We start from the raw sequence: 72,089 nt of genomic DNA, 5'->3' as shown, positions 1-72,089 counted from the left end.
GCCTCCATTCCTCAAGTGCTAATTTAATGGCTAGAAGCTCTCGATCCCCGATGGAGTAGTTCCTCTCCGCCGGAGAGAAGGTCCTAGAAAAAAACCCACAAGTAACAGCATGCCCGGAAGAATTTTTTTGTAGAAGGACAGCTCCAGCTCCCACTGAGGAGGCATCAACCTCCAATAGGAAGGGTTTAGATGGGTCAGGTCTGGAGAGCACGGGAGCCGAAGAAAAGGCAGACTTGAGCCGTTTAAAGGCGTCTTCCGCTTGAGGAGGCCAAGACTTGGGATCGGCATTTTTTTTGGTTAAAGCCACGATAGGAGCCACAACGGTAGAAAAATGTGGAATAAATTGCCTGTAATAATTGGCGAACCCCAAAAAACGTTGGATAGCACGGAGTCCGGAGGGGCGTGGCCAATCTAAGACGGCAGAGAGTTTGTCTGGATCCATTTGTAGTCCCTGGCCAGAGACCAAGTATCCTAGGAAAGGAAGAGATTGGCATTCAAACAGACATTTCTCTATTTTGGCATAGAGTTGATTGTCACGAAGTCTCTGAAGAACCATACGGACATGCTGGCGGTGTTCTTCTAGATTGGCAGAAAAAATCAGGATATCGTCCAGATATACAACAACACAGGAGTATAAGAGATCACGAAAAATTTCATTAACAAAGTCTTGGAAGACGGCAGGGGCGTTGCACAGGCCAAAGGGCATGACCAGATACTCAAAGTGTCCATCTCTGGTGTTAAATGCCGTTTTCCATTCATCCCCCTCTCTGATGCGGATGAGATTATAAGCACCTCTTAAGTCCAGTTTGGTAAAGATGTGGGCACCTTGGAGGCGATCAAAGAGTTCAGAGATGAGGGGTAGGGGGTAGCGGTTCTTAACCGTGATTTTATTAAGACCGCGGTAGTCAATGCAAGGACGTAGAGAGCCATCTTTTTTGGACACAAAGAAAAATCCGGCTCCGGCAGGAGAGGAGGATTTACGGATAAAGCCCTTTTTTAAATTTTCCTAGACGTATTCAGACATGGCAAGAGTCTCTGGGGCGGACAGAGGATAAATTCTGCCCCGGGGTGGAGTAGTGCCCGGGAGGAGGTCGATAGGACAATCATAAGGCCTGTGAGGAGGTAGAGTCTCAGCTTGTTTTTTGCAAAAAACATCCGCAAAGTCCATATAGGCCTTAGGGAGACCGGTTACAGGAGGAACCACAGAGTCACGGCAAGGGTTACTGGGAACCGGTTTTAGGCAGTCCTTGGAACAAGAGGGCCCCCAACTCTTGATCTCCCCAGTGGACCAATCCAGGGTTGGGGAATGAAGTTGAAGCCAGGGAAGTCCAAGGAGAATTTCAGAAGTGCAATTGGGGAGGACCAAAAGTTCAATCCTCTCGTGATGAGGTCCGATGCACATTAGAAGGGGCTCCGTGCGGAAACGTATGGTACAGTCCAATCTTTCATTGTTTACACAATTGATGTAGAGGGGTCTGGCGAGACTGGTCACCGGGATGTTGAACCTGTTGACGAGAGAGGCCAAAATAAAATTTCCTGCAGATCCGGAGTCCAAGAAGGCCACAGCAGAGAAGGAGAAGGCAGAGGCAGACATCCGCACAGGCACAGTAAGACGTGGAGAAGCAGAGTAGACATCAAGGACTGTCTCACCTTTGTGCGGAGTCAGCGTACGTCTTTCCAGGCGGGGAGGACGGATAGGACAATCCTTCAGGAAGTGTTCGGTACTAGCACAGTACAGGCAGAGATTCTCCATGCGGCGTCGTGTCCTCTCTTGAGGTGTCAGGCGAGACCGGTCGACCTGCATAGCCTCCACGGCGGGAGGCACAGGAACAGATTGCAGGGGACCAGAGGAGAGAGGAGCCGGGGAGAAGAAACGCCTCGTGCGAACAGAGTCCATATCCTGGCGGAGCTCCAGACGCCTTTCGGAAAAACGCATGTCAATGCGAGTGGCTAGGTGAATGAGTTCATGTAGATTAGCAGGGATTTCTCGTGCGGCCAGAACATCTTTAATGTTGCTGGATAGGCCTTTTTTAAAGGTCGCGCAGAGGGCCTCATTATTCCAGGATAATTCTGAAGCAAGAGTACGGAATTGTACGGCATACTCGCCAACGGAAGAATTACCCTGGACCAGGTTCAACAGGGCAGTCTCAGCAGAAGAGGCTCGGGCAGTTTCCTCAAAGACACTTCGAATTTCCGAGAAGAAGGAGTGTACAGAGGCAGTGACGGGGTCATTGCGGTCCCAGAGCGGTGTGGCCCAAGACAGGGCTTTTCCAGACAGAAGGCTGACTACGAAAGCCACCTTAGACCTTTCAGTGGGAAACTGGTCCGACATCATCTCCAAGTGCAGGGAACATTGGGAAAGAAAGCCACGGCAAAACTTAGAGTCCCCATCAAATTTATCCGGCAAGGATAGTCGTAGACCAGAAGCGGCCACTCGCTGCGGAGGAGGTGCAGGAGCTGGCGGAGGAGATGATTGCTGAAGCTGTGGTAGTAACTGCTGTAGCATAACGGTCAGTTGAGACAGCTGTTGGCCTTGTTGCGCTATCTGTTGTGACTGCTGGGCGACCACCGTGGTGAGGTCAGCGACAACTGGCAGAGGAACTTCAGCGGGATCCATGGCCGGATCTACTGTCACGATGCCGGCTGGCAGGTAGTGGATCCTCTGTGCCAGAGAGGGATTGGCGTGGACCGTGCTAGTGGATCGGTTCTAAGTCACTACTGGTTTTCACCAGAGCCCGCCGCAAAGCGGGATGGTCTTGCTGCGGCGGTAGTGACCAGGTCGTATCCACTAGCAACGGCTCAACCTCTCTGGCTGCTGAAGATAGGCGCGGTACAAGGGAGTAGACAGAAGCAAGGTCGGACGTAGCAGAAGGTCGGGGCAGGCAGCAAGGATCGTAGTCAGGGGCAACGGCAGGAGGTCTGGAACACAGGCTAGGAACACACAAGGAAACGCTTTCACTGGCACGATGGCAACAAGATCCGGCAAGGAAGTGCAGGGGAAGTGAGGTGATATAGGGAAGTGCACAGGTGATAACACTAATTGGAACCACTGCGCCAATCAGCGGCGCAGTGGCCCTTTAAATCGCAAAGACCCGGCGCGCGCGCGCCCTAGGGAGCGGGGCCGCGCGCGCCGGGACAGGACTGACGGAGAGCGAGTCAGGTACGGGAGCCGGGGAGCGCATCGCGAGCGGGCGCTACCCGCATCGCGAATCGCATCCCGGCTGGAGGCGGTATCGCAGCGCCCCGGGTCAGTGGATCTGACCGGAGCGCTGCAGTGAGGAGAGTGTAGCGAGCGCTCCGGGGAGGAGCGGGGACCCGGAGCGCTCGGCGTAACAACATCTAACAGTTCGCGCACACGAGAGTGCGCACACGTGATGATAAGCCCAGGGACGAGGAAAAGAGATCAAGAGTTCGCGCAGCCGAGACCACGCCACTCACGTCATGTACTGACGTAGTAAGTAAACAAAATATTTGATTGGCTAACGGACCTGAGAAGGATGTCACAAATTAGGGCTGACCTTGGAGCAGGACTCTAAATGGAGCCAGAGTCCATCAATCAAAAGGGCTGATCCAATGAGCTGCCTGCATTTTGACAATTGCAGCTCATTGGTTGTGTAACACATCCTGCTGTCTATCAGTGACGTTACAAACGTAGGTTATAAACATGACCGACATCTCGCATCCACGCTCAGTTGCCCGCTACCTCTTGATAACGCTACATCGTAGCGAAACATGTTGAGGGGGGCAGAGTGGATATTTTAACCATGGCAGCGCTTCTGCTCCTAAGCAATAACCCTGTATGACCTGCAGGCATACAGGATAGTTTACTCACAAACAAGGAGGAAATTAGCAGAGAAGTCTGCATTGAAAATCTAACAATCAAAAGGATAATTGGAGCAAACAGCACTGTTTGATTTTAATACATATGTGTAGAAACTAATAAAGCTTATGGGAATTTTAATCACAATAAGTAGTATATGGGAAATTAGGGTTTTTTTGGATTCCCAAAGGGGAATCTATTGGAAATTAACCGCGGCTAATACCACACATCGCCGATCGCGGCGATGTGCGGTATTAACCCTTTAGAAGCGGCGGTCAAAGCTGACCGCCGCTTCTAAAGTGAAAGTGGCCCGGCTGCTCAGTCGGGCTGTTCAGGACCGCGGCGTCCCGAACAGCTTACAGGACACCTTACCTGCCTCCTCGGTGTCCGATCGACGAATGACTGCTCCGTGCCTGAGATCCAGGCAGGAGCAGTCAAGTGCCGATAACACTGATCACAGGCGTGTTAATACACGCCAGTGATCTGTGCAAGAGATCAGTGTGTGCAGTGTTATAGGTCCCTGTGGGACCTATAACACTGCAAAAAAAAAGTTTAAAAAAAGTGTTAATAAAGGTCATTTAACCCCTTCCCTATTAAAAGTTTGAATCACCCCCTTCTTTTCCCATAAAAAAAATAAAACAGTGTAAAAAAAAAAAATAAACATATGTTGTATCGCCGCGTGCGTAAATGTCCGAACTATAAAAATATATAATTAATTAAACCGCACAGTCAATGGCGTAGGTGCCAAAAAATTCCAAAGTCAAAAAAAGCGTATTTTTGGTCACTTTTTATACCATTAAAAAGAATAAAAAGTGATCAAAAAGTCCGATCAAAACAAAAATCATACCGATAAAAACTTCAGATCACGGCGAAAAAAATGAGTCCTCATACCGCCCTGTACGTGGAAAAATAAAAAAGTTATAGGGGTCAGAAGATGACATTTTTAAACGTATAAATTTTCCTGCATGTAGTTATGATTTTTTCCAGAAGTACTACAAAATGAAACCTATATAAGTAGGGGATCATTTTAACCATATGGACCTACAGAATAATGATAAGGTGTCATTTTTACCGAAATATGCACTGCGTAGAAACGGAAGCCCCCAAAAGTTACAAAATGGCGTTTTTTCTTCGATTTTGTCGCACAATGATTTTTTTTTTCCATTTCGCAGTGAATTTTTGGGTAAAATGACTAATGTCACTGCAAAGTAGAATTGGTGACTCAAAAATAAGCCATAATATGGATTTTTAGGTGGAAAATGGAAAGGGTTATGATTTTTAAAAGGTGAGGAGGAAAAAACTAAAGTGCAAAAACTAAAAAACCCTGAGTCCTTAAAGGAGTAGTCCAGTGGTGATTCAGTGGTGAGCAACTTATCCCCTATCCTAAGGATAGGGGATAAGTTGCAGATCGCGGGGGGTCCGACCGCTGGGGCCCCCTGCGATCTCCTGTACGGAGCCCCGACAGCCCGCGGGAAGGGGGCGTGTCGACCTCCGCACGAGGCGGCGGCCGACACGCCCCCTCAATACAACTCTATGGCAGAGCCGAAGCGCTGCCTTCGGCAATCTCCGGCTCTGCCATAGAGATGTATTGAGGGGGCGTGTCGGCCTCCGCCTCGTGCGGGGGTCGACACCCGCTATCTCGGCGGAGAGCCGGGGCCCCGTACAGAGAGATCGCAGGGGGCCCCAGCGGTCGGACCCCCCGCGATCTCAAACTTATCCCCTATCCTTAGGATAGGGGATAAGTTTTTCACCACTGGACTACCCCTTTAAGGGGTTAAAGGCGCATGAAACAATTTTATTTATCCACAATTTTGAAAAGGTGCCAATAATTTTGTCCAGCCCATTTTTTGAGTTTGGTTATGTCAATTTGCTTTTTTTTTCTCCCTTTTTTGGTTTAGTTCCAATACACACAAAGGGAATAAACACGTGTATAACAAAACATGTGTTACTGCAATCCTTTTCTGTGAGAAATACTTAATTTTCTTTAAAAATTTCAGTGGTGCCAACAGTTACGGCCATGACTGTACATACCATTTTTACGTGTCTAGGGCTGAATATATATCCCTAACAAATAGCATTTATATGTTGCTCACTTGTTTTTTGTTCTTTCCTTATGGAGGGGGTGTGTCCAGCTCTCTCCCTCACTGTGGATGACTCATCTGCTCTGAGTCTGGGAGCAGCCTGGCAGTCTGCAAATCACTGCACAGTAATTTTTATGCATACATTTTCCATCTGTTCCTAGTAAAGCTGGATGCTAATCAACATAGCTGTCACTATGGGGGAGATTTATCAAAACCTGTGCAAAGGAAAGGTTGCCCAGTTGCCCATAGCAACCAATCAGATTTCTTATTTCATTTTGTAAAGGCCTTGTTAAAATTGAAAGAAGCAAGCTGATTGGTTGCTATGGGCAACTGGGCAACTTTCCCTCTGCACAGGTTTTGATAAATCTCCCCCTATGTGTGTCATTCAGCTTTCACAGACTCCTGAGTATCTGATCAGCTTCTATGTCATTCAGGTGTCAGAGAAAGCTTTGGCTGTTCAAGCATGCTGGGAATTGTAGTTTTGAAAAAACAGCTGGAGCTGCAGTGTTTGTAAAGCACTGTGTTAGAGCAATGTTGCCTTTAAACTCCCAGCATCCCCACACATCCTTTGTAGTTTTGCAAGACCTGGAGGCACACAGCTGGAGAATACACAGCTCTAAAACAGAGTTTTACACAGATTGGCCAGTTGTGGCAAAACTACAGCTCCCATTATTGCTGAAGGCTGTAGTGCTGCAATGGTGAACTCCTACACTGGATACCAACAAACTTTATGGCCGTTATCCAGCATGCTGCAAAATACTATACTAGAATAGTGTGTCTACATAAAGATAGAAGAACCCTAGTGGCGGCTATTTTCATTTTAGATTTTTTAGAAACAATTTTCCTTTTTTTAAATAAATGTATATTTAAAAAAGTCATCAGTAGTACTACAAAATATTAAAAGTTTTTCATAATGACAGTGCCTCTTTAATAAAAAGTGATCCAAAAAATCCCATGACAAAAATAAAAAAAAGTTATGTACCAGACTGCATGAGGGCTTATTTTATGCACCGTAATCTGCTGTTTTTATTGATATCATTGTGGTATTTAGCACACTTTTTGATCACTTTTAATTTTGTTTGGATATATTGTGATCAAAAAAATCCTAATTCTAGGTTTGAGTATTTTTGACGTTTACGCCATTCACCATACAGGATAAATAATAAAATATTTTAAGTTTAGACAATTACACAAGGGGTGATACCAAATGTATTTCTTTTTATTATGTTTACACATTTTTATTATGGAAAATGTGAAAGGGGGGGGGGGGGGTAATTTGACCTTTTAATATGAAAGAGGTTAGTGTGTGTTTTATGATCCCTTTTTTAAACATTTAAAGGGGTACTGCAGCCATTTATTTTAATGGACCGTGTGCTGTCTTGAGGTAGATGATATGCACTCCTGACTGAACAGAACCGGATCTCGTTAAGGAGAATCGGGGAGGATAAGATAATTCTGGCTTCCATACCCCTTTAACTAGTACCCTTAGGGAACTTATGGATGGAATCATTAGATTCCTCATACATCTATTGAACTGCATTGATCTGTGTAATCTGCGTTCTATTGGTAGAGCCAGCGATTTTCACTCCCCGGCCAGCCGTTCGGTCCGACTGCATAGACTAAAGCAGTGAATGAGTCAGATTTGATTGACAGTAGGGGAGTGAAGCACACTGTGCCACATTCTTCACTGCCTTATAATTGGCAATTCCAGTGGGCCCCAGGACTGAGACCAGATGCAATCTATACTTTTGACATGTCTGGATGTCAAAAGTTTGTTAAAATTAAAGTAACGCTTTTGCGTTGATTCACATGTACACAATGATCAGATTTGGAGCTGCTCCACTGAAGCGGAATTTTTGCAACGGATTATTTATGTATAAACTTACCTATAGAAGAAATTGTTAAATAAATAAACTTTTTAAAACGATATAATAGTCCCTCCCCTAATAAAAATTTCAATCACCATCCTTTTCCAATCTTACAAATAAAAAAATAAGTTATGCCTATTCTAGGCTTGTAAAAAAAAAAAAAAAACACTGCACTGTGTGTGCAGCTTCTCAAACTTATTCTAGGTTAAAGTTTCACTTTAAGGCTAGTTCCACACTGCATTAGTGTTTCCATCGGAATCCTGCCTAAGGATAGGGTCACATGTGCTGTTTTTTTTCTGCAGCTGATTATGCTACCCACTGACTTTAATGTGTAGGAAAACATGTAGCAGAAAATTTGCACCAAATTACGACACGTGACCCAGGTGTATATACTTTCTGCAGATTTTTCTGCCCATTTAATTCTATGGGCAGCAAAATCTGCAGCAGAAAATAAGCAAGTGTGAATGTACCCTAATTGTACGTTCACACAGACGGATTACCTGTGGAACTTCCGCAGCGCATTTGCTGCGGAAAATCCACATCAGATTTTGCTTCCATTGACTTCAATAGGTCCAAAGGAAAATCTGCAAGTCTGCCTCTATTGTGGATTTTCTGCTGACCAATTAAAGTCAAGAGTAGCAAAATCCACAGTGGATTTTCTGCAGCAAATACACTGCAGACATTTTGCAGGTAATTTTCCCATGTGAATGTACGGTAAAGAGGTATGCTGACGTACACTGTAAGCAGAGAGCAAGGATGCCATTCATTTCAATCACCAGAGTTACCTAATGACATAAGCTTTGTTTTAAGTGGACTCAAAAACATACACAGGATTTTATCATTGGATTTACTTTTTTTTTGTGTAGATTTATCTCAGAATTTTTTTCAGTGTAAAATGTAAGACTTTTTATTTACACAAGTAATCAAGGTCGGTAGACATACACTGATTTGTATTAACACAGTGGTAAGGGATTTATCAACTGCAACTTCTGTGGATTTGTTGAAGATTTTGTCAGGTTTGCTGTGCGGAACAAAATTTGTCCTGGGACCTACACTGATTTCACAGCCAGGCAATGATAGAGCCCCTCCCCCCCCACCCCAATGGTCTGCTGCAGCGTCCAGCCCACTTAAAATAACACGTATGGAGCCACTAGGTGACTGTTAGGGCCATATTAAGGAATGGCATCAGTTGCCCTCAGTTACAGTATATGTCGGCATGTCGGCATCCAGTTTTTGACAGAATGGTGACGGATTCATCTGATGAAAGCACTAACAGTGTGAACCTAGCCCAAAATCCTAAATTGCTAGTGTCCTGCATAGAGCCTATTTTCACGGCAGAATTTCCTCTGCTTCTTCATGCAAAAAACATGGCATACAACTAGTTTGAAGCTAAATGAAACAGAATTTTCACATGAAAATTCAGCTTGGAATCAAAGTCCCATAGATGTCCATGGAAGTTCCTTCAAGAAAGGACGTCAATTCTTCAAGCAGTAAATAGTCCTGGTAATCCTGCTTGAATCTGCTTCTAATTGTTTGTGTGCCATGGTATTTGCATAAAGAGGTCTGTGGAGGAAATGGTGCCTGGTCTATTGTTGCTGATCCACCAGTCCACCCAGATTGCTCACTTGGCCTTTTTTTTTTTTGGGTGAAAACAATCCTATCGTTTTATTTGATGTATGTACCAGGTGTTTCCCAATGCAGATGCCAAGTATACACAAAAATACCATATTTTTCGCCGTAGAAGACGCACTTTTTCTTCCCCAAAACTGGGGGGGAAAAGTTGGTGTGTCTTATACGGCGAATACCTGTGGCCATCACTGGCCGAGACCCGCCGCTAATACAGGACATCACCGATCGCGGTGATGCCCTGTATTAACCCTTCAGATGTGGCGATCAAAGCTGACCGCCCCGTCTGAAGCGAAAATAACACTAACCTGGCTGCTCAGTCGGGCTGTTCGGGACCGCCGCGGTGAAATCGCGGCGTCCCGAACAGCTTACAGGACACCGGGAGGGACCTTACCTGCCTCCTCGGTGTCTTCTCCTTGCCGGGATCCCCTGCGCTCTCCTTTGACGTCATCGCGTTGTCATCCAATAGGAGCGGCGTGCGTAGCGGCGTGATGACGGCGACGGAGAGTGTGGATCCCGGAGAAGTCTGGAGCATCGGGGACACCACGGGGATGCGGCGACAGCGATGAAGCGACATCCAGGGCACCGGTGACGCGTCCGGAGCGGCAGGAACACGTGAGTACTAGCTCCTATACCAGTGGTCTTCAACCTGCGGACCTCCAGGTGTTGCAAAACTACAACTCCCAGCATGCCCGGACAGCCAACGGCTGTCCGGGCATGCTGGGAGTTGTAGTTTTGCAACATCTGGAGGTATACAGGTTGAAGACCACTGTTGGGTTCAGAATCTTTATTTTTTTTAGATTTTGCACCTACAAATTGCGTGCGTCTTATACGCCGGTGCGTCCTATAGGGCGAAAAATACGGTACTTGTGTGAACAGAGCCTTACCTGTGCTGACAGGCCACAATGCCCTACCTTAGTTAGGCCAGGTTCACACTGCTTATTTTGTTACAGTCCGTTTAATTTTGCTGTATACAGAAATGTGGTCAACCATGCTATGCTAAAATGGATATGTTACAGTTCCTTTTTTCATACCATATGAACGGGAAACAGAAGGCATACAGCAAGTTTTTTTCTTTTCTAAAATATCCCAATTCTCAATTTGCAGAAATTAACCTATTGGCTGTTTTCTCACGGCAGTTTTTCGGAAACACAGCCTTACATCCGTTCCTTTATTCTGTGTTATTTATCATTTTAGTATTCCATAACACGTGACCAACTAGCCCCGCGCGGATAGACAGGAGGACCCGCACAGATCACAGCGCACGGTCCAGTGATTCAGCAGGTATCGCCGTTGCATTGCCGTGGAATGAGATTTGCCATAGAATGAGATGGTCCGCCTCCATCACATCCTATTGGCTCTCTCTTGTCACGTGACATATTTAAACGTCACGCATCGATGCGCACAGCATTGTCAATTTGGCTATCACAGAGAGAGGATCTCCTCACCCTGTGATAGCTGAAGCTGTACGGAGCTCACATGGCCTCTGTGGCCCGACAGAAGTTCACACACGTACGCAGCTCATACGGCTGCCTCATATACATTTACTGTTGATCCACAGCGCTATCGGGATCCCTATGCCCGATGGCGCTGTCATCAGGATCCCCACGCCCGCAGCTCTACTCCCCGTCCCCCGCAGCTCTACTCCCCGTCCCCCGCATCTCTACTCCCCGTCCCCCGCAGCTCTACTCCCCGTCCCCCGGAGCTCTACTCCCCGTCCCCTGTGAACGCTCAGGGAGCGATCCACAGCGCTATGGGGATTCCTATTCCTGATGCCGCTGTGATCAGTGTGCGTCCCCGCGAGCGCCCCATGCCCGCAGCTGTACTCCCCGTCCTCCGCCCCCCGCAGCTGTACTCCCCGTCCCGTTAACGCTCAGGGAACGGGGAACAGAAAGTAGAGCATCGGGCGCAGGTAAAGTAGTACTGCGCATGCGCAGCACTACGCGAATAACTTAACCTGCGCCCGATGCTCTACTTTCTGTTCCCCGTTCCCTGAGCGTTAACGGGACGGGGAGTAGAGCTACGGAGGGACGGGGAGTACAGCTGCGGGCATGGGGCGCTCGCGGGGACGCACACTGATCACAGCGCCATCGGGCGTAGGAATCCCCATAGCGCTGTGGATCGCTCCCTGAGCGTTCACAGGGGACGGGGAGTAGAGCTGCGGGGGACGGGGAGTAGAGCTGCGGGGGACGGGAAGTACAGCTGCGGGGGACGGGGTGTAGAGCTGCGGGCATGGGGATCCTGATGACAGCGCCATCGGGCATAGGGATCCCGATAGCGCTGTGGATCAACAGTAAATGTATATGAGGCAGCCGTATGAGCTGCGTACATGTGTGAACTTCTGTCGGGCCACAGAGGCCATGAGAGCTCCGTACAGCTTCAGCTATCACAGGGTGAGGAGATCCTCTCCCTGTGATAGCCAAACTGACACTGCTGTGGAATGAGATTTGTGACGTTTAAATATGTCACGTGACAAGAGAGAGCCAATAGGATGTGATGGAGGCGGACCATCTCATTCTATGGCAAATCTCATTCCACGGCAATGCACCGTCAACCAGTGGGCGGAGTCAAACCGCCGCCGCGACGTCACCTCCGTCATGCCTTGTGCTCTGGCGCCGCCCCTTCTCCTGTCTCCCGCCGTCCTCTTGCTTTCCCCCCTCTCCACGGCTCCTGTTTCTTCTTCCCGGGGACCGCGCCTTGTCTGTCAAGCGGAAGGGTGGCCGGGACCAAAACCAAGAGAGGGGGGTATCCCTGAGACATTCTGTTCTAATAACCGTATTGAAAGCGGTCAGTAGAAAAGGAGTACTAGGATGGCAGCTGGGAGAGCCGCCTCGTACTCGTCTCCATCCTCTAGCTTCAATGCTGGATATGGGAACAGCCACAACGGGGCGGCGGCCAGTGAGGACGAGGATGGACAGAACCTCTGGTCAGTGTGCGCTATCATGGTGCGGGGAGGGCAGGGTCGTACGAGCCACGGGACCCCATTCATTAGCTCAGGCCAGGACCGTTATGTGGAGCTGGGGAGGGCTGCTGCCTCGTTACTTAACCCCTTCGTCTGCCGTACTAGTATCCCATTTCAGAGTCGGGGTGGAGTAAAGGAGAGCAGGATTAACCCTTTGCTGGCAGCTCACGGCATACGTGTGAGGGCGGGGTTAGAGGCGCTGGGCGACCGATGTCCGTCACGGCTGCGAATAAGCAGGTGGCTAGGGCCTTGGGGCCGCCCTCTACCTGTCTGGGTAACAGCGAGGCCAACTACCTGCCGCCCTCCCAGATGGTTGGCCTCGCCCTTACCCAGACAGGTAGAGGGCGGCCCCTGGCAGCTGGTCATTGTGCGCGTGCGCACGTGAGGCTCCTTGTTGTGGTGTCAGGTGGCGCGCAGTGACAGCTGGGCGCGGCCTCTTGTGTTTGGGTGTGGACGAAGTAAATCTGCTGTAAATGTGAGGCGTCATCTGAATGTGATTGCCTCTGCTTGGATTTGGTGACAAAGATTATGTGACTGAACACTTGTGGTTAGTCATAAATGACCACAGCAGGCAGATGTAAGGGAACATTCACACTTACTATATATGCTGTGGATATCTATATGAAATCAATATAAATGAAAAAGCGCTGGCACTGCTCCTTACATATTAGGGCAGTGTTCAGACTATAAGCACAAGAATCCACAGTATATACAATATGTATGATCATACCTATCTGACACCTCTAAGGATCACAGCACCGTCACCATCCAGTATCTCATTGTTTCCAACCTGTGGCTCCTCAACTGCTTTCACACTATGAAGTTCACCAGTTAATAAATGAACGTTTGAAAAATAATTATTAACGCCTGTTAACCCCCATTGATGTCTGTTTTTTTTCCCGTTTACCCGTTATCACCCGTTATAGCCTGTCATGACTAACGGACGTTGGTTGTGACGGGAGAAATAACGTGACGTTAACTAATTTTTCGCCCGTCACAAGAAACGGGTAAATTAACATACGTTATTTTTAACATTGAAGTCTATGACCAACGGAGGTTAGTAAATACACCCGTTAATGCCCATTATTATAACAAATGTTATTTTTACTGAGCATGCTCAGAAGAGGTGACATCAGCAGACTCCTGCAGTGCTGAGGGACTACTACTACTCCCATCATGGAACAGACTTGTTTCCATGATGGGAGTAGTAATTCCCTGGCTGCGGGAGTCTGCAGACAGCTGGGGAGGCTACAGAGTCTGTTCCATGATGTGGGTTGTAGTACAGGGGCTGAGGGATCGATCGCATCGGGTTTCACTTCTGAGACCCAATGCGATCTGAAGTTATTAAGCAGGGGAGCGGGCGGCATGGTCCGCTCCCCTGCGATGTATCCGTGTGTTTTAACCAGGGCTGTGGAGTCGGTAGATAAATGTTCCGACAAATGTTTTTTGTACTTCCGACTCCTCTGTATTAATATGTGAATGTATTTACAAACACTTACAGTTGAATCCAAGAAGCTGTTCCACCAAGTTCTTCTAAGCTCTTCTAGCAGAGAGAGGTAGTTGGGCAGAAGCTGCTGCCTTCTCCTTTTTGTGTGCTGATCTGCTGCTAAAGATAGGGCATTGGGAGGATCCAGGAAGGGGCATTTATTATAAAACATGATTTTCCTAGTAGAATCCCATAGTCATGATTAAAGTTTAAGCTAACAATCGGAGTTTACAAGTTTTTATAGCCTTATCTGAATGGCAGCAGTTTTTCTAAAGGTTTACAGCTTCAGTCTTGAACCATTGACCCTCCATTCCTTTCACTTATACAAGTGTCTCTAGTCCTGCAAAAACATATTTCCTTAATCCCTTATCAGTGAGATGCTAGGTTACCCATGGGTTCCCTGTAACAGCAGAACACAACACTATGGAAAGTATAAGTATTGCCACACCTAGTTGTGCATTGTGTGCCATATAGTGAAGAACATGAAAAGCATGCTTCTTCACGGTCACTTAACATGTTCGTTTTGCGGTTACGTGAGGCACTGCATGCATTGGTCTTTATTCTTACAGTAGAGAAGTCATTAATTATAACTTTTTGTGAATTGGGACATTTAAACTTGATTTTTTTTTAAATTCCAATCTAAATTTAGTCTGAGTCGGTGCATTGTTTGACTCCAGGTACCCAAAATTGCATCCGACTCCTCGACACCACAGCACTGGTTTTAACTTTCAATTTTGAATCCCCGTGGGGAGCCCTGAATGGCCAGTACCGAGGAGCCAATCAGGGCTCTCAGAGCGAGATTTAAAAATGAACATTGTGACTAGCAGGGGCCATATGTATATTAAAAGCGATGTATATTAAAAGCCTATATATCTAGCCCCCAGCAGTGCATTAGATATGACCCCCGCCGGCACATTAAATATATACCCCCCGCCAGCGCATTAAATATATACCCCTGCAGCGCATGTATATGTACCCTCGCAGCGCTTCTATATACCTATGCCGCTGCAGCGCTACATGTGAAAAGCATTCTAGCAGCAGCATCGGCCGCCCGATGCTGCTGAAAGAAATACTTTCCATTCATAGCGCTGCAGCGGCATATGTATATAGCGCTGTGGGGGGCAGATAACGCTATATGTCTGCACCCCGAGCGCTTCTATATACATATACCTCTGCAGCGCTATTAATAAAAAGTATTTCTATTAGCAGCGCATAGTGTCAGCAGCCGTCTCCTGCCACTATGCGCTCTTATAGAAATACTTTTCATTCATAGCGCTGCTAGAATGCTTTTCACATATAGCGCTGCAGTGGCATATGTATATAGAAGCGCTGCGAGGCTACATTATACATGCGCTGGTGGGGGGTATATATTTAATGCACCGGCGGGGGGTATATATTTATTAATGCGCCGGCGGGGGTCATGTCTAATGCGCTAGATATATAGGCTATATGTCTGCCCCCCCCCCCCCCCCCAACATTCAAAAATGAAAGTTAAAACACATGGATACATCGCAGGGTTGCGGAGCTTGCTGCTCGCTCCCCTGCTTAATAACTTCAGATCGCATTGGGTCTCAGAAGTGAAACCCGGTGCGATCAATCCCTCAGCCCCTGTACTACAACCCCCATCATGGAACAGACTCCGTTCCAAGATGGGGGTTCTAGTACAAACACTAATGTAGCCTCCCCAGCTGTCTGCAGACTCCTGCAAGCCAAGGAATTACTACTCTCATCATGTCTGGTCCATGATGGGAGTTGTAGTAGTCCCGGCTGTGGGAGTCTGTAGGCAGAGGCGTTCGGCCATACATGAGGGACAACGGGTCTTAACGGATGAATATTCATTCAGCCGTTAGCACCCATTATTTCACAGAAAACGTACGTTTAATAATGGGTGAACTTCATGGTGTGAAAGCAGCCTTACAATAACCATCATTCCTGGACAACCTTTGTATATTAGGGCAAAATGCCAAGTGTAGTTGTAAAACCACTAGAGGCCACTGGTTGGGTAACATTACAGTAGGCCAGTGTTTCCCAACCAGGGTGCTTCTGGCTATTGCAAAACTCCTAGCATTCAGATTAACTTCTTTGGTCTGTACAGTGTGACTGGTAAACTCTCTGTACAGTGTGTAGCGGTGTAGTTGTCTGAGATTTTATTTATTTTGTAAGAAGTCGCAATTTTTGGGGGGTCAAAAAGTCTAGCTGGGTCAATATGAGAGGAAGCTCTTTTGTGATATTTGGGGGGGTCTTGAAAGGATAAGGGGAGTCAGTCCCACCCATCTTATCAACTCTGACTCACGTTTTCCACGTGTAACGTGAAGACCTCCTTAAGGCTGGCCGCTGTGGCTGAAAATGTTAGTGCAGTTTTTTTTTTCTTATTATGGACCACGTCTACTCCCCCACAAAGCTCCTACTCATTTGCTTTCTACCACTTTTGCCCCCACCTCAAAACTCCTAATGTCCACACACTGCCCCTCTATAGATTCACTGCCAAATTGCATCTCCTGCCACTCTGTTCCTTTAGCCCTTTATTCTCCCAAACCCTGCCACCCTTTCTCCAGAGTCTCTGTCAACATGAATGCTCTTTCTTATGCCCAATTAGTGAAAAGGAGGTGGGGGCTCCTGGGGGATTCCTAATCGCAACCCTTATAGACAACATTCCTATCCTGCATTAATTTCCCATGTCTGTATGTCTACAGGTCATCCATCCTAAGTGAAGTCTCTACCCGTTCCCGCTCTAAGCTGCCACCAGGGAAGAACGTGCTGCTGCTTGGTAAGTTTAGATATATGCAGTCTTTTACTGACTGACTTTTTTAGTTCTTAGCCGCCAAGGAGTTAATCAGCTTTCCCTATTTACAGGTGAGGATGGCGCAGGCAAGACCAGCTTAATAGGAAAACTTCAGGGAATTGAGGAGTACAAAAAAGGAAGGGGAATGGAGTACCTGTACATTAATGTCCATGATGAAGACAGAGACGGCAAGTACTTTAAAATAGTCTGGAACATACAACTAAAAATGGCTCCTCTTTGTTCTAGGCCATATAAGATCTTCAACGGAAAACGTCTTTCTTTCCTCCACTTAGCATTGTTTTCTTTTTCATCCAATGTTGTATGTAACTGCGCACATTTTTTACTTATATCGGGTGGTAAATGTACCTTATTTTTTTTTTGTAACTTTACATACTTGCAAAAACAATTTTGGGTGAGATTTATCAAAACCTGTGCAGAGGGGAAAAAGTTGCCTATAGCAACCAATTAGATTGCTTCTTTTTCAGAGACCTTTTTAAAAATGAAGGATGCAAGCTAATTGGTTGCTATGGGCAACTGGTCAACTTTTTTTCTGCATCGGTTTTAATAAATCTCCCCCTTTTGTATAATTCTTTTTTGTGACTATCCAAGTACTATAATTTTGTGTTGTACCTGTTATTGCAGCTAAGCTTTATTGAAGTGAATGGGACCGAGCTGCAATACCACAAACCACTCATGGCTTTTTGGGTCACAGTTGTATTTGTAAGCTCAAACTGTTCTTTTTACAAGCAAAATAAGAATTTGTACATGGTGCCTTTGGACTTGGCGCACAAAGATGTACGTTTACATCATGAACACGAAGGCGCTGCACTCACTTCATGCATGGCGCGTCCGATAATCAGTGACCCTGCTGATGTCCTCCATTAACCCTTTAGATGTCATGATCAATACTGATCACGACACCTAAAGCAGTTATGGGCTATGTGAGACTCATTGGACCACCTGCAGAGGGGTCTGATGAATCAAAATGGTGCTGCTCCATGTCCAGTTACAGGGATCTTCTTGTGTGGTTTGCCTTCTAACCCCCTCCCCTTATTAAAATGAAATTGCCCCCTTTTCCCATTTTGCAAGTAAAAAAAATGACATAAAAATTCATTATATTGCCACATGCGGAAATGTCTGAACTATATTATTATATATTCTAGTATAATGTTAAAGGAGTTATCCAGCATAAGGTGATTTTAGTACGTACCTGGCAGACAGTAATGGGCATGCTTAGGAAGGATCTGCGCTTGTCTTGGGGCTAAATGGCTATGTTGTAAGATTACCATAACACTAGCTTTTTGTGGCTAGCTTTTTGTGAACTTGTATTTCCTCTTTTCAGTTTTCTTGTTTGCCTACAAATCCCATGATTCAATTTTCCTCTGTCCCACACATCAGCTACCCCACCCATTGAAACATAAATGAGCTGCAGACCTGTGGTTTTCAATCAGGGTGCCTCAAGCTGTTGCATTACTTGCAGATTGCTCTCTCCACCAATTGAAGCAGACAGGCTCCCTGTCATCAGCTGACTAGTGAGTCAGGTCTCGGCCGTATTGCAAGCTGGGAAAAATCCGAGACAGCAGTCATTTTGTATGCTGGTAAAAATAAATATTGGGATGAAAATCACATAAGAATTGTGAGGAAACCGCCACACACAGGTACAGACACTATATTATGAACTACACTAACTTTACAGCCCCTGTAGCATAGTCAAATAAAAAAAAATTCTGGAATACCCCTTTAATTATTCTGTATGATAAACAGCTTAAACGTTAAAAATACAACATTTTTCACATTTTTGATCACGTCAGAAAAAATAGATATAAAAGTTATCAAAATGTAATGTATGCAAGAGCCCTATATAAGAAAAGTATATAAATTGTTACAAAAAGTTTTTTTTACTTTTTTTTTTTAAAGTTGCTGGAAACTTTTGCTCAGAAATTCTGCAAAATTTACCGCACTTGACGGAGAATTCCGCTGTCCCATCCACACAGCAGAATTTTCACTGAGTAAGTTCTGCCACAGACATTCTGCTTTTTGGATTCTGCAAAAATATAAGACCTGTCTTTAAATTTTGTAGAATTCCATGCGGAATCCCATTGAACTCAATAGGGCTTTGGATTTCAGCAGAATTCTGTATTTTTAGCACACAGACATTCTGCTTAAGTTCTGCAAAACTGCAAAAATTATGCATAAAGGAATTTAAGCAGAGTAGCAGAATTTTCGCCATGTGAACATAGCCTAAGGGTGCTATTACATGGGCCAATGCTCTTGTTTAAAAGCCTATTACAAGGCTTTACCCTCATGCAAGTGATGGCTGCACAAATGATTGTGCGGCCCTTTGCTTCATTCCTTTGTTGGCCTCACTTCTTCTATTACGTGGGGAGATGTGTGGCCAACTATAACAATTAAAAAAAATGCCTGTTTACAGCTGATTGCTGGCCCTACCACACAGGGAGTATTAATTCTATTTCAATGGAACTTTGCTGCAAAATCACACCCAACCTCTAGACAACTGGGATACAGTTCTTTTGAGAAAACTGCTAATCTTTCTAATGCTGATAACCCCTATAAGTTGGTCTGAGGGTTTATTAGGTATTATACAGTTGGATATTTTATGATCTTTCTGGTCTTCCTTTGTCAGTGTACTGACTGCCTATCTTTCATTTTAGATCAGACCAGATGTAATGTGTGGATCTTAGATGGGGATCTGTATCACAAAGGGTTGTTGAAGTTTGCTATGGATGCTGGCAGTGTTAAGGACACGTTAGTTATGTTGATTGTAGACATGTCAAGGCCATGGTTAGCCTTGGATTCACTTCAGAAATGGGCTAGTGTTATCCGGGAACACATGGACAAGCTGAAAATTCCACCAGAGGAAATGAAAGAGATGGAAGAAAAAAGTAAGTATCTTATATCCTTTAATAGCCATACTAAAATATAACTTTAGAATTGGGACTGCTATATGACATTTTTTGGGAGAAAAGAGCTAACACCTGTATAATCTATTGACCCACTTCTTTTAGGTCACTTTCATTTGTCTAAGTCTAGTCTGAAAGTAAGGTAGTATATGTAGTTTGTTATGTGTCATTCATTTTATTTATTTTTTAAATGTATACTGAATGACTTGAAGCTTAAAGGTGTACTCTGACGGTAGGGTGTGTTTGTGGGTTTTTTATTTTTTTAAATATACCTATTCTGCCAGAGGTAAATAAACAAACCTTTACTTACCTCCCATGCTCCTCTGGTATTACTGCTTGGGTCCCTGTTGCTGAGGGTCGATTCTTTGCAGTGCAGCTTAGCAAATTGCTTGCTGCAGCAGTATCCTCATCCAGTGATTGGCTGCCCCGTGGGCTCAACACATTATATTGCTGCTCAGCCAATCGCTTTCCAAGGAGACACACCCTCCAGCCAGTAATTTGCAGAGCTGCACTGTGACAGACCCCAAGCACCAGAAAGTGGATGGAACCAGGGACAATGGAATGATACTGGAAGCATCTGGTGAGTGTGGGAGGTAAGTAAACATATGTTTTTTCATAGCTGACAGAATAGGCATATAAAAACTAAAAAAAAAAAAAAAAAAAAAAAAAAAACACACCCGAATAACCCCTTTATGGGACACTCCATAGGGGTTATCGGAGCTGTAATGGAAATGCTTAGTGTGCACGCCAGGAGTTTGTTGCTTTTAATGTGATGTAAACAGGGCTTATGTTGGTAACAGGGTCAAATGTGTGAGAAGTACAATAGATGTAGTGGAATATTTGGTTTAAATAAAAAATAAAAATCCAAATTGATTGAATATTATAGTGAAGATTTACTTTATCATCTGATGTGACCTTTCAACACAACCTGTGGTTTTAGGATTAGAATTTCAGATAACTGACATTAAATGGGAAATCTGTGCATGAGTACTTATTCCCTATCCACAGAATCCGGTGGATAGGAGAGAAGTGTCTGATCACGGTGTTCCAAACTCTGGGACCCCTCAGGCTCTCCCATAGAAATGCATAGAGTGGGTGTTTCGGCCACCGCTTTGTGCCGAGGTCCATAATAATCTGTGCAGGTAGTGGAGGTCCCTCCGTGTATGGAGAGAGCTGGGGTGCTGGGTAGGAGAATGCAGGTGGTCCCAGAGGTCAGACTCCCCAGCCCCCACTTCTCACCCCTATCTACACGATTGTGTGGATAGGGGATAAATACTCATGTTCTGGAGTTCCCCTTTAATGGTAGACTGTTGACACAAGGTAGACTTTCATAGTTTTATGCTGAAGAGACACCGCTTCTTTGGTAGGTCTCCAGGTATAAAGAAAAAAACATCAACAATCACAATTTTTAAACAATTCTAAATGATTTATGAAAATAAACTGCACCGAGTCCAGATTCTATAGTATGATGATATTGTATTTTTTTTCTTGCCAGTGGTTAGAAGTTTCCAAGAGTATGTAGAGCCTGGAGAGGAACTTCCTGTTTCTCCCCAAAGAAGAAATACTTCCTCACAAGATGATCGAGATGAAAGTGTGATTTTGCCCTTAGGAGAAGACACGCTTACACATAACCTTGGCATTCCTGTAGTAGTTGTTTGCACAAAGGTCAGTTGATGAAGTCGCATTCTGTAAACTCCAATATTTTCACTTATTCCACTATTTCTTTTGTATTCTTATCCACTGGGTAATATGGCAGTGTAGATGGTGTCCACGATAATGCAAGGGCTATCTTTTCACATTTATGTGCCATGACCATTTGTATTCCTCAGAGTTAGGGTGCATTCACACTACGTTTGTGCTAGATGACTGTCAGGTCCGGCAAGGGAATTTAAAAACCTTCCATTGCCATAGTATACAGAAAAGTAGATTTTTTTAAACTTACCGTAAAAATTTTCTCGGAGCTTCTATTTGGGGACACAGGACCATGGGTATATGCTGCTTGCCACTAGGAGGCTGACACTAGGCAAAAAAACAAAAGAAGGTCTTCTCCTCCCGGCAGGATATAGCTGAGCAACTCCGTTTTAGTCCCAAAGCAGAAGGCGAACCAACCAAGAAAGAAACAGTCCGACAACAACAAAAACCAGAAAAAAAACACTCCCGCATTACAGCGGCAGAAACATCTGGTCACCAGCAACTAATAGGCGGGTGCTGTGTCCCCCAATAGAAGCTCCAAGAAAGAGATTTTACAATAAGTCTAAAAAAAATCAACTTTTTTTTGAGCGCTTCATTGGGGGACACAGGACCATGGGACGTCTTAAAGCAGTCCCTGGGGGTGGGGAAACATTCCATCCAAAAAGGAACTCAGGCAGACGGCATGACCGCCACGCCGTCAAACGCAGCGGAAGTAAATTGGGGTGGCAGAGAAGGTCGGGACAATCCACAAGATGGAGGGGAACGTCTGCCACAAGACTGACCACGTCCATGTACCACACGCGACAAGGCCAATCCGGAGCTACAAGAATAGCCAAGACGCCCTCCGCCTTGAGCTTCCGGACGACACTGGTAAGAAGAGGAAGGGGAGGAAAGAGGTAGGGGAGAGCGAATGGGGTCCAAGGAACCACAAGAGCATCTACTGTGCAACCACAAGAGCATCGAATGTGAACTGCTGATATGGCTGGAACGTGAAGTTCCACCCAGAAGAGAATCTTCGACACTACCTTCATGGCCGCCGAGCTGCGGGTGCCGTCTTGGCGATTGATGTACGCCATGGCCGTGGCGTTGTCCGCCTGCACCCGTACCAGAAGACCCTGCAGCAGGCGACTCCAGTGAACAAACAGGAAGATCGCATGAAGCTCCAGAACATTGATTGCGAGACTGGACTCCAACAGGGTCCAACGGCCTTGGACCTTGAGGTCCCGAAAACACCTCCCCAGCCGAGGAGACTTGCGTCCGTGCTCAGGACATGCCAATCGAGAGGCAGACAGGAGTGACCCGTCTGGAGAAGAGGAGATGAAGCCACCAAAGGAGGGAACGGCGAACCTTGAGCGGAAGTCTAATTCCGCAATGAAGAGACGAGGGACACTGAGAGATTTGTCCCACTGAGAGAGGATGGCCCACTGAAGAGGGCAGTACAGAAATTGGGCGAAGGGAACCGCCTTCATGAAATCTACCATCTTGCCCAGAATGGACATGCAAGTCCGGACAGGGACCAGACCCGGCCACCGATGCAAGCGAATCCCCGAACACAGCTCTAGGAGCTTGTCCTCCGGGAGGGAGAGGAGAGCCGCTGCAGTGTCGAAGCGGATGCTGAGAAAGGTTAGAGATTGGGACGGAGACAGGTTGGATTTCACGCGGTTGATGATCCAACCGAAATTGGAAAGGGTCTGTAGAGTGATGTTGAGACTGACCCGGTTCTGCCCCAGGGAGGGTGCCTTGATGAGTAGGTCGTCCAGATAGGGGAAAACCAATACCCCCCGCGAGTGGAGGAGAGCCACCACAGCTGCCACCGTTGCCAGCCCGAAGGGCAGGGCGACAAACTGAAAATGAACCGTAGAAACCGCTGGTGGGCAGGAAAGATAGGGATGTCCAAGTAGGCGTCCCGAATGTCGACGGAAGAAAGGAACTCCCCCGGATCCATGGAGGCGACTACTGACCACAGGGATTCCATCTGGAAATGCCGTAGCCTTAAGCCACATGGAGCGCCGAAGAGCCACTTCTGAACCTTAAGCCAAATGGAGCGCCGAAGAGCCACTAAATTGCCCAAGGCAAAAGCAGCACGCTGACTCCAAAGAGGCTGAGCAGAGATAGGCCCCTGCATTAGCAATTTGCTGAGCTAGCAGGCACCTGCCAAGATCCCCTGGCGCAATTGACCAGCCCAAACCAAGAGGGCTTTTGATAACCAAGTTGAGGCAAAGGCAGGCACCAAAGTTGAGCCCACCGCCTCAAAGGCGAATCTTGCTAAATTTTCAATGCGCTTATCTGAGGGGTCTTCAAAGGAGGCTGCATCAGCCAGCGGCAGGGTAGTAGATTTAGACAGCCGCAAAACAGGAGGGTCCACTGTAGGAGGCAAAGACCACTTTGTAACCAGGTCCTGGGGAAAGGGAAAGAGAGCCCGGAGCTTCTTAGTCCCATGGAAGGGCTTATCTGGATGCTGCTATGCCGCCTCTAACAGCTTGTCAAATTCAGTGTGTGGGCTGAAAACCTGAGGAGCCCAACAAGCATGCTGAAAGGACACTTCAGGAACCGTGCCTGAAGTACCTGGGTCCTGTAGGGGGAAGGTGTACCTGACAGCTGACACCACGCTGTCAACCAAATCTGACATACGGGAAGTCTCTTACGAGTCAGAAGGGGGAACCGAATCAGAGTCTGCAAGCTCCCCTGAGGACTGGGAGAGCATCGTAGGGGTCCTAGAACAGGTGGAGTTGGACCGGGAGCGGACACTGGGTGACTGGTTGCGGCTGTGGCTGGAGGAGGTGGACATGGAGCGAGAGCGGCATCGTGAGGAACCCGCACGTCCAGATTCAGGAGAAGAATCGGAGGAGAGGCCACCCGGACGGCCACAGGAGGGCCGTAGAGAATGGTGGGAGGGGGATCAACCGCAGTCACCCTGGGAGACGAACGCAAGGAGGACCGCCGCAAAGCAGAAGCCACCTCCTGGGAGACCCTGGCCAAGTCAGAGATCGTCTGAGAAAGGGAGGAAACCCACTGAGGAGCGGGAGCAGACCTCTCGCCATCCAGTGGGTCATCCGGAACAGTAGCCCTGGGAAGACTGGGTCGCAGGGATTCACAGGAGGGGCAGGTAGGTTCAGTCGACCCGCTAGACATTAGCAGACACTAGTGAGTCAGCCAGACAGACAACAGGGAACAATCTCACCCAGGATCCTGTGCAAAGTCCTGAAAGGTGCAGAAATGACAGCATAAGATGTCCGCAGAGAGGTAGGGCTGAACGCAGGCTGAGAGGAGAAGTATATCCAGCCCTGGTCCACGTTGTACAGGGGCGGGGAGGAGGGACCTACTGACCCCTGCAGCGCACGCAACGTCCAGAATGGCCAGTGCTGTAACCCCCTAGAGCGCTCTGCACCCCCATAGGAGAAACAGAGGGTGCACCACCCTCTGCAGCGCATGCTCTCATATGACAGGCTCCAGGCTGCTCCCGGAGCACGCGTACCGACTAGGGATAGGAGGGAGCTTGCATCGCGTGCATTACAGTGCGCAGCAAGAGGGGGGCAGAGCTAAGACTAGGCCCAAGCCGCGGGCTGGTTTAGAGAACCGCCCGCGGCCGGAAGAAGCAAGATACCTCCGTTGGTCGGGATCAGACTGGCCACGATGCCCAGAGCAGCGGTACAGCGCAGCGCTGGCAGAAACAGCACTGTTGGAATAAGAAGTCCTCCCCGGTCTAGTGTGCTTCCCGACCCCGGCCACAGAACGTATGCAAGGGGAAGCGCAGGGGGACAAGAGAGACACCACTAACAGCTACTCACCCCTGTTCCAACACCGGCATTAACCCTTAGTATCCCTGGCACTCACTGCAGCAAAGTGGAAAAGGCCCCCCAGGTCAAGGGGAGGCGAGGAGGGGAAGGGACCATACTCGCCCACATGTGAACATACCATACTCACACACATGTGGACTTATACTCACCTAAGGTAGTCTTTGACCCGCTAAGGGCCACCTGCCTTAAGGCAGCCTTAGCAAAGAGGGGCAAATGGGGGACCCGGACCCCGGGTACACCACCAGACACTGGTTCATGGCAATGAGGGATTAACAGTCCATCCAACAATGCACCGTGCCCCTAGCTCACATGTGGGTGATCAGGCAGCGTCATGCTTCTGTCGCCCCACACTAGAAAAAACAAAAAAAGGAGAGAAAATCTAACTAGAGACTGATACTAGGAAAAAAAACTAAAGAAATAAGACCAGGTCTGGAGAGCTCCTGCTGACACCAAGATAAAACTGAGTTGCTCAGAGCCAGGAGGTGGGTATATCCTGCCGGGAGGAGCTGATCTTTTTTAGTTTTTTTTGCATATTGTCAGCCTCCTAGTGGCAAGCAGCATATACCCATGGTCCTGTGTCCCCCCAATGACTCGTTCGAGAAAAGAAGGTTACAGCATCACTCATGGTCAAAAAATTGTGTCTTTTAGCGCACTTTTTGATCAAAACTTGTCCCCATCCACCACGCGAAGGTGGCATCTTGTCAGATGGGACACTAACATGCTTCATCTACTCACCTCTGCTGGCTATTTTCCTTTTTGGTGTTTTTGCTATACAAGTTAGGGGGAGTGGCACCCTCTCTAGCCGTGCACTCTTCCCTGTTTCTCAGGAGGTTTTTAAATTGATAGTGGATCCTGCTTGTCACCCAGTCAGAGGCCATATGCAGAAGTGAGTGGATTAAGCATGCTAGGGTCCCATCCAACAAGAGGCCACCTCCACGTGGTGGATGGAGGACACGTTTTGATCAAAAGGTGCGCAAAGAGCCTCCATTTTTTGACAAAGAGTGCTTCTGCAACCTTCTTTATTGTATTTGCCACAGCAGCGTACACGCGTGTGATAGGTAGTAGTGTTGGCTATTTTTTTTATTTTTTTTTGTGTCCGCTGCCATAGCGGTGCTGCACTCCATTCATTTGAATAAGCCAAATGGCATCAAATAGTGACTCCGGCTGGCTCCTTTTTGTACCATATCCATTTTATTGCTGGACTAAATATCGTGGCAGACCACGGTTTTCAGTCCCGCAACAAAACAGGTCCAAAAATTTGCCGACTGGAGTCATTATCTGACTCTGTTCGGCTCATTCAAATGAATGGAGAGCGGGGCGGGTCCCTGTAGCCGCATTACACAAACGTGATGTGAGTGCACCCTTATTGTTTTTAAATAAAATCTTTTTGGTGTTATACAGCTACTGACTGCGAGTTGTCAGCCCCAGATACACTCCATTTCTAATTTATACATCTGCCTTAGATTCTTATTTTAATCAATGTTTGCAGAACTGCATAGCTAATTACACATTTTTTTTTATATTTGTCACCACCCCCAATTAGGTAAGGAAAAAAGGTATGAAATAAGGGGATTGGATATGAACTGGGGGGGATTTTACCATTTGTTTATTATATCACAATCGCACATTTTCCCCAAATCGTGCAGCCCTAGTAGACAGCAATTGAAAGACATAGAGGCAAGCTCTGTTATTAGCAAAGTCCTGGTGGCTTCTGTGACATCTAATCGCCTTCCTGCGATTGCGTTGTGGGGGGGCAATCCATACCACTACACTACCAATGACGCATATAAAGCTTATTTAAATACCGCTGTCAGTTTTAACAGCAGCATCTGAACGGTTAATAGCTGGCTGCAGAGTTTGCTCAGCACCAGTTATTAATGGTGGCCCTTAGCTACTGAATGAAACCAGGCATTGCCAGATATTGAGCAGGCTCAAATCCCCAGCCATCTATTTGAACTTAAACCTGCCCAATGGCTTTTTTATATACATCATGGGTTGTTTTAACAGGGGTAAAACACAGTAAAAATCTGAGTAACAAGTATATAAAAAAAGTTGCAGTTACAATTGGACTTCCTAAAGCATTATTTCTGGTTACTAGCCTATATAGAAAATCTACCATGACTGTTGTAGACTATAGAAGCATTTTTTGTTCTTTATGCCATATCTTCTACTGCTAATAATTTATTTTAGTAATTCCTATTTACTTTGTTTGCAGTGTGATGCCATTAGTATTTTGGAAAAAGAGCATGACTATACAGATGAGCACTTCGACTTTATTCAATCGCATATCAGGAAGTTTTGTTTACAATGTATCCTTTTTTACAAAAAACATAGTTTGTCTAACAGATAATACATTACTTATAAAAGAGCTTATAAAGTGGATCCAAGTAAAGCCAAGTACACAGCCTTTTCATCTTTTAATGGTGTCTATGGAAATGGGGATCGTACATGCTACATTTCCCATACACTTTAGTCAAAAGTTGTCCACTTGTCTAAATTGTATGAGGACCTTTCAACTCTCTCCTGACAGACAATGTCTTACCCAATTATTCTGAGGGAGGTAAACCAATGTCAGAGTTGTCTGACACCGGCTTATCCCTCATCCCTCCATTGAGAACACGTTCTAAACATATACATAAGAATGTCTGTGCAAAACGTTCATGTGAATGGGGAAATTGGAAGAGAGAAAGCTGAAAATTGAATGAAAATTTGGTGAAAATCTAGTGTTCATGCTTTCTGAAGTGTATGGTAGCAGCTTTTCTATCGTTAAAATGTTTCTGGGGTGGTAGGGGGAGGGAGCTGTCTGTTGAACCTATGGCAAGTTTAAAACCAGGTTTGCTGTTTATGTATAAATGCCATTTTATTTTTGCTCCTTAACGACCACGGGCATAAATGTACATCCTGTTGTGGCGGTACTTAGTGCACCAGGATGAACGTTTACGTCCTGTGTATGACTGCGAGCATCAGGGCGGTTGCTATCATCAGCCAGGAACCCGCCGATAATGGCCGACATCTGTGATCGCGCGGATGTCCGCCATTAACCCCTCAGATGCCTTGATCAATACAGATCACAGCATCTGCGGCAATGCGTATGTTAAAATAGATGATCGGAGCGCCTGCAGCGTTGCCGCGGGGATCCGATCATCTGTAAATGTGGCCAGAGGTCCCCTCACCTGCCTCCGGCTGTCTCCCGGCGTCTTCTGCTCTGGTCTGAGATCGAGCAGACCAGAGCAGAAGATAGCTGATAAAACTGATCAGTGCTGTGCCCTATGCATAGCACTGAACAGTATTAGCAATCAACTGATTGCTATTGATAGTCCCCTATGGGGACATAAAAAGTGTGTAAAAAAAAATAAATAAATAAATAAACCCTACCCCGAATAAGAACGAAAATTGGCCCTTTTTACCATTTTACCCCCAAAAAGCGTAAAAAAATAAATAACATTTTCATAAACATATTTGGTATCGCCATGTGTATAACTGTCCGAACTATCAAAATATAATGTTGATGATCCCGTACGGTGAATGGCGTAATAGTAAAAAATTAATTCCAAAAATTATGCTTGTCACATTTTATTCGGAAAAAAAGTGATCTAAAAGTTTTATATATGCAAATGTGGTATCAATAAAAAGTGCAGATGATGGGGCAAAAAAGAGCCCTCATACCATCCCATATACGGAAACATGAAAAAGTTTTATAGGTGGTCAAAATAGGGCGATTTTATATTACTGATTTTGTACAAAAAGTTTGAGATTTTTTTTAAGCGGTACAAAAATAGAAAAGTATCTAGCCATGGGTATCATTGTAATCATATTGACCTACAGAATAAAGAACACGTAATTTTTACTGTAAAGTGTACAGTGTGAAAACAAAACCTTCCAAAGTGTGCAAAATTGAGGTTTTTATTTAAACTTTCTCCCTATAGAAATATTTCTTTGGGTTTGCCATACATGTTTTGTTAAAATGAGAGGTTTCATTACAAAGTACAATTGGTCATGCAAAAAAACAAGCCCTTATATGGGTCTGTAGATGGAAATGTAAAAGAGTTATGGATTTTAGAAGGCGAGGAGGAAAAAACGAAAACGCAAAAATTAAATTGGCCTGGTCCTTAAGGTCAAAATGGGCTTGGTCCTTAAGGGGTTAATGCCAAGGACTGGCATGTGCCTTTCAGCTTCATTGAAGTCAACTTCCAGAATGCCGGTCAGATAGCATAGTTAACTATTGTTTAGGCATGCTAGTCATGAGCTATTATATTTAGAGATGAGCGAACTTACAGTAAATTCTATTCGTCACAAACTTCTCGGCTCGACAGTTGATGACTTTTCCTGCATAAATTAGTTCAGCTTTTAGGTGCTCCGGTGGGCTGGAAAAGGTGGATACAGTCCTAGGAGACTCTTTCCTAGGAATGTATCCACCTTTTCCAGCCCACCGGAGCACCTGAAGGCTGAACTAATTTACGCAGGATAAGTAATCAACTGCCGAGCCGAGAAGTTCGTGACGAATCGAATTTACTGTAAGTTTGCTCATCTCTAATTATATTATATTACAGTGCAACCATAAGGCTTTGTTCATACCGTTTTTTACTTGAACCTTTCTGCTACTTTTATTAGAGTGAAGAGGATTTATAATAGTACGATATGACTCTATATGACATTAAGGGTTTTTTACTAGAAAGATTGGTTGCAGCTTTAGCATAACGTAAGTACAGCACTGCTGCTTTCATCTGTGCAGTAAACTAAAAAACACAGCAAGTGTTTTAGAATACTTTTTTTTTTTACTTATACTAATCTGTAAGCCAGTACTGTATTTATCTATAGTTTTCCGAAGAAAGGCAATGTTGGATTTGAGACATGGTAGACGATGTTGCACTTCCTTTAATATTTCCTTGACCTGCTCTTTAGATGGTGCTGCACTAATTTATACATCAATAAAAGAGAACAAAAATATTGACATTGTATATAAATATATTGTTCAACAATTATACGGATTTCCTTTCAACATGCCTGCTGTTGTCGTGGAAAAGGATGCAGTGTTTATGTAAGTATTCTAATAATGCTACTACATCCCCATCCCACTAAATCTAAAATAGAAATAGCCTTTGGACTAAAAACCTCCTATAAAGATTTTTATTATGATTAAAAGGAAGGATTTTTTTTTACAAAATCTTACAGGTGGCAAGCATTTAAAGTATTAGCTTCCCCTACACACAAATATTTTGCAAGGACATTTATGTGTTTGTATAGTATCTGTTTGAAATTGTCTAGCCACCTTTGGGGTACATTTACATATGAGTATTTTGCTGGTGATTTTCTGCTTCTACCGTTTCTACCAATTGACTTCAATAGGTAGAAAAATCTCAAGCAAAATACTCACAAGCACATTCACACATACAGTACATAGTCTGCTGCAGGTTTTCAGCAGCAAAAATTTCGCTTGCAGATTAAAGGCAAGTAGATTTGCTGAAGACTGATTGAAGTCATTTGGCAGCAACATAGTCCACTTGCAAATTTTCCACTGGGGAAAACCAGCAGCTGATTATGTGGGAACGTGAATTAGGGCCCATTCACACAATGGAATTTTTGGCAGAGAATAAGTTGGTGCTAGGACTGCCCAGAAATGTGCAGTCTCTATAAGCAGCAATGCATTTGCGAGCAGATTCCTCCAAAAGAATGAACATGTTAATTTTTTCGGCTGAGTTTGGGATCAGTCTGCCTCAGAAATCCCTTAGGCTGCTGCATCTGAATTTCTGAGTGGAATTCCTCTTGGAAAATACATAATGCGAATGGGCCCTAAAAGAGGTTTTCCGGACATGTTACATTCATGGCCTATCCACAGGATCATCTGTTCAGCAGTACACACAATGAATGTCTGGAAGCCATTATTGCTCTAATTATTGTGCATTGCTGGCTCAGGATTACTGCAGTGCATCTCTCAAGCACTTCAGTGGGAGCTGTGCAGCAGTAACCCAGCACCTTCACTACAACATGAACTGCCTCATTGCTTCTGGGCATTCATTGTATAGACCAGAGCTGTGGAAGTGCCTGGTATTGGCATCCGGCCAATCAGAAATGACAAACCCTGTGAATTAGGGATGTAAGAAAAAAATCGATTATCGCAATTTTTTGTTCCGCGATACTGAATCTGAGAATCGATTTTTTTATAAATTATTATAATTAACATTTACTGTATTTCACTCACTGAGTCACAGTCCTATTTGTCTGTCTTATTTTTTTTATAACACGTAAACTCCTGACCACTAGTTGGCAGTGTACCTGTTATCAGCTCTGTCCCACTCGCAGGCTGCTACCGCGAGACTACAGACTCAGAACAAACAGGAAGGAGAACGTACGCACTCACAGGACAACTCTCGCGGGATCTTGTTCTTTCTCAGCTAGAATAAGTTTTCCCAAGCTTTTAATAGGGAATATCGTGATATATCGCCAACATGACAGTATCGCAATATATTGCGATATATCGAATCGACACCCTGGTATCGCGATTCGAATCGAATCGCCAAATTATTGGCGATTCACACCCCTACTGTGAATACACCATCAATGTTAGGGTGTATTCACACGTACAGAATTCTGCACAGATTTGATGCGCAGTATTTCAAGCGGTGTTCAGTTTACATTGAAATCCGCATCAAATCTGATCATCAAATCTGTGCAGAATACTGAACATGTGAATAGACCCTTAAGCGGCCTGAAAAACTAATAAAAATCTACTAAACTACTAAAAATCAGCAGCAGGAAAACTTGATCCAAAATACACACGTGTGAACATACCCTTAAGATTTGCAAGTTTCTGAAACGTTTAAAGCATTAGTCTCACATTATTAGGGGTGTAGGATAAATAGTCTGCTGCTGGAGGACCTGTAGACTTGCTTGGGGCCTCCGACATCAGAGTTCTAGTAATCCTCCTGATCATGTGTGTCTTGGCAATTCTAAGTTATGAGATTGCTTAGGAAGTTTACATGTACCCTACTGCCCAAGCAAAGTGAGACTAAAACTTTAAAGTTTACCTGTAGTTAGCAAAAAGTTTTAATATAATGTAGATAACACCATTATATGTATATTTGTTATATACGTTGATTAAAAAATTTATATTTTTGGGTGAAAAAATGCTGTTCCTGCAGCTATTGCCTGTGTGAGGAGACCAAATAATGTACAGGAAGTGTGGGTGGTCAAGCAGGGCTCTGTGCAGGTTCCTGGCTTGTCAATCATCCTGACATGTGAGCCAGTAGCATGTCACAGAGCCCTGCTTGTCCACCCTCACTTCCTGCATTTGGACTCCACATAGACACACAGACAATAGCTGCAGGGACAAAAATATATATATTTTTTAACCAATGTATATTACAAATATAATATTTCCTACATTGTATAAAAAGTTTTTGCTTATGAAAGGTACACTTTAAATTCCTGAATGTTCCATACTCTACCAGGGTATTAGCCTAAGTCAAGCTTGTGAAACCTCGGTTAATTAATTTTGAAAAAGCAAACTAAACAAAGGCATATTCTGCACTTATCTTATATGTTATATTCAGCCTTTTGACACACCTATTTTTCCAGTCCGGCAGGATGGGACAATGATAAAAAAATTGGAATTTTACATGAAAATTTTCAAACACTTAAACCAGAAGACACTTTTGAAGATATTATAACCAAGCCACCAGTGCGAAAGGTAATGAATGTTTGTTTCTATTTGTCTAATGCTATAGAGCTCTACCTGTTGAGTGGTGTTCACTGGACATGTATGTATATATCTGATGTGACTTAGAACCTCGATTTTTGTTGCATATTTTAAGTGAGATTATATAGTATATGGATTTTATATGGTGGTAAGTATTTGCATGCCTGTAGGTAAATGTTAGCCAGGACTGGCTACAGTTTTCTGTTTAGTCACATCAGGCCTGTCCAGTTTACATTGCCAGCAAGTAACCGAACAATCCACTATACAATGCCAGACTCAGATGTTTGGCAAAACTATTTTAAGGCAACTCTAGAGTATTTGTCAACCATCTAATGAGTATAAAGGGCCTCTTGACTCGTTCAGAATATATGCATGCTCGGACAAGGCTCTATGTGGGGATCAGGTTAGATAGCTGTTGGCCGAATTAACTTTGAGCTGATATCAGAAACTTGTGGTCAGCTTTAAAGGGGTTATCCAGGAATAGGAAAAACCAAGCTAATTTCTTTCAAAAAACACTCCCAGTTTGTCTCCAGGATGGGTGTGGTTCTGCACTCAGTTCCATTGAAGTGAATGGAGCAAAGTTGTAACACCACAAACAACCCTGGGACAGACCTGGAGCTGTTTTTGAAAAAAAAAAATTAGCTAATTTTTCTATTCATGAATAACCCCTTAATTTTCCAATTTCCATTAGCATAGTATACTGTATACTTGACAGATGAGATTCTGTACACTTATCTGACCTCATCTGATGATTTATTCATAGTAATCTGATTGGTTACTATGGGCAACTTGTCAACTTTTCCTCTGAAATGGTTTTGATACATTTCCCCTATTGTACTTATAATACAACCTTTTTTCCAGTTTGTTCATGAAAAAGAAATTGTTGCAGAGGATGATCAAGTATTCCTTATGAAGCAACAGGTAAGTGTCCTGCTGTGGTCAAATATAGCTTTATTTTATTATGTACAGGGTGGGCCATTTATATGGATACACCTTAATAAAATGTGAATGGTTAGTGATATTAACTTCCTGTTTGTGGCACATTAGTATATGTGAGGGGGGGAAACTTTTCAAGATGGGTGGTGACGATGGTGGCCTTTATAAAGTCAGCCATTTTGAATCCAAGTTTTGTTCTTTCAATAGGAAGAGGGTCATGTGACACATCAAACTTATTGGGAATTTCACAAGAAAAACAATGATGTACTTGGTTTTAACGTAACTTTATTCTTTCATGAGTTATTTACAAGTTTCTTACCATTTATAAAATGTGTTCAATGTGCTGCCCATTGTGTTGGATTGTCAATGCAACCCTCTTCTCCCACTCTTCACACACTGATAGCAACACCGCAGGAGAAATGCTAGCACAGGCTTCCAGTATCCGTAGTTTCAGGTGCTGCACATCTCGTATCTTCACAGCATAGACAATTGCCTTCAGATGACCCCAAAGATAAGTCTAAGGGGGTCAGATCGGGAGACCTTGGGGGCCATTCAACTGGCCCACGACGACCAATCCACTTTCCAGGAAACTGTTCATCTAGGAATGCTCGGACCTGACACCCATAATGTGGTGGTGCACCATCTTGCTGGAAAAACTCAGGGAACGTGCCAGCTTCAGTGCATAAAGAGGGAAACACATCATCATGTAGCAATTTCGCATATCCAGTGGCCTTGAGGTTTCCATTGATGAAGAATGGCCCCACTATCTTTGTACCCCATATACCACACCATACCATCAATTTTTGTGTTCCAACAGTCTTGGAGGGATCTATCCAATGTGGGTTAGTGTCAGACCAATAGCGGTGGTTTTGTTTGTTAACTTCACCATTCACATAAAAGTTTAACTCATCACTGAACAAAATCTTCTGCGTAAACTGAGGGTCCTGTTCCGATTTTTGTTTAGCCCATTCTGCGGCACCTGAAACAATAGATACTGGAAGCCTGTGCTAGCATTTCTCCTGCGGTGTTGCTATCAGTGTGTGAAGAGTGGGAGAAGAGGGTTGCATTGACAATCCAACACAATGGGCAGCACATTGATCACATTTTATAAGTGGTCAGAAACTTGTAAATAACTCATGAAAGAATAAAGTTACATTAAAACCAAGCACATCATTGTTTTTCTTGTGAAATTCCCAATAAGTTTGATGTCACATGACCCTCTTCCTATTGAAAAAACTAAAGTTGGATTCAAACTGGCCACCATGGTAACCACCCATCTTGAAAAGTTTCCCCTCTCACATATACTAATGTGCCACAAACAGGAAGTTAATCTCACCAACCATTCTCATTTTATTAAGGTGTATCCATATAAATGCCCCACCCTGTAGAAATGTCACCATTATGATTGCTATTTAAAGTTGAATTGTTTATGCTTGTTTTTTTTTTTTTTTTACTTCTAGTCACAGCTGGCAAAACAACCACCAAGCAATGCAGGGCGTCCAGTGAGTAGTGCTTTTGTTATCTGGTTCTTAATATTCTATGCTATGACAATTTACTTTAGATGGGCGCTGTCACCATAAAAAAAACAAAAAAAAAACGTAGTACTTCATACAGACATATCAAAAGCTTTAGTCATTGGTGTGTGAGTGTTTAGAGCCCCACCGATCATGAGAAAAAGCTGTGAGAAGTGCATGCTTGGTGCTTTTGATCCTGGCTCCGTCACCTGACTGAAGCGGTTGCATAATGTAAGTCTGTGGGACCGCTTCTGTCTTACAAACACAACTGCGGTGTATTTTCAAAGTGAAAAATCTGCAGCAGACGCATATTGAAGTTAATGTAATAAAACCTGCCGTGGCTAAAACACGTAGCAGCCTATGTGCAAGTACCCTAAAGGTGTTTTTCATTTAATAAAAGTAATGCAACTTTTTAACATTGAATTCAGCACAAATCTTTCTGTCCCGCAAAAAAAATTATTGCAAATTCTTTAAGTTTATAATTTTCTGCGTTTTTGTGGTCTTTCATATATCCTAAAGTTCCTGTTTTTCACTTGTGTATGCGCAACTAATTTATCTAGATATCTTGTGTTTAATAAGATTGTCTCAACTTAGTATATGTGTGGAAATTAGAAAACCTATGTGGCAGAGCGAGCGAGCCAGATATGAGAGCGAGCGAGCCAGATATGAGAGCGAGCGAGCCAGACATGAGAGCGAGCGAGCCAGACATGAGAGCGAGCGAGCCAGACATGAGAGCGAGCGAGCCAGACATGAGAGCGAGCCAGCCAGACATGAGAGCGAGCCAGCCAGACATGAGAGCGAGCCAGCCAGAGTAAGTCTGCTCTGTGCTGGAGTCAAATAGTGCAACTCTTTTTTTAGTTTCATAAATCTTGCATGATAAGATATACTTAAGTGCTTTTTTACGACCCTTGACTAGCTTGTTCACCCGATTCATATGGTCCAACTTTCGCCACGGGATTGCTAAAAACATGCTTGCTTGAGTTATCCATACGGTCCTCCAAACATGTCTTCACAATCTTAAAACCTAAAATGTGTTTGTTTTAAACCCTTAGGCCCCCTAACCCCCTGATTGGTAACCCAGATTTAGCCCCTGGCTCCTCTCCTGGAGGCTTCCTAACAACCCTCCCAGTCATTTCTCTCCCAGTCATATACCCTAAACCCAGCTATCTTCCCCTCCACAAGTTCTACTTTTATCAATGCTCCTGTATACACCTGGGACCCTTCGGAAGGGCCTGGCTGGTGTACGCTTGGCTGCTGCCAGAAGGGTCATACCTAGGCGCTGGAAATCCACTTCCCTTTGGCTCTGTGAGATCCTTCATATACAAGGCCTCGAGGAGTGCCTGGCCGAACTGACATCTATAATGGAATAAAACCTTCTGCGTTGCCGCCTGTAGATTCCTGCAGTACGGTCTTTCCACGCCATCTTCTGGAACTTCTTGACTTGTCGTACTCCTCCTTTTCAAAATCTTTTCCTGTGTGCACTGTCCCTCCACTTTTCTCCCTCCCTCCCTAGATCTTCCCCCACTTTTCCATCCTTCTCCTGCTTCTCCCCTTGCTCCTTTTACTGGTTCTGTTTTTTGTTTTCTTTTTGTGTATGTCCTTTCTTAGACACGTTTGCACCCTTGTGATAGGCACTGAATTCATGTTTGGTTCTGTGCAACTTTATGGGGAAGATCCATCAAAACCTGTCCAGAGGAAAAGTTGCTTAGTTGCCCATAGCAACCATTCAGATTGCTTCTTTCATTTTTGAAAAGGCCTCTGAGAAATGAAAGAAGCAATCTCATTGGCTGCTGTGGGCAACTCAACAACTTTTTCCTCTGGACAGGTTTTGATAAATCTTCCCCATGAAGTTGCACGGTATGATAGGTGAGACCCAAACATGAATTCAGTGCCTATGGCAAGGGTGCAAACGTGTCTCAGAAAGGACATACACAAAAAGAAAACAAAAAAACAGAACCAGAACAAGGAGCAAGGGGAAAAGCAGGAGATGGAAAAGTGGGGGAAGACCTAGGGAAGGAGGGAGGGAGAAAGGGGGAGGAACAGTGCACACAAGAGAAGATTTTGAAACAGAGGAATACGACAAGTCAAGAGGCTCCAGAAAATGGCATGGAAAGACCGTACTGCAGGAATCAACAGGGATTTTGATAACCCAACCCCCCCCCCCCCCCCCCATTTGTTTTGCTGTTTTATGCCTTGTGTCCTTGTGTGTGTGTGTATGTAAAAATTTTAAAGCTATTTGAGTAAATGTTAGTCTGCTGACGTTTCCTATACAAAGGTGCATGGAAAAATATATAGTATAGCATATGTCTCGGTCTCCTTATTGGGGAACACAGTAGACCATGGGTATTATGCTGCTGTCCACTAGGAGGCTGACACTAGGCAAAAAAAGTCGGCTCCTCCCAGCAGGATCTACCCGCCCACTGGCACAGAGCTAATCAGTTTTAGCTCAGTGTCAGTAGGAGGCAGACACAGGTCTGGAGTTCTCCAGACCTGGTCTTTTCTCTTTTATTATTTTCTAGCTAGTTACGTCGTTAGTTTTTTTTTTTTTTTTTCCCCTTTATTTCTCTAGGTTGGGTGACAGTAGCAGGGCGCTACCTAATCTCCCACATGCAACGAAGGAGCACGGTGCATAGAGTATGGGCTGTCATCCCCTTCTCGCCAACGGCCAGCGCCAGGTGGCGTACCCTGGGTCCGGGTCCCCCGCTTGCCCTTGCTCATCTTGCTATAGCAGCCTGGCATGATGCAGCATGGCATTAATCTGGCTGAAGACACCTACAGGTAAGTATGGTGTCTCCTGTGGTAAATCGCCTCCTCCCTCTTTCATGTACAGTTTATCACTGGCTCCAACTTGATCCCTTGCCTTCAGGCCATTCCTAGGCCTCAACATCATCATGGAGGCTGGGGATGTAATTTGCAATGCACCGACTTTTTCCCGCACCGCTTGCGGGCTTCCCTTCCTGCCCTGTTTAAGAAAAAAAAAAGTGAACGTTTAATACATTAATGCATTATCCTTGGGCGCCCTCCTGTGCCCTTTCCATGTATTGCAGCTCTATGCTGGAGCTGCACTTGGACACCCTCTAGTGGTGACATGAGAAATTGTGAGTTTCCCTTGCAATGCTTGTCCCGTGTCCTCTGTGGCTTAACCCCTTAAAGGGTAGCTCCCACCATTCATTTTTTTTCCCTGTCCCTGCCTATTGCCAATCTATCCCTAACCCCCTCCCTGCTTTTAATTTTTCATTTTTACTATATTAAAAATTACTTTTTTTTCTGCCCTGTAGTGTGCTCACTACCAGGCAGACTTCCCCAGGAGGCACCACGTCACTGATGCCTGCTGGGGGGGACTTCCGCCCTTAGTTCATCTACACAGGGTGCCTCCAGCTGTTTCACCACTAAAACTCCCAGCTTGCCCTGACATCTATTGGCTGTCAGGGCATGCTGGCAGTTGTAGTATTGAAACAGCTGGAGGCACCCTGTGTAGATAAACTATTAGTTAGTTACAAGCGGCGCTATGGCGCTGGCCCAGCCCCCCCCCCCCCCCATACCCCGTTCCCTCCATCACAAACCCCCCTCCCGCATACCCCGTTCCCTCATTACACTTACAGTTACTGCAGAGTCCGGCAGCGGGCGTGCAGGGACAGCGGCGGCGATGTGCGGGAGGAGTGACCTCCCAGCCAGTGGCTGGGGAGCCAATTCGCTCGCTCCCGCCTGTCTGACAGGCAGGGAGCGAGTGCAGCCTAACTGAAAAAGGACTGATTGCCAGGCCAAAATCTGTCCTTTTTTGGGCGTGACGTCACGCCAGGCTGCAGTCGGCCACTAGGAGGGTGACCCCTAGTGGCCGGTTTTTAAATGTAAATTAAACCATTTTAATGAAAAAAAATAAATAAATAAAAGTATATTAGAGATGTTGTAGTACATAAGTACTCCAACATATCAAAAAATAAAGTTGGTGACAGTGCCCATTTAAGGACTCAGCGTTTTTTCGTTTTAATTTTTTCCTCATCACCTTCTAAAAAATCATAACTCTTTCAATTTTGCACATAAAATTCCATATGATGGCTTATTTTTTGCGCCACCAATTCTACTTTGCAGTGACATTAGTCATTTTACAAAAAAATCCACGGCGAAACGGAAAAAAAATTGTATGACAAATTTCCGTTTCTACGCAGTGCATTCTTCGGTAAAAATGACACCTTATCTTTATTCTGTAGATCCATACGGTTAAAATGATACCCTACTTATATAGGTTTGATTTTGTCGTACTTCTGAAAAAAATCATAACTACATGCAGGAAAACTTATACGTTTAAAATTGTCATCTTCTGACCCCTATAACTTTTTTATTTTTCCACGTATGGGCCGGTATGAGGGATCAATTTTTGCACCTTGTTCTGAAGTTTTTATTGGTACCATTTGTGCATTGATGGGACTTTTTGATCGCTTTTTACTTTTTCATGATATAAAAAGTGACCAAAAATATGCTATGTTAGACTTGGCGCGTACGCCATTAATTAACGAAATACTTTTATAGCTCGGACATTTACGCACGCGGCGATACCACATATGTTTATTTACACAGTAGTTTTTTTTTTATGGGAAAAGGGGGTTGATTCAAACTTCTATTAGGCAAGGGGTCAAATGACCTTTAACTTTTTTTTCCCTTTTTTTTTTTTTTTACAGTGCTATAGCTCCCATAGGGACCTATAACACTGCACACACTGATCTTTTACCCTCATCCCTGCAAAGCCATAGCTTTGCATGGATCAGCGAGATAGGGGCTCAATTGCTCAAGCCTGTAGCTCAGGCTTGGAGCAATCAAACCCAGATCGGACAAGACGGAGCAAGGTTTTATCGCGATGTCCCGAAAAGCCCGACTGAGCTGCCGAGAAGCGTTTACTTTCACATGCGGCGGTCAACTTTGATCACCGCGTCTGAAGGGTTAATAGCGCGCGGCACAACGATCGGTGTCTAGCAGCCGGGACCGACCTGGTGTGATGTGGGGTCATGGTGTGACCCCGTTTTAAACGACGGGGCTCAGGGCGTACAGGTAGGCCCTGAGTCCTTAAGAGGTTAATTCCCATTGTGAAACCTGTCGCGTACCGGGACTTCATCGCTCGGCCTTTGGCTAAGATAAAGTGTAGTGTATGTTTTATCAGTTTATCTATCTGGGGACCATATATTAAATGGATTTTTGAGAAGGGGGACGATTTAGCTGGCTTTGTCGCCCGTGCATTAACCCGATGTGGCAGTTTCTTTTGGTACGGCATACCAAAACCCAATTCCTTGTCCCGTTTTCTGCACATAGTATGTGCAATCCCCCTCTCGGAGCGGTTGGTCTGTGTCCCCCTACTACATGGGTCATGACCAAGGGAATCTCTCACTGTATCTCCCCCATCTTATGCACGTTATGCACCATTTGACCGCTTCATTGGCTCGGGATTTAGTTTGGCTGTGTGGTCCATTAAGTATTCCCTAATAAGGGACGGTTTTTATAGTGCCCTAACATCAGTCAGTAGGGAAAGCTTCAGTCAGCCTTGCTTCTTCCTCCACCTGGGTCCGCCGCATACGCGGCTGGATGTTCCACTACCGGTGTGAGATAACTAGGGAGTGACCTTACATATGCAACGAACCCTCTTCATTTGAGTGTGGATCACCATGCTGTCCATTGCCCACTGAGGACCTCTAGGAAGCCAGCCAGTGTCTTGTCTGCTTTGCTCCGCCATTGATCACCCACCCCATGTCTGCCTCTCCGTGGCTAGAGTTCTGGTTCCCCCACTACTTTTGCGAGGTAACCGAAGGGGTGACCCTTTGTGTAGCATCCAAGATGGGTGATGCCATGCTGTCTCTATCCCCCTGAGAAGTACGGGGAAACCAGTGGATACAGTCTGCTTTCCTTAATCACCAGTCATCCACCCAGTGTCTGCCGCATCTGTGGCTTGAGTTCCGGTACCCAGGCAACCGAAGGGGTGACCCTGTGTGTGTGTGCAATGGACCCTCTGTGGCATCCATTCTCTGTAATGCCTGCTGTATCTGCGGTTCTGACACCCCGCTACCAGCGAGACTTGACTGAAGGAGTGACCCTGTGGTACAGTGAACCCTCTCCAGCACCCTCAGAGAGCATGACTTCTGCCTCATCCGTAGCTGCAGTTCTGGGACCCTACTACCAGTTGGTGGTAACCGGGGGAAGTGTCCCTGTTCCTGCAAGAGGCCCTCTCCAGCATCCATGGTGAGTATTTCATCTTCCGCATCCACAGCTGGGTTGACTCTGCTTGTGTTGGGGGGGCCCTCTCCATATTCCATGGATGGCATGGCCTCTGTCACATCCGCTATTGAGGTTCCTTCCCTGGCCTCTATGGAGGGCATGGCCTCTGTCACATTCGCTACTGAGATTCTGTCACCGGCCTCTATGGAGGGCTTGATGTCCGCGGTGGATGCAACAGTACCTCACTACGGTGGGAGGCGTCTGGAAGGGGTGTCCCGTCGGATGCACTGGTATTTCCTCTGATGCAGCAATCTCTTTACCCCTTCCTTGGTTGGTGTATCTGTGATCTTCATGGGATTACCATGATTACTCCTGTGCTCCTCTTGAGGCGTTTCCCTTTCCTCCACCACTGGACACTTCTGTCATGTTAGCCACTTCCGCGGTTGAGGTTACGGCTCCGCCTTACAAATACTGGGTAACTATCGAGTTGGTTCGGCGTATGCCATGGACACACCACAGACGTGGTGCCCGGTTTCCCCTTCTCTGGGCGGCGTAGCATTATTTCAGGTGTTACATCTCTCTCTGCCATAGTCTGCACTCTTTCGTCTTCTATGGGGGATACGGCTACATGGTGCATGCGCAGCTGTCCCCTTCCATGCAGGGTTCCTGCAGGTGCTAAGAGGTACTCTTTAGGATGTATAATTTGCTCTTCCCCTTGGCTAAGGGGTGTAGTTTGTAGGATACCTGCTTTGTTCATGGGGTCCTTACTTTGCCCTCTTTACAAGGCGGGCTACTGACTTTTTTTTTTTTTCATGATTCCTGCTATGGCTGGTCCAGCCATCACGTTACCACTTTGGCAATGGCTGTACTGATGGTTGATTTTTCGGCGGAGGAGTGGTGACGATTTTGTGTGGTTCCTACTATTCCTCTTACGATCGTCGTTCTTTCTCCTCCGTTTGGTTTTGGGATTGCTATCCTGACCATCGCTTTTCCCTTTCCTTGTGCGGAGTACTGTGAGCGTTGATTCGGCTACAGCTGTTGCGGTCCTAGCTTTTGTGTCAACCCTTTCCTAGGATTCTTTTGGTGGCTTCCGTGACTGTTCCTGTCCTGCCATTCTACCTTCCTGCTACCTTTCCCCATTAGGAGGCTCTTGTATCCGCTTGTCCTCGTGGTCCTTGGAAGGTTCTATTTTGAGCGGTCTTTACGCTTCGTTGCCCTCCTTTCTGCCAGCCCTGGTGTCCCGAGGTTCGGTGCTACCCTAGATTGCTACATGTTCTTCCAAGTTCGGAAGATGCCGTTTACTTTTCGGTGCTTGGTCATCAGTCATATTGAACGACCTTCCACGCCAAGACCTTATGTGCCTCAAAGTCTTCCTTTCTTTGCCGTTTTGCTTTGTCGGGATTGACTTCTTTACTGCGTCCTCTTATGTCTTCCTCCCTGTCCCTTCAGAGCTTACTGGTCTGCCGCAGGGATCCCAAGTTTCCGTCTAACCTGTCCATCTACATCTTGCTTGTGTCTGCAAGGGTGGGAAGGTGGTGGCCTACGTGGTCATGGTGCCTTTTGTACTGTCCTTTTCATCACCATTCTTGGCTCTACCTTTGCATGTCACTCTTCTCTAGTGACCCTAGCATAGGGGGAAACTTTTTTTCCTCTGGCTTCTGCCTGGTCAGATGGCAGTAGCATGCCTTTGCACCATCGCCTTTGCTGCGATTCAGTGTTTCTACCATTGGTGGGACCTTGTCCCGGTCGCGTCTGCTGTTTCCCAAAGGGGACCTCGTATCCGAGGGCGTTCCAGTCAGGCTGGTGGTCCCAGACTGGCTCATCTGCACTTCCTACACAGACTCGTTCCTCCTCATTGCCCTCCTCCCGACTTCCAGGCTGTGTGCGCACTTGTTCTCTCTGTCCTCTCTTCTGGCGGCTTGTCTTGGAACTGTGGTTTCTCAGTTCGGGTCGACAGCGGTATGCTCCGTACCGTTTCCTTTACTCCTCCAGGAGTTTTCTCCATTATGGCGGGTTCTGGAAGAGAGTCCTTGTGCTCGGGCCTGGCAGTGGGTCGTGCTTCTTTCCTTCTTGCTGGGTGGGCCCAACAGTCTCTTCCTGTCTTTCTCTATTTTCGGCCTCAAGTTGGGGCTGATGCCGTGCAATGCTCTCCCCTCGAGCCTCTCAGGGATGTGTCTCTCCTGGCCTTTGGCGTTGTTTTTCCTGCTCTCTGTTCAGGCAAATCTCGACGCTGGGGTTCCCTTGTCGCTCACCCTTCTTCATTCGATCCGAGCCACGGTAGTCCAGTGTCTTCTTGTCTCTCTCTGGAGCTAATTCCTCCTTTTCCTCTCAGGCCTGAACGGTGTGCTTCAGTCTGGCCTCCAGGGTGGCCGTTCCTTGTAGACTCCTGGCGGCTGTCAGACCCCAGTCTTTACCTTACGGAGCTTCCTTCTGTTCGGGTCCTAGCCTGCTGAGCGGTTACTTGCTGGGTTCCTGTTCCTTTAGGGTCCAGGATCTGTTCTCGTCCGTGGTCTCTTGCCAGTGGTTGTGGCATTCCTTTCTCTGGCGGTTGTGTTTCCCATGCCAGGGACTGCTTTGGGACATCCCATGGTCTCCTGTGTTCCCCAATGTGGCGACCGAGAAAAGGAGATTTTTTTTCTTTTTCTTTTTACTAAACATTAAATCTTTCTCGTAGCTTTCATTGGGGAACACAGCACCCACCCATTTACAGTTAACTGGTCAGGTTGTTTGTTGCCTGTTGTTACTTTCTGGTGTCCTTTGGATGTATCTCCTTTGTTGTTTGGCTTCTCCTACTACTTTGTGACAAAACTGATTAGCTCTCTGCCAGTAGGCGGGTATATGCTGCTGTGGTGAGCAGACTTCTTTTTGTCTAGTGTCAGCCCTCTAGTGAACAGCAGCATAAAACCCATGGTCTCCTTTGTTCCCCAATGAAGCCTACAAGAAAGAGATTTGACATTTTTTTATTTTTTATTATTCTTTCTCCTACAACGGTAATCAGCGGCTGAAATATGCCACTGTATGCTTATACATGGATGCACATGTCATTCTGTCAAAAACCTAATAAGTGTTTGTGTATATTAGTGTAAACAATGCAACAATTTCCAACTGAAAAAGTTAGTTCCAGGGGTGTGAGGACGTTCATATTCATTCTAACTGCTGTTTATTGTGGTTCATGAAACAATATGCACTCTAATGACTATATATTAGTATTTTTGAAAATCACGGCATCCCACTTCCGCTTACTTTGGATGAAAGTGGTTGAGAAGCTCAAAGAATCAGTGTGTGCAGTCTCAGGCACTTTGCGTAACTTCCATAGAGGTCAGTGGGAGTTGCATAAAAAGAATAGCAGCACAAGCACCCCTCCCGCAATCCTTTCAGCTGATCGGGACCTCTCAATTTCAATGCGAGTGTCCGATCAGCTTCCCTGAGCGAACGTCATTAGATTTGAGGCAGTCTTAAATGCCACAATCAACTTTGTCCCGCTCCCAATCTATAGGTTTATAGTTAGGGAGGGGGGCAAGGGCATACCTGTACGCCCTGTGTCCTTAAAGGGTTAAGATCTATGATGGATTGAGCAATAAACAAAACATCATTTCAGGTATAAAATATAGAAGAGTCCCATTCATCCGGCACTACTAGTACCCTAGGAGGTGCAAAGACCGGCCAAGGAGAAGACAGGTGCTCCGTATCCCTGCTGGACAGCCAGGCGGTGCTCTGAGTGATGTGTGAATACGGTAAGTAAAGCAAAACAAAAGAAAAGACTCTGCAACTCACCACTGCTGGACTTTATTCCATAAAGCGGATCATGACACAGTCCATCTTGGGGAAGGGAGGTATAGTTTACCTCCCTTTCCCAAGATGGACTGTCATGATCCGCTATATGGAATAAAGTCCATGCGTTCTACAGCAATGGTGAGTTGCCAAGTCTTTTCTTCTGTTTTGCTTTACTATAATTTCAGATCTGTAACACACAACTGGGTAGGCATCAGTTTGACTAATTCATAGATAGGAAAGCAAACGAGTGAAAAGTGCCAGGTGACTGTGTCACAGTCACCTGGACAAGGGTTGAGAACAGATAGAAAACCTGCATCAGCACTGCATTGCGCCTCAGGAATGAAGTCCCTGTATCAATCTTTGTCCTCATATTACTGGTATTGTGGTTCACCACCACATTCGGATTTCTGCTATAAATAAGAAGAAGAATGCGCAGGCACCTAACAAATTCCCTTAAAGCGTACCTATCATAGTTCCAAAAAAAAAGAAAAAAAAAGAATTGTTACCTGGTACCTAATCCTGATCGTGTACATATGTTTTATGTCTCTAGGATCTTTATTTCCAGAGATATAAGCATTTATCTGTTGCTCAGTTACTTTTTCATTGTGCTGGCTGGAGGGGGCGTGTCTGTCTGTCTCCCTCACTGTGTCTGCTCTCTGGGAGCGAGCATGAGCTGTCAGCCATCTCTACTCTGTAACCCTTTCCTCTCTGGTGTCATGCTGTACAGAGGAAGATGCTTGGAGCTTGCCTGTAGTATTTCTTAACCCCTTAAGAACCAGGCGTTTTTCGTTTTTTGCACTTCCGTTTTTTCCTCCTTACCTTTAAAAAAAATCATAACTCTTTCAATTTTGCACCTAAAAATCTGTATTATGGCGTATTTGTTGCGCCACCAATTCTACTTTGTAATGACATCAATCATTTTACCCAAAAATCTACGGCGAAACGGGAAAGAAAATCATTGTGCGATCAAATTTTTTTTTTTAAATGCCATTTTGTAACTTTTGGGGGCTTCCGTTTCTACGTAGTAAATTTTTCGTTAAAAATGACATATTTTCTTTATTCTCTAGGTCCATACGGTTAAAATGATACTCTACCTGTATAGGTTTGATTTTGTATTACTACTGAAAAAAAATAAGAAATATATGCAGGAAAATGTATACGTTTAAAATTGTAATTTTCTGAGCCTTATAACTTTTTTATTTTTCCATGTTCAGGGGGCTATGAGGGCTCATTTTTTGCGCCGTGATCTGAAGTTTTTGTCGGTACCATTTTTGCATTGATCGGACTTTTTGATTGCTTTTTATTAATCTTTTCATGATATAAAAAGTGACCAAAAATACGCTATTTTGGACTTTGGAATTTTTTTGCCATTGTCGTGCGGTTTAAAAAGTGGTATATTTTTATAATTCGGACATTTCCGCACGTGGCGATACCACATATGTTTATTTTTATTTACACTGTTTTTTTTTTTCTTGGAAATGCCGGGTGATTCAAACTTTTATTAGGGGAAGGGATCATTGAAAGGCTTAATGATTTTTTTACACTTTTCTTATGCCATATTATAGCCCCCAGGCGGGGGGCTATAACATTGCATGTACTGATCTTTACCACTGATTAATGCATCTCCATAGGAATGCATCAATCAGTGTTTTCGGCGATTGAATGCTCAAGCCTGGATCTCAGGCTTGAAGCATTCATTCGGCGATCGGACTGCAGGAAGGAAGGTAAGAGACCTTCCTCCTGAAGTACAGCTGTTCGGGATGCCGCGATTATACCGCGGTGATCCCGAACAGCTCCCTGAGCTAACCGGCACATTTTACTTTCACTTTTAGCCGCGTGGCTCAGCTATTAGCGGCGGGTCCCGGCTTCACTATGACGCCGGGCCCGCCGTGATATGATGCGGGGTTACCGTGTAAGTTTACGCCCTTGGTCCTTAACAGGTTGAACATTATGGGGAGTTCATAACAGGATAAAATGTATCCATATAAGAATAGATCTTTATAAAGTTAGTGCAAGGATTTTATAGATAAAAGTACAGCATTTTTATGAATACGTTTTCTATCAGTTTTATCTTTTCCTAGTAAAGTTGGATGCTAATGAACATAGCTCACTGGCTAGCACCCAAGTTCCCCCACAATAGGGACAGGCACCCGAGTTCCCCCACAATAGGGACAGGCACCCGAGTTCCCCCACAATAAGGACAGGCACCCGAGTTCCCCCACAATAGGGACAGGCACCCGAGTTCCCCCGCAGCCGCTACAGGCACCCGAGTTCCCCCGCATTAGCACAGTTTCCCCCACATTAGGTTGCAGTTCCCCTAACACACACACACACACACATATACATACAGACATACATAGATACATACACAGACACACACACATACATAGATACATACAGACACACACACACAAACACACTCACCTGTCCTGTACGGCGCTTCATCTCTCTGGCGGCCTGAGAGCGGCGTCACTTACGTCCTCTTGTACTGGCCAGCTGGGGGGGGGGGGGGGGGGGTTGGGGGGAACAGGATTTGTCGCACGGGGGTTGGGGGGTTGTAAGCAGAAGGGTGACGGTGTGACATGGTCGGGTGCAGCAGAAAACTGGGGGGGTGCGTGTTATGGGATCGGGTGCAACTGAGAACCGGGAGGTGGGGGGGGGGGAGTAATGGGACACAGGATCGGGCGCAGCTGAGAACTTGGGGGGGTGTTATGGGACACAGCTGAGGGGGGGGGGTCTGCCTGTATCCCGCACTGCCTGTGTGTGCGCGTGCTCCCTGCGCTCGTTCACAGGCAGTGCGTGCCCGCACATAAGCGGTATGCATACAGCTGAAATCTCCTATACTGGATACCGGCACGCTTTACGGCCGGTATCTGGTATGCTGCAAAATCAACACTAGTCTGTCTGGCTAAAGACAGACGACCCCTAGTGGTGGCTATTTTTAGATTAAATTTCTGGGGGAAATTGAATTTTTTTAAAATAAATTTATATTGCAAAAAGCAATCATGATTAGTTCTGTAACATATAAAAAGTTTTCAACAAAATGAAAAAGCACAAGGTGCAGCGAGTCCCATATAACTGATCCATATAATATGCTGTAACTTGCAGCGGTGCACGTAAATTAAGTCCAAGTGAAACATAAATGGTAAGTAAAGTATAGAAAACAAATCCAGCAACTCACCGCATAACTAGTTTTACAGCACTTAGAGACAGTCATGGGAATTCGGGGATGTACGGGAGCCTCTCGTTCATCCCTGGATTCCCATGACTGTCTCTATGTGCTGAAAAACTAGTTATGCGGTGAGTTGCTGGATTTGTTTTCTATACTTTACTTAACATTCGTATTTCTGCCTTCCATGTGGAGGTCTTTTATGTTTTTTAACTCCTGAAAAGGAATAGTTCATCAGAATTCTAGTCCCATCTAACGGCGTACAAGGTATGGTGGGAGTTGTACTTCCACATCAGCTAGTGAGTCCTCAATCACATCTCCTTATTGAAGCAGATCTGCCATTCCAATATGAGAGCTGTTGTGGCAGTTATTTCCTTGTAGTTTATAATAAATCACTATAATAGGAATCATCTCCCTATTCTGAAAGCCTGCTGAGCCTGATCTGATACACAGGAGCCAGTCTGAGCTGCAGTGTAAATGGAGGAACAGAGCAGGAAGAAATTGAGCCTTTAATGAGACTGGAAGTGGATTTCAGACTATTACATCCTCGGATAGACAGTGCAGTGAGATAGGAGTTACTGATTTTAGCTATAAACTAATTAAGCAGATCTGCAGTGTAAAGCATTTTGGAGAGGGGCAAAACAGCAGCCCCAGCCTCTGATAAAATTGGAGGTGGATTCAGACTACCTCAGGGTCCAATAGACCATACTGTGAAGCCTAAAGTCACTGATGTTTCTCCTGTACACCTTACAAAACATTATAGGTCCAGGATAAAAAAAAACACATCATAACTACTACAGGGACATGTAGGATTTAACTGTAGTTAAATTAAGAGATTAAAATAATACAAAACCCTTAAATAAAATAAAATAAAAAAAAATCCTGGATTGAACCCCTTTAAGGACCAAGCCGATTTTCACATTAAAGTGGTACTCCGCTGCTCTGCGTTTTGAACAATCTGTTGTAAACGCTAGAGCCGGCGCTGGGAGCTCGTGACTTCATGAGGGGGTGGGGCTATGACATCACAAGCTCCCGGCTCCAGCGTTTGTAACAGTTAGTTCCAAATGCTGAGCAGCGGAGTACCCCTTTAAGGACCAGAGCATTTTTTGCATATCTGACCACTGTCACTATAAGCATTAATAACTCTGGGATTCTTTTACTTATGACATAGGACATGTTTTTTTGTGACATATTTTACTTTAACATATTAGTAAATTTTTGTCGATACTCGACTGTGGTCAGACAGAAAGGAAATTCAAAAAGTAGAGTACCGTATATACTCGAGTATAAGCCGACCCGAGTATAAGCCGAGACCCCTAATTTCAACCCAAAATCCCAGGAAAAGTTATTGACTCGAGTATAAGCCTAGGGTGGGAAATACCTCATCCCCCCCCCTGTCATCATCCAGACCCGTCATTAACATCCTCATCATCATCCCCTTGTCATCATCCCACACATCCCCCCTTCATCATCCCCTTATCATCCCACACATCCCCCCCTTCATCATCCCCTTGTCATCATCCCACACATCCCCCCTTCATCATCCCACACATCCCCCCTTCATCATCCCCTTATCATCCCACACATCCCCCCTTCATCATCCCCTTGTAATCATCCCACACCCCCCCTTCATCATCCCCTTGTCATCATCCCCACCCCCCTTCATCATCCCCACACCCCCCCTTCATCATCCTCTTCTCATCATTCGCCCTCAGTGGTCTTCAACCTGCGGACCTCCAGAGGTTTCAAAACTACAACTCCCAGCAAGCCCGGGCAGCCATCGGCTGTCCGGACTTGCTGGGAGTTGTAGTTTTGAAACCTCCGGAGGTCCGCAGGTTGAAGACCACTGCGGCCTTCAACATCATCCAGCCCCCTCTCACCCCCTTTAGTTCTGAGTACTCACCTCCGCTCGGCGCTGGTCCGGTCCTGCAGGGCTGTCCGGTGAGGAGGTGGTCCGGTGGGATAGTGGTTCCGGGCTGCTATCTTCACCGGGGGCGCCTCTTCTCCGCGCTTCCGGCCCGGAATAGAGCCGTTGCCTTGACAACGATGCATCTGCGTCGTTATCAAGGCAACGTGACTATTCTGAGGCCGGGCCCGAAGCGCTTAGAAGAGGCCTCCCCTGTGAAGATAGCAGCCCGGAACCACTATCCCACCGGACCACCTCCTCACCGGACAGCCCTGCAGGACCGGACCAGCGCCGAGCGGAGGTGAGTACTCAGAACTAAAGGGGGTGAGAGGGGGCTGGATGATGATGAAGGCCGCAGTGGTCTTCAACCTGCGGACCTCCGGAGGTTTCAAAACTACAACTCCCAGCAAGCCCGGACAGCCGATGGCTGCCCTGGCTTGCTGGGAGTTGTAGTTTTGAAACCTCTGGAAGTCCGCAGGTTGAAGACCACTGCGGGTGGGGGAGTTCACTCGAGTATAAGCCGAGGGGGGTGTTTTCAGCACGAAAAATCGTGCTGAAAAACTCGGCTTATACTCGAGTATATACAGTACTTCCTGTGCAACATACTGCAGCTGATAAATACTGGAAGGATTAAGATTTTTAAACAGAAGTAATTTACAAATCTTTTTAACTTTCTGGCACCAGTTGATTTAAAAAAGAGTGTTTTCCAGAGGAGTACCCCTTTAAGCTTGAAGCCTAAGTGTCTGAAATCATTTTTAAGGACACTCCACCTGCCTCTTACTTTTGTCATTGGTGCCGATATGTACCATGACCACTGTGTCTTCTCCAGCCCCACCCAGCAACCTGTCAACCCGATCCGTGATGTGCCGAACTCGAGCGCTAGGTAGACAACACACTGTTCGGCGATCCCGGTCTTTGTGACAGATCGCCCTGTCTGTCCCCCTAATAATAGTCCTCCACTACCAGTACCTGTCTGGCCTGCCCTGCACTCTTCCTTACTGGAGCAGACACCCCCTGCCGGTCAGAGGCAGTATCTTGCTGCAGTACTGCTAGCTCTGAAATGGCATCCCCCTCATCTGCCAACCGGGCAAACTTGTTGGGGTGTGCCAGTTCAGGACTAGCCTCTCTGACACTTTTCCCTCCACCCTGTTTTCTAACTTTAACCCAGCTAGCTGCCTGTCCTGCACCTCTGTCCCACTATCCTCACCCACCTCTACCCCAGAGAGTACTTGCTCAGTGAGCAGGAGACTCCTCTCAAAGTTATCAATGCACTTCAGTGTTGCCAGTTGCTCCTTTAGATCCAGGATCTGTGCTTCCAAATGCGCAGCAGTATGCACCCTCAAACTGCTGTTCAAAGATTGTATACATCGTGCAAGATGTACAACGAACTGCATTTTCCAACATGGAGGCAATCTAGTTATGGGGATTTCACAGATTAACAGCCAAAAACAGACAGTAATTATTACAATTAAATCATCAGTAGACCTTGTGAGTTTAAAGTCCCTACAGTGTAAGGAAAGTTACACTCACAGCAATCTCAAACTCCTGCTTTCAAACTACTGTTTTTTTTAACTCTTTCAGCTGCCTCTCTTACAAAGCAACACAGAGCACGCTCAGAACTGAGTCCCAAACTAAGATTTAAGCACCTGTGACCAATCTACCACTCCCCCTAGAGGCAGAGTAGAGAGAAAAAATTTGAAAAGGCTGTTTAAAATTCTATCAGTGATCCCTCTGTGTGGGGGGTCTGGTAGAGGATGTCCCCACTCCAGTACTGCCTGACACTGTTTTTTTTGACTAGGCCCATATGCAGCAAGAGGCCCTAAAATTTCCTCATTTCGGCTGCATTGATCGCGGACCATTCATTGGGCCTAGCCAAAAGCGAATCTGGGTGGTGGGCAATGAACTGTTGGGCATAAAAGTTTGTTTACTCCACCATTAGATTTGACAAAGTCGTCACTGAAATAAAAACTAAAAAAGTCAATTTCAGTGTACCCGACTATGTCAAGCCGGATTCCTGAGTCGCCAACAAACTCAGGAATCCTTGGCTGATATCCCTCTGGGGATCTCCAGACAGGTTCTCCGGAAGGGAGCTCCGGTACGATTGTCTGGGGGATCGGACTCCTATTACGAGTGGCATGGAGCCGCCGTGCAGGGTGCTCATCATCAGTGCAAGATAAGGACAAGGAAGAACGCAGAAAAGTAGGATCTTCCTCATCCTCACTGGCAGATTCCTCACTGGCACGGGTCACGCTGCAAAATGTGTGGCGGACCCTTGAGGACCTATTAGGGGGTCGGGTACGCCCTTGGTCCTTAATTCCCAGGATGTCAGGGCATACCCTTACACCCGTGGTCCTTAAGGGGTTAAAAGCAAAGTGCATACATATGCTTTACATTGATTCATTAGATTGCTGCACTACTGGTACAGCCTTCCATAAGCCAGGCTCTAATCCACCCCCTTTCCTAAGCACATCCTGGGGATGCCAGTAGAGCCTGTAGACAAATGAGATGTGTGCCATAAACTATTTAAATGTACATTCACTATTGACTAAATAATTTAAACATTTAATGACTGGCATCAGAGCGATCTCTGCTGTTTATCATTGTCAGTGGGTGTCAGCTGCATGTGGCACCTGGCACCAGCCAGGTTTTATACAGATTAACCCCTTAAGGACGGAGCGTTTTTCTGTTTTTGCACTTTAGTTTTTTCTTCCTTACCTTTTAAAAATCATAACCCTTTCAATTATGCACCTAAAAATCCATTTTGATGGCTTTTTTTTTGCACCACCTATTCTACTTCGTAATGACATCAGTCATTTTACCCAAAAATCTACAGCGAAATGGAAAAAAAAATCATTGTGCGACAAAATGGAAGAAAAAACGCAATTTTGTTACTTTTAGGGGCTTCCGTTTCTACGCAGTCCATTTTTCGGTAAAAATGACACCTTATCTTTATTCTGTAGGTCCATACGGTTAAAATGATACCCTACTTATATAGGTTTGATTTTGTCGTACTTCTGGAAAAAATCATAACTACATGCAGGAAAATGTATAAGTTTAAAATTGTCATCTTCTGACCCCTATAACTTATTTATTTTTCCACTTATGGGTTAGTATGAGGGCTCATTTTTTGCACCGTGATCTGAAGTTTTTAGCGGTACCATTTTTGTTTTGATCAGTGGTTTTGAACGCTTTTTATTAATTTGTTTATGGTATAAAAAGTGACCAAAAATACACTATTTTGGACTTAGGAATTTTTTTGCGCGTACGCCATTGACCATGCGGTTTAGTTGATATATCTTTATATTTTCAATCAAGAAATAGAGCAGTTGGCACTAGCGGTTTATAATGTGCTTTCAGGACCGGATCACGGCAATGACCGGTTCACGTAATGTGGATACAGTCTTAAGATAGACTTGTGGTGCAATCCCCCGAAAGCCAAAGCAAAATACACCATAAATGAAAAGAAGACAGGGGGCACTCACGATTTCTCCTTGTCCAGACTTTATTCGGGAGGTTGTTACAGCAGCAGGGATGCCATGTAGGTGTTAAATTGCATCAGACCAGTACTGAACGGGAGCCATGATGGTAATAGCTATTTCGCGCCGCTCCCGGCGCTTCTCCAGACCACACTTCTCCTATGACGTTGACTAGGTAAAATACCTGCTGATCAGATACGTCATTGGTGGAGTAACTCATAGTCCTGAACAATTTTAACTCTTGCGTGCTAAGAGACAATAACAACTAAGATGCATGTGTAATATGAAAACGTTTCTTAATATAGCTGTATAGCAACCAAAACTGACATTGACACTCTAACAGAGCGGGAAATGGTGAACTTTTTATGGATCTTTATACAAACGCACTCGTGTCTAAATGGTCATTCAGACCGAAATTACTTTGTGCGTTTGATCGCTTTTTATTAATTTGTTTATGGTATAAAAAGTGACCCAAAATACGCTATTTTGGAATTTTTTTTGCGCGTATGCCATTGACCGTGCAGTTTAGTTAATGATATATTTTTATAGTTCGGACATTTACGCACGTGGCGATACCACATTTTGTTTATTTTTGTTTACACTTTTTTTGCATGGGAAAAGGGGGGTTATTCAAACTTTTATTAGGGAAAGGGTTAAATGAGCTTTATTAACTTTTTTTTTTTTTTTTTTACTTTTTTTTTTGCAATGTTATAGCCCCCATAGGGGACTATAACATGCAGTACATTGATTCAATACACTGATCACTGCCATTGCATTCAATGGCAGGGATCAGTGTTAATGGTGGTTGATTGCTCAAGCCTGGATTTCAGGCTTGAAGCAATCGTTCGCCGTTCCGACGCGCAGGAGACAGGTGAGGGGACCTCCTGCTGCGTCCTAGCTGATCGAGACTTTGATCGCCACGTCTAAAGAGTTAATGCCGGACATCAGCCCGATCGGCGATGTCCGGCAGTAGCATGGGTCCTGGTTGCTTATAGCAACTGGGACTCACCGGGTATGATGCGCGATCACCTCGTGAGCGCGCATTATATATGGGGACGCGCATATGGACATTCATAAATGTCCATATGCGCTAAGGGGTAAAGCTTTTGAGGTCAGGCCTTAAGCCTCTTACCTGATCCATGTCGTGTTTCATTGGTTGGGAAGGGGTTAAGCCACCAACAATGAACAATTTCTGCACATTCTAGAACATAATTGTGTAGCTTTTTTTGTCAGTGGTATTCATGGTTATATTGTGTCAAAAATAATTACATAGTTTCATAATTTTCCTAGGAATTATTTTTCTGGCATTAATTCATATAGAGTACACATGAATCTTACAAATGTATGCACCAGCAATTGAGAAATGTAATTATATGGTTACGTTGGGTGTCTCTGTGTTAACTCGTGCTTCAATTTACAGGATGCATCTCCTAGGGTACCCGGAGGATCTCCAAGGACACCCAGTAGATCAGGGACTTCTAATGTTGCCAGTGTGTCACCAGTCCCTGCTGGCACAAAAAAAATTGATCCTAACATGAAAGGTATCTGAAGTACTGACTGCTGCATTTTTAGCATACTGATGATATTAAAATTGTAATGCACTTGCTATAACCATTTTCCTTGTTTTTTATCACAGCTGGAACAACCAGCGAAGGAGTGCTTGCAAATTTCTTTAACAGCCTGTTAAGCAAGAAAACTGGGTCACCTGGGCCTGGTGGTTCAGGTAGCCCTGCAGGCAATTCAGGAGGTAATAGTCTTCCTACAGCTGCCAAAAAAACAGGTACTCCACCTTTTGTGTATGAAGATAAATTTGTGTGAATTTTTTGTGTGGTGGATAGAGCAAACAGCTAATGAGGAAAATATGTTCATTTATGTTCAGAATGCTGGCTTGGGGCTTCCGTGTTCGTGACATCGCCTCAGCAGCCACGCCCCCTCCATTCAGTCGTACACAGCCATCACGCCCCCTCCCATATACATGAATGGAGAGGGTGTCATGGCTGTGGTCCCCTGTAATTCGGCATAGAGCAGAGTATGCCCCACGCATCGGATTACTGAGGTGCTGACTAGAGAGAGGGTGGGGGGGCGGACCGCCATCAGGCATCTTATCCCCCATACTTTGGATATAGGATTAGATGTCTACGGTCGGAGTACCCCTTTTAATTTTTTTAAAAATTGGTTGATCACTGGGAAGGAGATTTATGATTCTTTTTAAACGTATGGCTTTTATATGACAATTTTTTTTTTCAACTTACTTTTGCTTACATGCGACCTAATTAGTCGCACGGGGGGGGGCGTACCGCATCGGGTGACACCCTGACTGGCCTGCCTGGCACTAAATAGCTGCACTCCAACTATCCCGCAACAACCCATCCACCCTCCTCAGAGTTAAAAAAATATTAAAAACATACTATGCAGCACCATGAATATCCGTACTCTGGAGGCTTTTTTGCATAATTTTGAGCCTGCATTTTGTGACTATGGTGGGCGGAGTCTTGTTTTGCTGTGCTGAGGCCGGAGTTTACGTTAGAAAGGAAGACAGCGCAGCACCAACAGGAACATAAACAATAGTGATGGCACACAAAAACAAAAAAAAAATGCTTGGTACGTTTCCCACCCCAAAATGTGCATGAAGCTGTATTACTATGGATGTTTTTGTTTTTTAACCCCTTAAGGACCGGAGGTTTTTCCGTTTTTGCATTTTCGTTTTTTGCTCCTTGCCTTTAAAAAATCATAACTCTTTCAAATTTACACCTAAAAATCCATATGATGGCTTATTTTTTGCGCCACCAATTCTACTTTGTAATGACGTCAGTCATTTTGCCCAAAAATCTATGGTGAAGCGGGAAAAAAAATCATTGTGCGACAAAATTGAAAAAAAAACGCTGTTTTGTAACTTTTGGGGGCTTCCGTTTCTACGTAGTACATTTTTCGGTAAAAATGACACCTGATATGTATTCTGTAGGTCCATACGATTAAAATGATACCCTACTTATATAGGTTTGATTTTGTCGGACTTCTGGAAAAAATCATAACTACATGCAGGAAAATTAATACGTTTAAAATTGTCATCTTCTGACCCCTATAACTTTTTTATTTTTCCGTGTATGGGGCGGTATGAGGGCTCATTTTTTGCGCCGTGATCTGAAGTTTTTAACGGTACCATTTTTGCATTGATAGGACTTATTGATCACTTTTTATTCATTTTTAAATGATATAAAAAGTGACCAAAAATGCACTATTTTGGACTTTGGAATTTTTTTGCGCGCACGCCATTGACCGAGCGGTTTAATTAATGATATATTTTTATAATTCGGACATTTCCGCACGCGGTGATACCACATATGTTTATTTTTATTTACACTGTGTTTTTTTTTTTATTGGAAAAGGGGGGTGATTCAAACTTTTAATAGGGGAGGAGTTAAATGATCTTTATTCACTTTTTTTTTTCACTTTTTTTTTGCAGTGTTATAGGTCCCATAGGGACCTATAACACTGCACACACTGATCTTCTATGTTGATCACTGGTTTCTCATAAGAAACCAGTGATCAACGATTCTGCCGGATGACTGCTCATGCCTGGATCTCAGGCACTGAGCAGTCATTCGGCGATCGGACAGCGAGGAGGCAGGTAGGGGCCCTCCCGCTGTCCTGTCAGCTGTTCGGGATGCCGCGATTTCACCGCGGCTATCCCGAACAGCCCACTGAGCTAGCCGGGATGCTTTCGGTTTCACTTTAGACGCGGCGTTCAACTTTGAACGCCGCGTCTAAAGGGTTAATAGCGCGCGGCACAGCGATCAATGCCGCGCGCTATTAGCCACGGGTCCCGGCCGTTGTTAGAGGCCGGGCCCGACCCGCTATGACGCGGGGCCACGCCGTGGCCCCGCGTTATAGATCGGGAGTGGACACATGACGTTCCAGTACGTCATGTGTCCTTAAGGGGTTAAGGAAAAAATTTTGTGCCACATCTGGGTTATTTGCGTAGTCTGTAAAAATTCTTTAACAATTATTTTGTGCCTTATTCTATTTTAACCCAACATTAACCCCTTAAGGACTCAGGGTTTTTCCGTTTTTGCACTTTCGTTTTTTCCTCCTTACCTTTTAAAAATCAACCCTTTCAATTTTCCACCTAAAAATCCATATTATGGCTTATTTTTGGCGTCGCCAATTCTACTTTGCAGTGACATTAGTCATTTTACCCAAAAATGCACGGCGAAACGGAAAAAAAAATCATTGTGCGACAAAATCGGAAAAAAACGCCATTTTGTAAATTTGGGGGCTTCCGTTTCTACGCAGTGCATATTTCGGTAAAAATTACACCTTATCATTATTCTGTAGGTCCATACGGTTAAAATGATACCCTACTTATATAGGTTTGATTTTGTCGTACTTCTGGAAAAAATCATAACTACATGCAGGAAAATTTATACGTTTAAAAATGTCATCTTCTGACACCTATAACTTTTTTATTTTTCCACGTACAGGGCGGTATGTGGACTCATTTTTTGCGCCGTGATCTGAAGTTTTTATCGGTATGATTTTTGTTTTGATCAGACTTTTTGATCACTTTTTATTCATTTTTTTAATGGTATAAAAAGTGACCAAAATACGCTTTTTTGGACTCTGGAATTTTTTTGCGCGTACGCCATTGACCGTGCGGTTTAATTAATGATATATTTTTATAGTTCGGACATTTACGCACGCGGCGATACCACATAAGTTTATTTTTTTTTTTTTTTTACACTGTTTTATTTTTTTTATGGGAAAAGGGGGGTGATTCAAACTTTTATTAGGGAAGGACCTTTTATTAACACTTTTTTTTTAAATTTTTCTTGCAGTGTTATAGGTCTATAGGTTATAACACTGCACACACTGATCTCCTATGCTGATCACTGGCGTGTATTAACACGCCTGTGATCAGCATTATCGGCGCTTGACTGCTCCTGCCTGGATCTCAGGCACGGAGCAGTCATTCGTCGATCGGACACCGAAGAGGCAGGTAAGGGCCTGCCGGTGTCCGATCAGCTGTTCGGGACGCCGCGATTTCATCGCGGCGGTCCCGAACAGCCCGACTGAACAGCCGGGTCACTTTCAGTTTCACTTTAGAAGTAGCGGTCAGCTTTGACCGCCGCTTCTAAAGGGTTAATACCGCACATCATTTTCAAGAGAAACTGAAAAAACGCACATCATTTTCAAGAGAAACTGAAAAAACGCAGGAAAGAGCTGGGACAGTTTTTCTGGTGTTTTTGCTGATGGACAAAAAACCTCAATGGAATCCGACCTCAAAGCAATAGAACAAAATCCTTATGTCCCATTTTCCTGTGAGGTAGAGAAGGAGTGCACGGTAGAACGAGGGGAGGCGTTTCTATATTTGCACAAGATTTATCAAAGGAGTGTACAGCCTTAGAAAATTCTGAGCAAGAGTGTAAATTAGACAAGCGGTGTAAAGGGGTAGAACTGTGTCTACAATAGACAAATAATGATAAATCTCCCCCATGTGTGGACGTCAAGTGCTCTGCTGGCGCACTACAATGCTCAGAAGAGGAGGAGCGCCATTGAGTTTTTGGAGAGAGAATTTGTTTGGAATGAAAGGGGCCGTGTGCGTTTACAAAGCCCCCGTGGTGCCAGAACAGTGGACCCCCCCCACGTGACCCCATTTTGGAAAACTACACCTTTCACAGAATTTAATAAGGGGTGCAGTGAGCATTTACACCCCACTGGCGTTTGACAGATCTATGGAACAGTGGGCTGTGCAAATTAAAAATTACATTTTTCATTTTCACGGACGACTGTTCCAAAAATCTGTTAGACACCTGTGGGGCGTAAATGCTCACTGTACCCCTTATTACATTACATGAGGGGTGTAGTTTCCAAAATGGGGTCACATGGGGGGGGGGTCCATTGTTCTGGCACTATGGGGGCTTTGTAAACACACGTGGCCTTCAATTCTGGACAAATTTTCTCTTCAAAAGCCAAATGGTGCTCTTTCTCTTCTGAGCATTGTAGTGCACCCACATAGCACTTTACATCCACGTATGGGATATTTTCTTGGAAGAAATGGGGTTACAAATTTTGGGGGTCTTTTTTTCCTATTTTCCCTTGTGAAAATGAAAAATTTAGGGTAACACCAGCATTTTCATTTTCCCATCCAACTTTAATGAAAATTCGTCACTATACCCCTTGTTACATTCCTTGAGGGGTGTAGTTTCCAAAATTGGGTCACATGTGGGTATTTATTTTTTTGCGTTTGTCAGAACCGCTGTAATATCAGCCACCCCTGTGCAAATCACCAATTTAGGCCTCAAATGTACATAGTGCGCTCTCACTCCTGAGCCTTGTTGTGCGTCCGCAGAGCATTTTATGCCCACATCTGGGGTATTTCCGTACTCAGGAGAAATTGTGTTACAAATTTTGGGGGTCTTTTTTTCCTTTTACCGCTTGTGGAAATAAAAAGTATGGGGCAACACCAGCATGTTAGTGTAAATTTATATATTTTTTTACACTAACAGGCTGGTGTAGCCCCCAACTTTTCCTTTTCATAAGGGGTAAAAGGAGAAAAAGCCGCCCAAAATTTGTAGTGCAATTTCTCCAGAGTACGGAAATACCCCATATGTGGCCCTAAACAGGTTTCCTTGAAATACGACAGGGCTCCGAAGTGAGATAGCGCCATGCGCATTTGAGGACTACATTAGGGATTGCATAGGGGTGGACATAGGGGTATTCTACGCCAGTGAATTCCCAAAACAGGGTGCCTCCAGCTGTTGCTAAACTCCCAGCATGCCTGAACAGTCAGTGGCTGTCCGGAAATGCTGGGAGTTGTTGTTTTGCAACAACTGAAGGCTCCGTTTTGAAAACACTGCCGTACAATACATTTTTTATTTGGTGGGGGGCAGTGTAAGCGGGTGTATATTTAGTGAATTCGGGTAGAAAAACAGACATGGTGCACATCTACAATCTTGTATAATGATCTGATTGCTTCTCAGCATAATATCAAAAACTAACAGGTTGTTAGTATACATTTTTGATCAAAAAGTACAAGCCCACTCGCCACGTCAAGGCCACCTATCCAGAGTGGGTCCCTAACGTCCCTAGCATAAAATAGCGAAGCACTGGGCGGCGACCACCACCGCTGCCACACCAGTGCCCACAGGGGGGGGAACGACCCACTGGCAGAGCGGCCCCAATGCCACTCAAACCAGTCTATGGGCCGCACCCCCCGCAGACACGGCGCCACGGCAGCAACGGACGTCGCACAGCACCACACCAGTGTGAACAAGGTGTAATAGCTCACTTACCATGCTCTCCCAGTCAGAATGGGAGGCTGCTAGGAAAGAAATGGCCCATGTGTAGCTAACTACTACTTATATAGGGTTGGGCTGAGGGGGTGGGGAAGAGTGCAGCACATGTTCAAAAAAATAAAAAGGAGGGGATAAAAATCACAGTGTGAATTCGGGTAGAAAAACAGACATGGTGCACATCTACAATCTTGTATAATGATCTGATTGCTTCTCAGCATAATATCAAAAACTAACAGGTTGTTAATATACATTTTTGATCAAAAAGTACAAGCCCACTCGCCACGTCAAGGCCACCTATTCAGAGTGGGTCCCTATCCAGAGTGGGTGTATATTTAGTGTTTTACCCTTTATTATGTATTAGTGTAGTGTTTTTAGGGTACATTCACACTGGTGGGGGGTTACGGTGAGTTTCCCGCTAGGAGCCCGCTTGAAGCAGGGAACTCACTGTTAACTCTCCTGAGTGAATGTACCCTGTACATTCACATGTGCCCGCGTCGCACCCCCCCACCGCCCTGGCCCCATTGCCTCCCCATCCCCGGTTTTATAATTACCTGTACCCGGGGTCAACGCTACTTCTGGCTCCTGCTGCATCCTGCGTTACGCTGTGCGCAATAACGAGTGACGCGACGTCACTGTCAGTGAGCACAGTGACAGCTCAGGAGGACGCCACTGGAGCCAGATGTAGAGTGGGCCCCAGGAACAGGTAATTATATAACCGGGGATGGGGGAGGCAATGGGGCCGGGGCGGTGCGGTGGGGGGTGCAGCGCGGTGGGGCGGTAGGGGGCGCGGTGTGGAGGGTTTTGGCGGTGATAGGCTCAGGACCCCAGGACAGGCGGGTGGCGGCGGCGGTCTGTGGGGGGGGGAATATCGGTATAAGTTATCAGCTATCGGCCCTAACCTACACAGATTATCGGTATCGGCCCTAAAAAAAAACATATCTGTCGATCCCTATTCATAACAAACATTTCAGCTACAATAGCTCATCGGTCTGATCAGACCAGGTAGGCTTACTCAATTGCCACATGCATTAGTGAACCTTGGATGCCCATGGCCCTGTCACCTGTTCTCAAGTTGTCTGTCTTTGAACTACACTTTGTAGCCTGTAACCACTGCCGTTTTTTGAGAGACTCAATCGAGCGGTCACAATTTGACCCTTGGCATAGACTCTTAGATCCTTATTCTTGTCCATTTTCCAGCTTTATCTTCAAGAACTGAATGTTCACCTGTTTAAAATATCCCAATCCTTGACAGGAGCCATTGTAAGGAGATAATCATTTCACCTTTACTTGTGGTTTTAATGTTATGGTTGGTCAGTGTATGTAAAATTTTGTCATACAGTCTGTCATGACACTCTGAAATCAATAAGCTGAGAAATAAGCACATGACTGAAACATAATGACCCAGAGTTATCAATCTGAGACGAAAAGGTGTTTGGCCCGTTACAAATTTTTTCAGCTAATAAGATAAAAACCATAGTCGCAACATCTTATGTGCATATTTTTTGGCCCATTTTGTTTTTTAACTTAAGGTCATTTAGTGGCCACTAATGGTGTGGCTATAGGGAATTTACTGTTGCAAAAAACAGTTGGGACTATATTGCCACACAGAAACAGTGAGTGAGACAAAGCTGTGATAATTTCACCTTTAACCCCTTAAGGACGGTTTTTCCGTTTTAGCATTTTCATTTTTTCCTCATCACCTTCTAAAAATCATAACTCTTTCAATTTTGCACATAAAATTTCCCTATGATGTCTTATTTTTTGCGCCACCAATTCTACTTTGCAGTGGCATTAGTCATTTTACAAAAAAATCCAGGGCGAAGCGGAAAAAAAATTAATTGTGCGACAAAATTGAAGAAAAAAAAAATTTTGTAACTTTTGGGGGCTTCCGTTTCTACGCAGTGCATTTTTCGGTAAAAAAAAACTTCTCTATTCTGTACGATTAAAATGATACCCTACTTATATAGGTTGGATATTGTCGTACTTCAGAAAAAAAAACATAACTACATGCAGGAAAATGTATATGTTCAAAATTCTCGTCTTCTAACCCCTATAACTTTATTTTTCCACGTACGGGCCGGTATGAAGACAAATTTTTTGCGCCATGTTCTGAAGTTTTTATCGGTACCATTTTTGTATTGATCGGACTTTTTTATTGCTTTTTATTCATTTTTTCATGATCTAAAAAGTGACCAAAAATACGCTATTTTGGACTTTGGATTTTTTTTGCGCGTACACCATTGGCCGTGCGGTTTAATGAATGATATATTTTTATAGTTCGGACATTTCCGCACACGGCAATACCACATATGTTTATTTTTATTTACACAGTTTATTATGGGAAAAGGGGGGTGATTCAAACTTTTATTAGGGAAGGGATTAAATGACTTTTGTAAACTTTTTTTTCCCCCACTTTTTTTGCAGTGTTATAGCTCCCATAGAGGGCTATAACACTGCACACACTGATCTTTTACCCTGATCCCTGCAAAGCCATAGCTTTGCATGGATCAGCGAGATAGGGGCTCGATTGCTCAAGCCTGTAGCTCAGGTTTGGAGCAATCAAACGCCGATCAGACGCGACTGAGCAAGGTAAGGGGGTCCCCACTTGCGTCCTAGCACATCGGGACATCACGATTTTATCGCGATGTCCCGATCAGCCCGACTGTGCTGCCGGGAAGCGTTTACTTTCTTTTTTTGACGCGGCGATCAACTTTGATCGCCCCGTCTGAAGGGTTAATAGCGTGCGGTACAACGATCGGTGCCGCACGCTATTAGCCCAGGGTCCCCGCTATCGTTAGCAGCCGGGACTGACCCGGTGTGATGCGGGATCACGGTGTGACCCCGTTTTAAACACCGGGCGTAGGGCGTACAGGTACGCCCTTTGTCCTGAAGGAGTTAATCACACATGAATAAGTTACATTAAGGGTATGTTCACACATGCAGTTTTGCTGTGGATTTTCTCAAACTCCTTCAAGTCAAAATCCACAGCAGATGTACATGTGAACACCCTTAAAGGGGTATTCCAGGCAAAAACTTGTTTTTTATATATCAACTGGCCCTGGAAATTTTTTTTAATTACTTCTATTAAAAAATCTTAATCCTTCCAATAGTTATTAGACAGAAAACAGCAACTCAACTTCAGAAGCTAACTGCTTTCTGATGACTCACTTCCCAGGAGCTGTGCAGCTCCTATGGGGATATTTTCCCATCATGCACAGCTCCCGGGACGTGACATCATCATTGAGCAGTTAGACAGAAAACTTCAGAAGCTAATAACTATTGGAAGGATTAAGATTTTTTAATTTGTAATTTACAAATCTGTTTAACTTTCCAGAGCCAGTTGATATATAAAAAAAAGTTTTTGCCTGGAATACCCCTTTAATACTGCTACAGTACATGAAATCTTTGGTGTATAGCTCCCCTTAGTTCAGGGTGCAAAGAAATCAGCTTACACTGACCATATATACCCGCGACTCTGGACCCAAGCGTCCCAGACCTCCGGACAAACCGCTTACAGCCACAGGTTGCTCTTCAGCAAACAGAAAGCAGCATCCTCTTTAAAAACTCACATAGAAAAGAACATCCCTGTGGCACTCCTTCTGTGGTCTTTATTGCAGGTGAAATGCAACAATTGTTTCACTACTATGTCGCTTGTTCACAGCCTTGTGCAATCGTGAGCTGTATTTGAATAGATTGGGAAACATTCTAGTGGAATCGCTTTTGTATAGTTTATGTAATGTCCTTAAACCTATTTGAAGCGTACCTGTCATATCACAGACAAATATGTTGCTCACTAGGTCATGCAGAGATGCATTCCATGTCTTCATGTGTTTAGATTTTGTATTTGGCTGACAAATCCCCTGTTCTGCTGCTCCCTCATTCTGACATTGACTGCTCAGGAAGGGCGTGTCTGAGGCAAGCACTGAGCCCGCCGTAACTCACCATGCATTTACTTCCTTCCTGAGTCTGCTGTGCCAGGTCTCTTCATCCAATCACTGCAGGCTGCTCTGTAACCACTTCTTTCTGTTTTCAGAAGAAGTCTGATAGGAAAGGTGTGAGCAAAGCAAAGAATCCTGCCCTCACTTCCTGGACTTTGTCCCAGCCCATGCTTCAGCTGGGACAAAGATTATGCAGCAGCCAGACAGAATTTTGTTCTGGATGATATGGGGATCCCTAATGGTCTTTTTTTTTAAATTTTTTATAAGCTATGGGTTTAAAAAAACAAAATAAATTTTTTTATGAAGTATATTAGACAGGTTAATGTTTTGCCAAGATGTACAACATATAAAGTTTTTGAATCTGACAGTGCCTATTTAATCTTGTTCTTTAGGCCAGAAGCCGGTATTAACAGATGTTCAAGCAGAACTGGAAAGAATCTCACGCAAGCCTGACATTGTGTCTCCTACATCACCAACCTCTCCTACAGAAAGTGAAGCATCTTGAAGACTGTAAAGTCATCTTTAAAGTTGTGTATAATAGCCTCTGCATTTTTCTTTTACAGTGAATGTTGAACAGCAGAGACAGAAACTTTTTTTTTTTTTTTTAACTGAAGACGTTCATTTTTTTGTTATCCCAGATTTTCAAAATATAGCTATTGCGGGATAATAGGAATCATTACCGGACTGAGATTATCTAAAAAAAAATTTATGACACAGAATGACTTTCCGTTTATTTAATTTGCTCTCCTTTTGTTAAGCCACTGTTTGAAAGAGCTGCAATTCTTCAGTTACTTGCCAATTCTGAAAAAATATACATAAATAAAACTGCAGTTCAATAGGCTACTGATGGTATGCCATTTTTAAACAAAATTGAGACTTGAGCACAGGAAGAAACAAGTCCTGCTTGTTGTCCAGTAAATGGAGGGGTGTTCATTTTTTGTGGGCTTTGTAGAATGCATAATTCAATATGAATTTCAGAACTGAAAACTGGCACTAATTAATATTGCTGCTGTACTCAACAATTCAATGACCTACGGTATGGGCAGGTTCTATTACCAATCGACTGCAAGCGGTGAACTACTATTTAGTATGATTTCACTAAGGCAGAGTTTAGCTTCACTGTATTGTATTAACTAACGTCTCCATATTTGTTTGTCTACTGTGTACAGCTCTGCACTAGGTGGTATGGTTTACATGGTGGTTCACAGAGTCCTTTCAAATACAATCAGTAAATAAAGTTGTATTTATTATCTGCATAGATTATTTTTTTCCATTTGTGTTGAGATATTTATTTTTAATATGTTGACCTCAGGCTTCCACTTGGTTTTTTTTTCTGGCAGTTTTTGGAATACTGCCACTGCAGTTTTTGTGCCAAAGTCAGAAGTGGATCCAAAAGGGAGGAGAAGTGTAAGTCCTTCCTTTTATATGTCCTATTTCTTTTGACTTTGGCTCAGAAACGGCTGTGTCAGTTTTCTAAAAACTGCCAGAAAAAAAAAAAAGTGGAAACGCAGCCTTATAGTTTTATTTAGCTAGACTAAGTACTGAGGAGAGGCCTGGCAAATTATTAAATAAGATGGGATATAATTTCTAGAAAGAATCTAGCTTACCAAATATATGGGTATGCTTGAACACATTTTTTCTCAATAGTATACTAATATGCTTTAAATATTATTATAACCAAAATATATTGTTTTTATGTGTAAGCCTCTGCAGTGTAGATATCAAGGATGATTATATGATGTCAGACTCTCAATGTCCAATTCAGTTAAACACCATTGCCCTCAAATTTACCACAAGTTTCTAGAACACAACCTTCAACCTTAGTGATATATTGGTATATTGATAAATTGTTTTTGATCTTGGATACATAAATTGCACTTTTTAAAAACTGAAATTTTCAAGAAAAATTTATGTAGCCTAAAATCCTAAGCATATTTTTTAATTCATCTTTTGCAAATTGGTAATTTATTTGCATCAAATGGGTTATGTCCTTCACATAGGGCAGATTTGCTGCAGGAATTTCTGCAACTAAGGCTCCTTTCACACTATAAACATTCATCCGTTATTAAACATCCGTTTTCTGTGTAAAAACTGATGTATAATAACGGATGAAATTAGGGCTGCAGCTAACGATTATTTTAATAATTGATTAGTTGTCGATTATTTAATCGATTAATCGGAAAAAATGTCAAAATGCCAAAAAAGGGGTTCAGCTGATTCTACTTGAAAAATTATGTACAATGGCCTTATTAAGCTTATAGCATGTGATGTGACCAAACAGCAGCAATTTTGGATTTTTTTTTTCTACGTTTACGCCGGTTGCTGTCATTTATTAATGATCCTGTACGGAAGCGTAAATTTGATATTGCCGCATGGGTAACTGTCTGAACTGTTAAAATAAAATGTTAATCATTCACTAATATTTTAATAGTTCAGACAGTTAGCCATACGGTAATATCAAATATGTAAAAGAAAGTTATTTTACTTTTTTTGTATAGCAATAGGAAAAGGGGAGCTAATTTTTATTGGGGGAGCGGTTAACTTACATTTTTTTTTTTTTTGCTTTTTTTTAAATATAGAACTCCTATTCACATGGGGGTATGTGCAGATGCACCCTAGGGTCTGTAAAAGCAATGCTCTGCAGTCTGCACACACCCCCCACGTGTATAGCAGTGTATGTACATCCCTATACAGATGGGGGTATGTGCAGAGCATTGCACCCTTGTTTCCCCCCTTTAGACAGCAGGGTGCCCCCCCCCTTTAGACAGCAGGGTGCCCCCCCCCTTTAGACAGCAGGGCGCCCCCCCTTTAGACAGCAGCGCCCACCCCCCCTTTAGACAGCAGGGTGCCCCCCCCCTTTAGACAGCAGGGTGCCCCCCCCCCCTTTAGACAGCAGGGTGCCCCCCCCCTTTAGACAGCAGGATGCCCCCCCCTTTAGACAGCAGGGTGCCCCCCCCTTTAGACAGCAGGGCGCCCCCCCTTTCGACAGCAGGGCGCCCCCCCCCCCCCCTTTCGACAGCAGGGCGCCCCCCCCCCTTTAGACAGCACGGCGCCCCCCCTTTAGACAGCAGGGCCACCCACTTAAGACAGCAGGGCCCCACGTAGACATTAGTAGCAGCCCCTCCAGAAGACTGTAGCCCCCACCCTTGTAGACAGCACACACCACCTGCGGCTGTCCTCTGCCCCCCTTTCTCCCATCCGCATCATGTCGTCCTATGGGGGAGCATGTGACATACACGTCACTCTGCTTCCTCGATAGCATTATGCTGGGCGCGAGGGTGGGGGGAGGTGTAGTGACGTGTGTGTCACATGCTCCTCCATGGGACGGGATGCGGACGGGAGAAGCAGGTATCTGTTATGGTATTGGGTACACTGAACGAGTCCCCGATACCATGCAAATTGCTGATATTGGCCCGATACTTCCATTCACTGCCGCCGCCCGACATGTCCCTGCTGCTGCTCTACTCCTAGCGCAATTAGCGCACCGCCGGGATATGTCTATTCTCTGCTGCTCATCTCTGTTGGGTACAGTGATGAGCAGCAAAGAATAGACATGTCCCGGCGCTGCGCTAATTGCACTAGGAGTAGAGCAGCAGCGGGTAAATGTCGGGCAGCGGTGGTGAATGAATGAAGCCTACAAGCGGGACATGTCAGCTTCATTCATTCACTGCCGCCACGGACAACGAATCTGCATTTATTCAATAACTGGATTCGTAGACAACGAATCCAGTTATCTAATTTAATCGATTCTATCGATTAATCGTTGCAGCTCTAGATGAAATAGCGGGTGCTAATGGCAGAATAATGTCCGTCAAAATAAGGGGCATATTCATCCGTTAAGACCCGTTATAACATTCCTCATATGCTGCCGTTTTAACACACCTGACTACAGACTCCCACAGCCGGGACTACTACTACTCCAATCATGGAACAGACTGCAGTAGTTCCCCGGCTGCGGTAGTCTGCTGGTGGCTGGGGAAGCTACATTAGTGTTTGTACTACAACCCCCATTATGGAACAGACTCATCAAATGCCTTTGCAGTGCTATGAATGAAAAGTATAACAGCAGTGCATCTGGCCGGCAGCAATGTGCTGCTGAAAGAATACTTGTCATTCATAGCACTGGGAATGAAATGTGATTATAGAAGCGCTGCTGGGGCCAGACATATGGATATATATGTCTGACCCCTGCTGTGCATCTATGCACAGATGCCGCTGCAGCGCTATGAATGACCAAGTATACTTTCAGCAGCGCATCGCGCCGTCTAGATGCGCTGCTGTTATACTTTTCGTTCATATCGCTGCCGGGGGCTTATGATAGCGCTGTGGGGGGAACATATATATGCGTTGCAGGGGGAAAGATATATAGAAGCGCTGTGGGGGCCGGACATGTAACTCCCCATCCCCCCCCCCCCCTCTCAGTGATTCTATATATCTTTCCCCACCGCATCGCTTCAATTTGAAAACCCCGCCGGAAGCCCTGAAAGGCTGCTCAGTACCGGCTATTCAGGGCTCCTGGCGGGGAATTTAAAAATGAAAGTAAATGCATCGTACATCACAGGGTTGCGGACCATGCCGCCCACTCCCGTTTTTAACAACTTCGAATCGCATCGGGTCTCAGAAGTGAGACCCGGTGCGATCAATCCCTCAGCCCCTGTACTACAACCCCCATCATGGGGGTTTGTAGTACAAACACTAATGTTACCTCCCCAGCCACTGGCAGACTTCCGCAGCCGGGGAATTACTACTCCCATCATGGAAACAAGTCTGTTCCATGATGGGAGTAGTAGTAGTCCCTCAGCACTGCAGGAGTCTGCTGATGTCACCTCTTCTGAGCATGCTCAGAAGTATTATCAGGTAATATAAACCAGGTGCAAACGGATGACATAAAGGCGCATCCGTTTGTCATAGACTTCAATGTTAAAAATAGCAGCCGTTAATTTACCCGTTTCTTGTGATAGAAGAAAAATTAGTGCATGTGCCGTTTTTTCTTCCGTCACAACTAACGTCCGTTTTTCATGACTGATCATAACGGATAATCAAAAAATCCGTTAGACTTGAATAGGATTTTGTAACCTCCGTTTTTATTACTATTTTAACGGACGTTTAGAACGGATCTTTTAACGGATGAATTTTATAGGGTGAAAGGGGCCTAAGTACTATTTATCAGAATTTGGGTTGTTGGCAGCAAGCATGTGGATGGAAGAATTGCAGAAATTTCTAAAGATTTGCTTCATTTGAATTTACTCCCTGGTGTGTTTTTTTTTTTTTTTTTTTTTTTTTTTTTTTTTAGATTTGTATATACATTGCAAGGAAAATTGCATGCTTTATAGATTAAGACAATGTTTCTTTCCTAAGCATTTGTGTGTATATATGACCCATAACTCAACTCCATATGTATTTGAGTGCCAATTCTCACCTTTTTAAGGAGGATATTAATGGATTTACCTAACCTTGACCTCAGTTGCAACAATTTGTGGTATAGTGAAGTTGTACCACCTAAATTGATACACCCACAAATGTACTTTCAACAGAAAAAGAAAATATATCCATGAAATCTATTTGTGTGTGTTTTCTTTCACACTTCACACATTAAAGAGTATAAAATAATAATTCCTTAATATGTTCTACTAATGCAAAACTGGATGTGTTTTAGCCTGCTTTGTTAAAGGAAAACTGGGTTATAGAGTAGGTGAACAGGAGTCAAACGAGGGGTCACTTACTTAAATATGTCCTGAGATATGTCCCCAGAAGATCCTCTGCTGAATTCAGCAAATTGCACACAGGGGGCGAGGATTTGTTGGATCAATTTACATATTAATTGTCTGTGACTCCACCTCCTCTTCATGTTGGACTCCTGTTCACCCACACTATAACCCAGTGTATTGGGTTTAGTGTGGGTGAACAGACTGACAGTTTTTCTTTAAAGAGTACCTGTCATGATTTTCCCATCATGATAAACCACCTCTTCCTTTATTTTTATTATTTGTCAGTTTTCTACCTTGATATTGTTCTGTATTTTCTGCTCAGGTCTCAGTTAGATTCACAGACTGAGAAGGGGCTTTCCCCAGCAGGCATGACATCATCTGAAACCATACAGGGGAGAACTTCCTCCCTCACTCTGCTACACACAGCCCAGAGCAGTTGTGTGTGAGATGAGCTTTGATTAGATAAGGCTGTACACACACCCTCAGCATTTCCTGATTTTGGACTTCTGCCATGCCAGCAGGAGTCCAAAGTCTGTGCAAAAGATGGGGGAAAATGTGCTCTGGACAAGTAGGGAGACGCCTAGTGGCAGCTTTTTTAAACACAAAACCTAAAGAACTTCATTTTTTTTTAAAAATGTTTTTTAAGTGAAGTGCATTAGAAAGATTTTTTTTATTTACCATTAGAACAGTAGCAAAAATTTGTTTTAATGAGAGTGCCCATTTAAAGAGCTCAGACCTACTATCCTGCATTTAGCTATCCTGGCATTCTGTATAACCTGGCTTGCTAAGCCCCTGTATCTGGCGTATCGTACCTTAAAGAGGTACTCTGGCACTAAACATCTTATCCCCTATCAAAAGGATAGGGGATAAGATGTTAGATCTGAGGGATCCTTCCACTGGGGACCCCCGCGATCTCTCCTGCAGGACCCCCATTTTTCAGCTGCTCAGAGCGAGGATCGCACTTTGGCTGATGACTGGCAGTGCAGGGGACGGAGTATTGTGATGTCACGGATCCACCCCCTCGTGACATCAAGCCCTGACCCCTCAATGCAAGTCTATGGGACGGGGTGTGGCTGCCACCACGCCCCCTCCCATAGACTTGTATTGAGGGGGTGGGCTGTGATGCCACGAGGGGCGGAGCCATGACGTCACTATACTCCCTGCACCGCCTGTCATCAGCCACAGACCGATCCTCGCTCTGTGCAGCTGAAAAACGGGGGTCCCCTGCAGCGGGATGCCCGCGATCTAACATCTTATCACCTATCCTTTTGATAGGGGATAAGACGTTTGGCACCAGAGTACACCTTTAACTTCCACTGCTTCCATATGTCGGAGCAGTGTGGCAAGTAAAAACAAGACAATCTGAGGTAGAGATCAGTCCAGCTCACAGTCTCCGGTGCCATTTGGATGCAGGACAGGACGTAAATGTACATCCTAGTGCGCC

At 44.8% G+C, this 72,089-nt stretch overlaps 1 protein-coding gene and 1 pseudogene across 5 annotated transcripts; both read left to right on the top strand.

Annotated features, from left to right (window-relative positions):
* The first annotated feature begins 11,950 nt into the window (after positions 1-11,950).
* DYNC1LI1 (dynein cytoplasmic 1 light intermediate chain 1) lies at positions 11,951-66,187 on the top strand. Of its 5 annotated transcripts, none has more exons than XM_056520103.1 (13): positions 11,954-12,321; positions 16,537-16,610; positions 16,697-16,813; positions 19,298-19,528; positions 21,042-21,211; positions 27,251-27,344; positions 29,938-30,073; positions 32,611-32,722; positions 33,593-33,652; positions 35,128-35,169; positions 55,125-55,245; positions 55,341-55,484; positions 65,330-66,187. In XM_056520103.1, the coding sequence occupies exons 1-13, from the start codon at positions 12,206-12,208 to the stop codon at positions 65,440-65,442; spliced, it is 1,530 nt and encodes a 509-aa protein (XP_056376078.1). In that variant the 5' UTR covers positions 11,954-12,205; the 3' UTR covers positions 65,443-66,187. The 5 variants fall into 5 exon arrangements, with proteins under 5 accessions (XP_056376082.1, XP_056376078.1, XP_056376083.1 ...); XM_056520108.1 differs by lacking the exon at positions 11,954-12,321 and adding an exon at positions 12,747-12,815; XM_056520104.1 differs by lacking the exon at positions 11,954-12,321 and adding an exon at positions 12,809-12,832.
* On the top strand, positions 40,287-40,451 carry LOC130274722 (U2 spliceosomal RNA; annotated as a pseudogene).
* Positions 66,188-72,089: the final 5,902 nt, after the last annotated feature.

Source organism: Hyla sarda, chromosome 5 (genome assembly GCF_029499605.1).
Source record: "Hyla sarda isolate aHylSar1 chromosome 5, aHylSar1.hap1, whole genome shotgun sequence".
In the NCBI taxonomy this organism is placed as follows: Eukaryota; Metazoa; Chordata; class Amphibia; order Anura; family Hylidae; genus Hyla; species Hyla sarda.
This window is presented reverse-complemented; position numbering and strand designations above follow the sequence as displayed.

Bases quoted from the DNA above. Each gene is read 5' to 3' on its own strand.
- DYNC1LI1 (XM_056520103.1), top strand. From the start codon at position 12,206: ATGGCAGCTGGGAGAGCCGCCTCGTACTCGTCTCCATCCTCTAGCTTC. The intron at 30,074-32,610 runs GTAAGTATTCTA...CTATTTTTCCAG, and splicing joins GAAAAGGATGCAGTGTTTAT to TCCGGCAGGATGGGACAATG. The intron at 33,653-35,127 runs GTAAGTGTCCTG...TTTTACTTCTAG, and splicing joins TATTCCTTATGAAGCAACAG to TCACAGCTGGCAAAACAACC.